The sequence below is a fragment of the Cupressus sempervirens genome, chromosome 6, assembly GCF_028749045.1.
Source record: "Cupressus sempervirens isolate cs-2001-9-10 chromosome 6, ASM2874904v1, whole genome shotgun sequence".
Taxonomy (NCBI): Eukaryota; Viridiplantae; Streptophyta; class Pinopsida; order Cupressales; family Cupressaceae; genus Cupressus; species Cupressus sempervirens.
This window is the reverse complement of record NC_143123.1, coordinates 548,668,686-548,740,774: the sequence shown is the minus strand read 5'-3', so window position 1 is coordinate 548,740,774 and position 72,089 is coordinate 548,668,686. Positions and strand designations below refer to the sequence as shown.

General features: G+C 35.8%; 1 protein-coding gene across 1 annotated transcript; it reads left to right on the top strand.

Moving 5' to 3' along the window:
- Positions 1–16,959: 16,959 nt before the first annotated feature.
- LOC149553435 (Leucine-rich repeat protein kinase family protein) lies at positions 16,960–62,365 on the top strand. Its single transcript, XM_089788880.1, has 7 exons — positions 16,960–19,219; positions 19,663–19,796; positions 40,721–40,961; positions 41,046–41,257; positions 41,444–41,496; positions 59,857–59,971; positions 61,511–62,365. The coding sequence occupies exons 1-7, from the start codon at positions 17,812–17,814 to the stop codon at positions 61,775–61,777; spliced, it is 2,430 nt and encodes an 809-aa protein (XP_089645006.1). The 5' UTR covers positions 16,960–17,811; the 3' UTR covers positions 61,778–62,365.
- Positions 62,366–72,089: the final 9,724 nt, after the last annotated feature.

The window sequence follows — 72,089 nt, the reverse complement described above, 5'->3', positions numbered from 1 at the left end:
ACCCAGAACTTACTCTCTCAGTGGCATTGGAGAAAAAAGATAAAGGGAATGTACAAGTTGATTCATTTTTGGGAGTGTGTCAGCAATGGCGTGACAATTTTGAGTAGAAAGGTGTACAAATAATATAGGGTAATTTGAACCTGTTACATTACATTTAGTGTAGTACAGAGAAACTGGTATCTATAGTGACTAAGGACCTTAAAGTTTTGACAGAATTAAAGGGTCAAAGATATCACACTCTCATGGATATATATATGGCGGAAGAGCTTGATAAATTAGAATATTGGATTTAGAAGATAGATGTGGGGAATAAGGTTGTGGAAGGACTTCATGAAGATATTCAAAAGTTAAAAGACCAGGCTCAAGAGCAAATTTTGGAAGCAGAGAGGTATTATGATGCTATTGCCCTTGAGATTTTTGAAGATGAGTCAAAAATAAAGCTCAAGTCAGTGCAATTAGTGATCGAACAATTCTGAAGAACTTTCGAGGATGCTTCGTCTGATGAAAATATTGGGCAAGCGTTTAAAACTGAAGAGGTGTTGTTGGAACTGGACACTAGACTTCACAATTTTGTAGAGACTCGAATGGATGTCAATAATTATCAGAAAATATTCAAGCATAAATACGAGCCTTTAGATTTTTTGAAAGCTCCCCAAGTAGTTGATATTATAGAGAAATTCAAAAGCAAGCATTCAAACATCGCTTTGGGGTAAAGAGAGAAGAAAACCCAGATGCTGGAAATTCATGTTTGACACTTGGGAAATTTTTGAATTTTTTGAACCTATCATCAAGGTGTGCCGACAATTTTGAAGAAGTGATAGTGCAATGACAAATAATTGCTAGTTGCTAATTTAGAGCTTTCCATGCATTGGAAACACATTAGGATGACAATTTAACCCTACAAACACCTAGAGAAGGTTGAGCTTCCATTTTTTGAGCTTCCGATGTTTCTCAGATCCTCTATAGGTTCCTTCTTCTTATCTACTTCTTTCATTTTTTTTAAGTAATGTAAAGGATCATCCACTTATTAATTAATGAAAACAAGGGTGGAGTCCTACTTAGCACCATTTAGAGAGTAAGTTTGTATATAATTAGATTTATTTTATTAGTTTAGAAGCATATGTTTGCATTAAGAGATCTCTCACTCTCAACACAAATTGAGGAGATTATTTCTTATAAATTCAAGAATGCAACATGTATTTTAAGCCATTATTTTGATGCAATAATATATGCTATTGGTGCTTTCATTCTAAGTGTATTTATTCTTGTTGGAGTGTGTTATTTTTGTGAATTCTTGTTCATGAATAACAAGGGAGCCAATGGTTTTGTTGTGTTGATTTGATTGTGTGATCTTTTAGTTCTGGTGTTTGCCGCATGTTGATGAATTTTGTTGACATACCAAGTTGGAGAAGAGATCACCCTATTTTTCCTACATAGCTTCTTGTCTCACATGAGCGCACTTTCCATGGCCTTGCAATTTGATGAGAGGTAAACCATCTTTCAATTTTTACTAAGTTTTCATCGACGATTGCATCAGTGGATTTGAGGAAGTGTTGCTCCTATTTTCATTGGTTTCCTACCCAATCTTTTCAATGATTTAACTCGCAAATGTGTTGTTACCATGGTTTATGTCCATTATGAATTTCCCTTTCATGTTATTTTCTTTCATCTCTCATTACCTTATCTTTGCTATTTGCTTTGCTAACACTTGGTTAAATTAGGAATTCATATAGTTGCATTGATTAGATTGCATTAATCATAAAACAGAAGTTACCAAAAGCATATATCTTTTGTGGTTACTTTTTGAAACAACAAGTAGATTGAACACCTTATTTGAAATTGGTCAGAACCAATAAAGGCCTCCCTATGAACAAACACGTTTATCTTCAACTAAGCGAATTTCAATAGGTCGCAAGATTGTCTGAAACCTTGGAGTTGATTGTATATTAGCTTTTCAAGAGAAGAATTCAAAAGGATTCCTCCCATTAAAGCATCGTGCAAAATGACAACTCAATAATAACCAATCAAGAATATAAATAAAATCGTGATCAGAAATGGTGACCTTGCAGGAATCATTTTGGAACAGTTACCACCAGATCAACCTATTTACGACTTCTCGACCGAAAAATTAGTTTCTATATTTTTCATCATGTTCAAGGATCTATAGTTAGATTTTTTATTACAGATCTAGGTCCACACTTTTTAAATCCAAAATACAACTTCCTCTATGCATCTCAAGATAAGTCTTGTATCTTTCATTTTAATTCATAATTTTAGCATAAATTTGTCTCTTAATTGGGTTGACTACATACACTTGACATCTATATCTACATTACTTAATCAATTCATTCAATTTTGTATACACATTATCACACATGGGCCTAAGAGAGTTTTTCCTTATATTGCATTCATTTTCATAGTTCAAATTTAGTATTGGAATCCCTTCATTTTTGGGGCTTGCTAATCTAGTTTGGGTTATAACAGAATCATATTTAGATATTCTCCCTTTCCCTACACACATACATATATTTGAATGCTTTAGTGCATGAAGTAGAGGTCTACATCATTTTAAAGTGCTTCCATTTCCTTACGAAATAATAACAAACTTTGAGTGATAACAAAGTCCTTTATCTATGACCCACACATTAATCTTGATAGACATCCCTTTAACTGATTGATGTATAATTCCAAATGATAGGGAAATGATAACCAATATCAATCGAATTTCATGAAGTATGTCTTTATGATTATTATTGCATCTAAACATGTTAATAAATATTTCAACTCATTTTTGTAAGGGACATATAGATATATAAATTTTCTTCTAAGACCCTAAACAAAACTTACTTTCTTAGTTTGATGATGAATCCTCTTGTCTAGAGGATGGAGGGTTACCTGTTAGTGTAATGATTTCCTCCTTAATCCAAGATTTCTCCATGGCATTCCTCACTTGTTCTTGACTTACTATTGTTTTACCTTTGTTATCTTCATGGATGGGTTATCAACATTTGTAACTCTATTTTGAATTTCCATATTTATGATTAAAAAATATACCATGCTTGTCATCCTCAAGGGTCCAAAAGTACCTCTTGGATTTCTTAATCTGTAATTCATTGTCATATATCCAAATTTTCCATATACATTATACATAGCATGGATATTTCCTTCTTTTCTTAGTATTCTTATCAGTTTTTTTGGTAACCTTGTCAGTGAAACTCTTGATCTACAATGTCCGATATTGCATCCATTTTGATTGCATGTATAACAGTAACTTGCAAAAATTCCTCCATATATATTGCTAGATCTTGATCTGCATTCTTTATTTTTATGTCCAAACTTATTAATTATAACAATGTCCATTGAATGGTGTACCTACTAGAATGTTAATTGATCTAATCCTATAAATAATTTATGTATAACCAAAATTTCCACAGTTGGAGTACATAGACTTAATAGGTTTATTACCTTTTGTGATAATGAATTCCTTAGGCTTTTACAATATGTTCTCTGTTCTAGATTTAGACGATACTCCAACTTTGAATTTTTTTCACTAATATATTCCATTGTATCTCTTGGTCTTATTTGATTCTTTAGTTGTTCATCAACCTCTTGCATGCTATACTTAAATCTTGTAAGTTTCTCATTGACTTTTTTTTACACTTTCATATTGTTCCTTAATCTTTTAACTTCTTGTCTCAAACTTTCATTCTCGATAAGTATGTTCATGTTCATATTATCATCACTTATTTCACTTACTTGTTCGTTAAATATATTACTCTCTCATTGTAACCTCTAAATGATAGCATCCTAATCTTTGATTGTTCTCTCAATGTTTTTATTTTATGTTCCAAGGCTTTCTTTAGCACCTTTAGTTATCCTTGTTCTCTTAAGTATTTTAGTCATTATTAGGGCTTGAATTTCAAGTTCCTTTTTAGCTTTAGGTGGCTCTTCTTCTAGGGAAATATTCCTTTCCACCAGATCTACAACTATTACGCCAGCTTCTTCAGAATTTACACTACTCTCAAATAGTTCTTCAATGTTGTTGCAGTTTATCTACAATTGTTTTGATAGTTCTTTCCTCTTTGAAAATGAGGAATTTAACATCTTTTTTAGATCTTGTATTGAATAGTTAATTGCATCCATAGCTTCTTCCAATGGCCTTTGTCTTTTATACCTCTCTGCATTCCCCAATCTACTCTCAAGTTGTTAAACTTTTGCTCAAGAGAACTTAGCTCTAATACCAATTGTTGAAAAGGTATATATTGTTGGGGGAGGGGGGATCAATACTCACAAATGATTTACCAATTAAAACTTTTAATCATAAACTTATAATTGTAATTCACATTAACATCTAATATTCTTTGACTTAAAATTTTCTACAATATAAACTAGTTTATTAATATGTTACAACAATAAAATAAAAAATAAAAATGACCCACACATTACGCCATGGCTTTTTGGTCTCACATAAACTCTTGGTTGGAGGGAAAACCTACAGTGGGTACCGTACTTGTTGACAAAAAATTCTACACACCTGCTTGAGGTGTGACCCTCAAGTGGCCTTGTGTAACATGGAAACAACCTCTAAGTTTGGGACTTGTGCTTTGAGGTTGAATCTTCAGAGAATGTTGTCTTCCTTACAATTAGGATACACCTATACTAACCCTTTTGAGGGAAAGGGAGAAGGAGTGCATAAATTTAAAATATTGAAAGGGAAAGGTGATGCATAGGATTGAAATTCGGTTACTACGTATGCCCAAAAATGTACTACACATCAATGGAACACCAAACTACATAGTTCTATACTCTAATATATCTCCAAAGGACTTGTATGCAAGTTAGAAACTAAGAAAATGATGAAAGGAATAATAACTTCATAACACAACATTTACTAGCATAATAAATACGACATGCAAACTAAGAACATAGAAAAGAACATCTAACACAAGGCATACATTTGCACAAGATAGATAAATAAAGAATAGGTAAAAATAAGTATTTCATTAATGGTAAGAAAAAGGAATACAATTACAGAGCATAAGACTACTACAAAAGTACAATAAAGAACCTATAAAATATGTACAAAGTTGCCTTTTAACGAGATCAGGCATTTAACTTAGTTACAACAATGAGGATCAAACTCCACCAATGAGAATTATGATTATAGAGTGCAAATCAAGAAACAACAAGAAAAAATATATTTCTTTGTGTATATTTGATGATGAAATGATAGAAAACAACTACAAATGAAGAACTTTGCAAAAAGAATAGATAGCCCAAGTAAAATAAATTAGAACAAATATGATTTTTATGTGTATCTGATCCATGAAATGATGGAATATGGGCCAATAAATGTTCATGCAAGTGGCAATATAGCAAGAAATAACCTTTACATCGCATAAAACAGTCAAAAAATGCAGTTTGACAATAAATATTCAGCTCTTGGGTCGAACCACGGTTAGTAGGAAAAAAATAACATAGACACAAAAATGCACAACAATTTCAACCTGTACACCATCCCAACATCAAATTCCTTCTACACAAAATACTCACAATGTCACAAAGCACAAAAATTGCATTGTTGCACAACATTGCAACATCAAATATTTCCTCTCATAAGAGACATGTGATGTCGTGCAACACGAAAATTCACTGATTGTAACTTTGCAACATGAAAACACGCATTGACATATAGACATGCGATGTCATGTAGCTCAAAATCGCAACCTGTGAGAGATCATGACATTGATTGAGCAAAAAGGGGGCTCCTATGACGAGAAACTCATTTGAACAACTCCTTCAATGCTTGAAAATTGCACTATAGTGCAAGATCACAGTATGAAATGTTATGTCAATATTTCTGGTGACTCAAGGGGAATGCTTGCCTGCTAAGTATATGATTAGTGGTCTTGAAGCATTCTATTGGGCACATAGTCATAAGCATCAAAGGCATGATGCACATCTCTGTCTCATATAAAATCAACAGCTCTACAACTGACAAAACAAATGAAAATTTATTATCTCCGAGGGACATAGCTATGCCCGTGCACTTGTTAGAAAGTTGGAAACACCTAGTCTACTATGTACAAGTATTTATAAAATATAAATTAAATAAATCCATTAACTGGCTTGTTAAAGTAGTTGCCCTTCCTCGCAAGTTAATTTTTCCTTTCATGCATGTGGGTAGTTAGATGTAGCAAAAAAATGGAAGACACATTATTGTAATGTGAAACACCTTCCCAATGCTGGAAATAAAGAAGCTCTCTACTACTAGCACATTGTCTTCTCGAGCATGACATACTTGCTTAGCCTCATGCTTTGCAACAAGCATGACCAAGGGCAACTTACTGATCTTTTGTAGATCTAGATTCTTTATTGGGTATCCTCTTGATGGTATTAAGCCCACTGAATCATCCTTGACCATGTTGTTGTGCTCTACAACCTATAAATCCTCTTGACTAGTAGGGGTTGGCTCTGATGGTATGATTGCTAATGTGTGTGTCTCTTCATGTTTTTGCTACAACACATGTTCCTCCCCTAACCCATGTGAATCCTTTCAAATAAGGGGTTGCACCTCCTACATGTGTGCATGCTCTTGTGATGTAGAAGAAAGAGAATATTGTGTCTCTTTTGATGACTCTATTGTAGCAAACAACATTCTCATCAACTTTACTTGTAATTCTTTCTCACATCTCTCTTTTTTGCAACCAACTCTCTTGCAAGAATTGCCTCATATTCTTGTTGTTGGGCCTTTAATCGCTTTGCAACCTCTACCTCAAACTTCCTTTGTTGTGCCTATAGCTACTACAATAATATTTCTCCTTCTAGAGTATGTCTCGGCTCATGAGCATCAACTTGTAACTCATGTACTTGTGACAGCCTAGGTAGTGTTTCTTTCTCCACCATATCATGGGAGACCTCCTACTGCAACACTTCGTCTTGCTTTTCTTCCTTTTGCAACAGACCCGCATGTACTACTATAGGCTCAAAAGCCAAAATTTGTTCCTCAAGGACAAGAACCTCGTTATGCTTTTCCTCCTTGAACACTTGATGTAACACACACTCTTTAATTAGTAGCTTCTCTCACATTGTCTCTAATGTGGGAAAAGATATATCCACTTCTTCAATAGTAATGAAGAAGGGTCAATAGTCATTTGGGGGTTCATCATCATCAACATAGGGAGGTTTTTGAAGTGTGGGATGAGGTTTAGGGCAACTTGATATAGAAATATGAGGAGGATTTTTTTTTTGAAGTTGCCAAACTTACTTCTTAGAGGAACTTATAATTCAGCTACTTGCATTAGGGAAAACTTTAGCCTTACCTCCTCCTCACATTGCCTCTATCTGATTTCTTCCTCTTACTACAACTTGAGGAGGGCTAGGTGAGCCTCATTGAAAATATCAAATGCCTCAGATGCCATGCTACAAAAATATGGGTCATTCTTCCACATCTCCTTCTCATCATGCAACTCCTTAAACCAAGAAGTCACAAGGAGCATAGCAAAAGAAAATTTCCCATAGTCTGTATCCTCATAAGGATTATGAACATATTCAAAATTCTTTTCTAAGCTAGAAAATCCAATGCCCAAATTTTCTCCATGGTCATAGAGCTCTTCTAGCTTTGACATGAGATCATTATAGGGCTCTTTGGGAGATTGAGTAGGCTAATAATTTGATGTTGTAGGGGAAACCAAACTCAAGGAAGAGTTTATATATGGGCTTGATTTGTTCTTCCTCTCTTGCTGCTCTTGGAACTCTTGGATTGTGATGAACTTGGAGGGGGAAATTTTAACATATTCATGGCCATAAATAACACGAGGATTTGGAGTAAAAACAACCTCTTCATGATATGGGGGAAAGTAGGAGGCATTGCTATGAAGGGAATCCATGATAAAGCATTTAAGAAAACAACTTCAATGTATACATTTTGGAGAAATATAAAAAACTAAATATCATCTATTCGTACTAGCACTTGGTGTGTTGAAACCAATAGATGCATAGAGTCACCATGGTGTTAGAATAATGCCTCCAAAGGCTGATGGCAATGAGAAAAATACCCAATTTTGCAATGAATAAGTCTTAAATTGGAAAACTGACTGACTTACGAAGCTAAAATGTGTGTCTCACTAGGTGTGCCAAAAATCATTGACATAAAAGTTTGCACCCATGCTTGAGGTGTGACCCTCAAGAAACCTTGTGTAACATGGAAACAAACTCCATGTGTGGGGCTTGTGCTTTGAGGTTGAATCTTTGGAGAAGGCCAGCTTCCTTATAATTAGGATGCACCTATATTAACACTTTTGAGGGAAAGGGAGAAGGATTGCTTGAAATTAAACTATTGAAAGGGAAAGGTGATGCACCAGATTAAAATTTGGTTACTACCTCTGCCTAAAAATGCACTACACATCAATGGAACACCAAACTACATAGTTCTAAACTTTGATCTATCTCCAAAGGACTTGTATGCAGGTTATAAACTAAGAAAATGTTGAAAGGAAGAAGAACTTCATAACACAACATTTACTAGCATAATAAACATCACTTGCAAACTAAGAACATAGAAAAGAACATCTAACACATGATAGAAATATGCACAAGATAGTTAAATGAAAGAATAGGTAAAATAAGTATTTCATTAATCGTAGGAAAAAGGAATATAATTGCATAGTATAAGGCTACTACAAAAATACAACAGAGAAGAACTTGGAAACTATGTACAAAGTTGCCATTTAAAAAGATCATGCATAACTTGGTTACAACAATGAGGATCAAACTCCCACCAACTAAAGTTATGATTACAGAGTGCAAAACAAGATAAAATATGAGAAAATCTAATTCTTTGTGTACATTGGATCATCAAATGATAGAAAAAACCTAGAAATGAAGAACTTTGCAGAAAGAATAGAAAACACAAGTAAAATAAATAAGAAAAAATATGGTTTCCATGTGTATCTGATCCATGAAATGATAGAAAATGGGCCAATAAATGCTCCTATAGATAAGAAAATCATGTCCATACCCTCTATAAGTGGCAACACAACAAGAAAAAGCATTTACATCATGTAAAAAATCTAAAAAATGCAGTTTGACAATAAATATTTAGCTCTTGGGTCGCATCACCATTAGTAGGACAAAATAACCGAGGCATATAAATGCACAATAATTTTGACCTGTGCACCACTGCAACATCAAATTCACTCTGCACAGAAGACTCGTGATGTCATGTAGAGCATGGAAATGCATTGTAGTGCAACATCACAACATCAAATATTTCCTCTCATAGGAGACTTGTGATGTCGTGTAGCATGAATATGCACTAATCGCAACATCACAACACGAAAATGGCATACAAACATGTGATGTTGCATAGCACAAGATCACAACCTACATGAGATTACAGGATCATGATGTTGAATGAGAAAAAGGGGGCTCCTACAATGAGAAACTCATTTGACCAACTCCTTTGATGCCAAAAAAATGCATTGCAATGCAAGATTGCATGATGAAATATTATGTCAATAGTACCCACAACTCTTCACTGTAGTAAAAATGTATGCATGGTGAGGAGCTACATATGTCACCTTCTAAGTGACTCACCCTATTAGGAGTGATTGATACATTGTTAGATGTATCTAAAACTAATGTTAAGAAATACTATGTTAAGAGATTTAATCACACTTTTTTTATGTTCACACAATTAGTTGATTTAGAATAAGCTCAATCTAGAACTTCTAAGTCCTGTTAAGCACTACCTAGTTAAGGAATTTAATAATAACTTATAGAAACTATTAGGTATTCTATCAAGAAAGTAATCGGCCTATAAATTCTTTTCTCTGAAAGCTTTTTAGATCCTTTGCGCATTGATTGTGCTTCCTCTCTATAGGTGTACTATAGTCTAATCTTAAGCTTAACTCAAATTTGCATTATATCTCCAACCCCTCGACTCTTCCAACCTTAGTTATGTTACTTGATCTTCATTTTATACTTTCTAAGTCTTTATGACCTAATTAGGGTTCCCATTAGATTATCCTCAAATCCATCTAGAATCTCCCATAATACGTTTCCCTATCCTATTAGTTGTAACATAACCTTTTATCATTTCTGTAGTGAAATATTATTTGTTGGATTCTCCTCATAATCTTTGCAGAAATCCTTATCACTGATCTCCATAAATTATTTTACTTTGAACATCTTACCATGTAAACCATTTTGCCTTTAACTATATTCAGTGAATTTGACCGTAGCAAGATAGGTTTGATTATTTTTCATTATGTTCTACTGGCAGCTGGTAAGCTTTGTGTGTATAAATTGTGTACTTGCAAATAATAATACACTTCAATAGAACATTGTAATGTGGGGGTTAGTACATAAAAAACATTAATGAAATTATAAGAAACCCTAACATAATCATCCTATTGCTCTCTAACTAAAGAATGAGTATGCAAATAAATTTAAATTGCCCTTAGAATCAAGTCCATATTAGTGACAATGCACCCCTAGAATGAGAGATTCAAACTAAATAAGAGAATGCAAGAGCTTTTGATTCAATTCCATTAACCAAATTGAAATATGATCTAATTAGTATGAATTGAATGAATGCATAATTGAGATCTAGAATGAATCACTATGAACACAAAAGCAAGTGCAATCTAGAATGAGCTAGAAATTAACTATAATATCAACATAACTAAGAAAATGAGGGCCCTTTGAGTTTCAAATCCATATTATTTAAAGGAATATGTTTAGATTCAAACTTTAGGGAGGATTAGGACTCAAAGTGGAGTGGTCCATGTGATTTTCTTTTATTGGTCCTTGTAACCACTTCCTATCCATTTGTCCCATTTAATATGACATGTCTTCTAGTGGGATTTATTAATTCATTTTTAATAATTAACTTAGCCAAATGTATTTAATCTTTTGATTTAATTAAATAGACTAGGCCATTTAATACTTGAATTAGGAATTAATTGATTGAAGTTGATCATTTAATGAATTATGCCAGTAATTGAGCTGACGTAACTAAATTTGATTTTTGATTAATTATACTAGTAACAGGGTCGGTATAATTAGGAATGTATCCCTGATTAGGAGAAAATAGGGTCTCTAGTCTATAGGACCACTTTAAGGATATTACAAGCTTAACTTGTTTAGTGTTTTCTATTTACAACTAAGTATAGTTCACAAATAATGAACTCACTTCCTTTGTACCAATTAGGTTCTTACATGTCCTTTACATTGATAATGCTCTAGTTTGTCTATAACACTACTATTGCATGTTTGTCTATTTGTCTTTCTACTGATAAGTTCCTTCTTGTCGACAACGTGCTACTTGTACCTATTGTTTTTACCTCTACTTTATTTTGACTAACTTATTCTTCATGTATAACTGCTTTCCATTAATGAAAAACATAGTGTAAAAAACATCATCAAATACTATTGTATGATTTTCAATTAACAAAGAACATAGAAGACCAAGTTATGTTGGATGATCAGATTATTGGAAATGCAAGTAGTGGAGTAACAACAAAAAGAAGGAATGAGAAATGAAACATGTTTAATTTCACAATTTGAACCTAAAAATACATGTGAAGCATGCAAAGATGAATTGTGGATTAATGTTATGAGGAAGAACTTGAACAAATTGTGAAGAAAAACACTTAGGAATTGGTTCCTAGATATAAGATGAAAATGTTAGGAACTAAGTGGGCATTCAAAAATAAAATGAATGAGAAAGGAGAAGTTGTAAGGAAGAAGGAAAGACTCGTGTGTAAAGGTTACTCACAACAAGAGGGTGTTGATTTTGGAGAAACCTTTGCCGAAGTAGCTAGATTAGAAGCAATTAGACCATTTTTGGCATACACAATAAATGAGAAATTCAAAGTGTATCAAATGGATGTTAAATCAACTTTTTTGAATGGAGAATTAGAGGAAGAGTTATACATTAATAAACCATATGGATTTCAATTAACAGAGCAAGAAGACATGGTATGCAAACTTAAGAAATCCCTTTATGGATTGAAGCAGGCTACAAGATTTGGTATGAGAGGTTAGCTAAACACTTGTTATATTTAGGGTTAAAAAATGGAAGTTTAGAAAGTAATTTGTGGTCGATCATTGAAGTTTTTATAGATGACATTATTTTTGCGGGAAATAGTGAGGTAAGTAAAAAAAATTCTGATGAAATGAAAGGTAGATTTGAAAGGTCTATAATAGATGAGATAAAATACTTTCTTGGATTACAAATAATTCAAATTGAAGATGGTATCTTTATATCTCAAACTAAGTATCTCATTGAGTTACTAGTAAGAATTGGTATGGAAAATTACAAACTGGTGGGAACACCTATGGTTATAGATTTCAATTAATAGCTAAAAATAATTCCCCTAATACTATTCAGACAAGGTATAGCTTAATCATTGGTGGCTTACAATAGTTAAATCATACTAGACCTCACATATCAAATGTTATTGGTATTGTGGCAAGATATTAGAAAGAATCACGCTTGGCAGTGATAAAAATAGTTTTTAGATATTTGAAGGGAACTTTGGAATTCGGTTTATAGTATGATATATCTAACGATTTCACATTGTATGCCCATATAGATGCAAACTAGAGGAAAAGTACTAGTGGAAGTGCATTTTACCTTGGAGGAAGATTGGTTTCATGGTTAAATGAGAAGAAAGATTGCATATCACAATCCATTGTAGAAGCATAATATGTAGCAACAAGAAATAATTGCAATCAAATGGTGTGGATGAAATAGATGTTGAAAGATATTGATATAACTTTCTCTAAACCTATCATCATGCACTATAATAATACACATACAATAAAGATATTTAGAATCCAATATTACTTTCAAATATACTAAAATTATTGCTATCAAGTATCGTTTAATGAGAGAGAGTCATTGAGAAGGAAATTAGATTGGAATATGTAAGTACAAAAGAGCAGGTAGCGAATATCTCTACTAAATATTTGGCTAAAGACACCTTGAATATCTCTAAGGTATGCTTAGGGTGATGACTCCACCTTATAAAGAATAGTTGATGCATGAATGCATCAGTCTAGTGTATTTAGAGCACATTCAATAACTTGGATGCAATGCTTGGTACTACTCTTTAGGGGGAGTGGTCACATGGTACAAAGCTACTTCTAGAGCTCTTATGTGATGAATTTTGTATAGTAGTATTTGTTTGCACTTGATATTCTTTTTGGTTATAAATTAGATTGATCTAATATAGGTAGTTTGAAGAGTTTATTATCAGATGGGGAGATAACTTCCTTAAGAGGGGAATATTCCTAATGAAACTGGTATTTGACATTTTTCTCTTTTCTATTGATGTCAGAGGGGGTGAGAATTTGTGAGAAATCTTTTCACCTAGGAAGGTATATGCATGAGAAATTTGAAGATTGCATATGTTGAGGGTATTCAAAAAACTATATTTAGTTGTTCACTTTTGGATTGGTATTTTATCACCATATGTTTCCATTAATGCCAAAGGGGGAGGGGGGATGGGGGGGCGCGTTGTAAGGAATGGAGGACATTATTGTCACTTAGGAGTGTTGCAAAGATTTCATACTAATAACCATTTTTGTCATTAATTTCAACATATATTCTTTGGTTAAGGACAAACTCAAATTTAGTATATCGCAAGCTACTTAACAATTTAGCATGGTCAGTGGTTGACAGATTTGGTTATGCAAGCTTATATTTGTGTAGATAAATGTGTGTAATATCATGTCTATATTTGTTGTACTTTATGTGATGTTATCAATTAGTTATAACTCATTTTGTGAAGACTGATAACATACTGATGTGTAGGAAAATGTGCTAGAACTAGTTACAATGTTTTTTCTATATCTTAATGAAAGGTAGGAATTAATGCTGACAAGGATTGAAGATGGTAGAAGACTTGTTCATGCACTTATGTTTGGATTTATGAGTCATTTGACTTATTCTGGAAAGGTCGATGGTGTGTAAAGTGCAATGCATTTTACTAACAATCCAGTATGTTTTTGTAGTGTGTGGATTATCATTGATAAATGTTACACTCATATTGTAACACGTGGGACACTTTATGTCATGGTTGTATAAATTCTTATGAAGGCATGCATGCCTTAGCATGGTCCCATGAAATTAATTATACATTGGGGAAGCTCTAATAGGATGACCTAGTTAATTAATTGTAATTGGCATAAATGAAAGATATATTCCTTGTTTGGTGTGCGTGATCTCTATGTTTGGATAGAAATAATAAAAGCCTTGAAGCTGAATTGTTAGAGAAAAGAAGAGACGTTGTTTGGATGATTATTAGACTTCAAAGGAACTATTTTGATAAGTTGTAGGCCAATCCAATCAATTCATGCTTATTGAATATGTAATCCTGAGAGATCTATCTTTCACTTTTATCATAGCATTTGGATAGTGGGTCTACTCATTTAAATGAACCTCAATAGGATTAGAACCTTAGCAAGGGTTCAAGGTTTCCTAATAGGGATCTATCCTTTGATAGAGATCATTGTACTAAATGAGTTTTACTTGACTCCTAATAGGATCACATCCTTTCACAAGGAATTTATACCTTAGTACACTATCTTGCAATTATCATTCCCACTGAGGTTTTCCCTCTGATCAAGGGTTTTACTAGTCAATAAAATCATTGTGTTATGATGCATGGTTTCTTATTGTTTTGCATAATTGTTCTAATGGTTTGTGATCAATTATAAGTTTGGATTTAATTATATTTGCTCACAACCGATTCACACCCTTCTTAGTTGTGTGTGAACTTTACTTCTTTAACATAGGGATCATTGTCTGTGCTTGGAATTAGGGTTTGTCTCTACCATATTTCATCATGCTTCCTTTCATCCATCACCTTCAAATCTTGTTGCCCCTCGAAACTTTGCATTGCCTCATTATTGAGCACCATTCTTGCAACTCTTCAATGAACCCACCATCTATTCATTAAGATGCCTTAGCTTGGCTTTACATAGATAACACAAATGAGAATGTTGATCTTCGTATGGGTATTTCTGGTGTAGGTGATGACATTTTTGATGAAACTTTCTAAGAATTTTTAGAGAATGACACTAACGTGTTTGTGAATGAGGCTGCAAAAATTGCAAGAAGTACTTAAAAAAGCCTAAATTCAAACTCTAAAGGTTCAATATAAACTTTGAACCATTGATTTTCCAAAACCTTGCCCTTGCAAATTGGCTTTTATTTCTGTTTGGAAAATTATTTTTCTCCTTACCTTTTTTTGTGAGAGCCAATGGCAATTTTAATTTTTTTTTTTTCACTTTTAAAAATATGCAAAAAATAATAAACTATGTAATGGACTATAACAAAAAGATTATAAAATCTTATCACTCAAACGAACAACACATTAACATCTTAATGAGTGCATACATACCTTAGGACAAGAACTAATAGTAACATATTCTATTAATAAAAAACTCCATATAATAACAAGTGCTACGTAGTGGCATGTACTTGCCGTCATAGTTATAATGTAGTTATAATTAATAAAATAATATATAATTATAATTAATAGAATAGATATGTAGTTATAGTTAACATTTTATGTTTTATTGTATATGTTATAGATAGTTTAATTATTTTCTTGAATATAATAAATGTAATATTTGAAATAATAATAAATGATATCATTTAATTATTTTTACAATGAAATTAGTTTGAATAATAGATAATTAAATGGAAAAGGTGATGTAAGTGTTATAGTATATTAATGAAATACAATTAAGATACAAAGATTCATATAGAATAGAGATATATTGATTTACATTTTCATACTTCATATTTTTAAATATATATAAATTAATGTATAACGTTATAGTAATTTATTATTTATTAAAAAATTACATTTATAAAACTAGTAAAGGATATAGAGTTTTGTTAAAAGAAAAACATTATCATTTATGAGGTTAGGGATAGTTAATAATCTCTTTATACCAAAAATCCTTCTGCTAAAGGTGCAAAAGGGCTCCTATAAGACAAAAGATATTCTAAAAAATTATTACAAAAACTATTCTATTGAAATATTTAATTATATGTTTTTGACATCACATCCAATACTAAAGAATATATCTTAAAATTAACCCCTTCTTATGGTATGACAAATAACTTTACAACTGTTACAACATTTCTTTAATATTCAATTGTTAAATAATTTTTGTTAAACATTAAAAATTAACACCTTTCAAATATTTTAGTATTTCAAATATATTTTTTTTAAGCTCATTGCTTTCCTGTGATTTCTGGTACGATGAGCAGTGCTCTATAATAACTTCATTAGTATCCGGACCTAAAATGGTAAGACAAGTGATAAGTAGGAGATGATTTCCACAGCTAGTCAAATTGTGATGTGAATATCAGGATTTAACTGTGTGATTTTGGAGTCAAACTCGATGACCCATGTTTCATGAGTAGTGATTCAACATGAATCCATCTCTCATGAGAATAAATAGAACACTTAGCACTCATTGGATCTAGGTGATGCTCACAGGGGTGAAGCACCGGGACTTCCCGGGAGGTCACCCATCCCAGTACTACTCCAGCCTGAGCGCGCTTAACTACGGAGTTTCCTCTACAGTTAAACCCAAAGCTTGCAACCCCATTTGCAAAACCTTCACCAAGTGTTGTGCCTTATGAACCATTCATTAGGAAGCCCCTTAAGCTCATCAATTGATAAGACAAGGTTTAAATTGCCCAAAAAAAAAACGATTATTACTAAAAGGAGAGGAATAATAGACCAGACCAAAGGTAATTGAGCTAAACTGTAGGAAAAGCACTGTACATAAAATTCCTGTCAGGAATATCGTACTGGACAACATTCCAAACTCAGTGGAATGAATCTGCACCTTACACGTTTGGTTAACTGTGCTCGCTGAACGGCGTTCACTATACCTATCAAAGTCTTCTCATTCAAGTTCATTATTATTCGTTGATTGATGAGAAAAATAGGACTGATCATAATAATATTCACATGTTTTTTCTCCCCCAAAATGATTGTTGCGAAGAATCCATCAAACAAAGCTTTGCCGCTTCCACATTTCTATCTTGTGCACATTATTACTAACGTCTACATCACACTTTAATTTTGAAGTAACGTATTGTAAATGCATATTTGAACTTAGATTAGTTGGGCTGCAACTTTTTTCAAATTGAAAAAAGTATTAACTTGCGTCATAAGAATTTCATGGCTGACTGTCGGTAGTCCGAGATAGACATGCTTGGAAAAAAGCAATAGAGAGATTGGAAAACTAGACTTCTCACGGGGGACAAATTTGGAATTAGCGATGGCCAACATGTCAATTTTTTTAACAGTTCTAAAGAACTAATTTAATTCGGGGTTAGTTCTGAGGAAGCGTCCCTTTCCGTGTCACTAAGAAGTGACATGGATTCCCTAAACCAGGCCCATTACGCGGTATCAGCTTTTGGTTTACACCAAGAAGTCTACCTTTTGTTTTCCACAAGACACTCGATGTGTTTGAGGAGCAAAGGCTTCAGATTCTTATTCTGAGATCCATATGTATGGCATTCATTGTATAATCTCCATGTACTTGATTCATTCATGGGTTCAGTAGTACTTGTTGGGTTTTCGGCCTGGGTTAAGCACTGAACTGCTGAAGGTCTGGAGCTGCCTAGCACTATTTTCAAATCAGCCGTACAGCGGCTGAAGGTCTGGTTTGGCATTGAAGGATACATGAAGTTTTGGGTGTAGGTCTGACCGGTTTGGTAATATGAGATAAAAGAAACTCATCCTATGCATTTCTCAGGGTACATTAATGGCAAAGGACAAAAGAGATAAACCATTGGTTGTATATTCAAAATGGACAGCGACTATTCTGTTCGTCGTTTTGTTTCTCCTTCCCGCTTCCCATCAGTTCCAGTCCTCTCAAGTCCAGACTTTGCTGAGGATTCAAACGCTTCTGGAGTTCCCCAGTGCATTGAAAGCCTGGAATGGCAGTACAGATTTCTGTAACCTGACCCCTTCTCCATCTCTAACCATTGTCTGTTATGAGGATACCATAACCCAACTAAGAATTGTTGGCGACAAAGGCTCTCATTCAAAAGGCGACAATGGTAAGTTCTTTGTTTCAAACAAGACTTTATCTTCATCTTTTTCGATGGATTCATTTATGACTACCCTCTACAAGCTTTCAAGTCTCAAAGTTCTGTCCTTGGTGTCTCTGGGATTATGGGGTCCTCTGCCAGGCAAAATAGGCCGTCTTTCCTCCCTTGACATACTGAATGTAAGTTCAAACTATTTCTATGGAAACATCCCGCAGGAGCTTTCTCTTCTTAGGAATCTCCATACCTTGATTTTGGACGATAACATGTTCAATGGCACCGTGCCTGAATGGTTAAGCGCCTTTCCTAGTTTAACCTCCTTGAGCTTCAAGAACAACTTTTTCGGTGGCGCTCTGCCCTCTTCCCTGAGTACACTGCAGACTCTCAGAGTGTTGCATTTTGCGGGAAATCAGTTATCTGGAGACTTGCCGGACTTGAGCAGCTTGATAAATCTGCAAGAACTTGATTTGCAAGACAATAGTCTTGGACCGTTGTTCCCAACTCTCGGAAAGAAACTTGTGATCATTATATTGAGGAAAAATAGTTTTAGGTTTCATATTCCTACCGACCTTGAATCGTTTAACCAATTGCAGCAGCTTGACCTGTCTTTCAATGACCTGATAGGTATACCTCCATCTTATCTGTTTTCTTTGCCAAGCATTCAAGTATTGAATCTCGCTTCAAATACATTTACTGGAACACTTCCTCAGAATCTCACTTGCAACAGCGGGCTCAGTTTTGTGGATCTATCTTCCAATTTTTTAACCGGAAACTTGCCCTCTTGTCTTGCTTCACTGGTAAGCCAAAAGAGAAGTGTAAATTTCTCCCAGAATTGCTTGTCGACTAAGTTGCAGCATCAGCACCCAGAGTCATTTTGCAAAAATGCCGCAACTGCCACTGGTGTTCACCCACAAAAGTCAAAGAAGGAATCAAGGACTATAACTGTAGCTATTGTACTGGGCATTATTGGTGGCATTGTGGGATTTTTTGCAGTATTGGGACTTCTTTTATTAGTGTTACTTAGAAAGGCGGAGCGCAAAAAACTGACAATGAAGCCACCTAGAAGATTAGTGGCGAAAAATGTTTCTACAGGCTTCTCCTCGGATCTGCTAGCTAATGCAAGTAAGCTCTATCTCCTTCGCTTTTCTTTTACTGTTTACATCTTCTCGAGGAAATTTATGTAAGGAGTACACATCTCCAATAAAACTTGGTTCATTTACTGTGTGTGTGTGTGATACGTTGTTTGGTTGCTTGGGTATTGGTTATGGTTTAACGAAAAATGCTATAATCACAAAAGAGGGCAGGCATATATCCTGTCATTAGTTGTGTATGATATTGCCTTTGATTCCAGGAGTAGGATTACTTTCTTGAAATGCTTCAATTTCGCTTCCCACCATCACATATATCAGTCGGAATAAAATGAGAGTTGGCACATTAGTTTTCATTCAATGCTTGGAATTTTTAGTTTAACACCACCTCTCAATATGTATCTCTTTGACTGACAAGAAATAAAAATAGAGAAAATTATGGGGATTTTCTTTAACTAATTTTATCTTTTATGAAAGGATATATATCTCAAACAATGAGACTGGGTGCTCTGGGTCTCCCACAGTACCGACCCTTTGCTATGGAAGAGCTTGAAGAAGCAACCCATAACTTCAGTCCTTCTTATCTAATTGGTGAAGGTTCTCATGGAAAGGTACGATCTCTCTCACTGGGGTGCCTCTGTTTCCAGATATACACAATCTTAATGGCTATAAATTTATAATCCATATTATCTAGGGTTACGAGCTTCTGGCAATGTGATTCATTGTCATCTCTGTTTGGTTTTGTCCTTTTTGGGTTATTGTAACAAGTTATTGAGCAATGTTTATGATACCCTTTGTTAGTTCTAAATTTTCATCAAGAGTTCCTTTCAAGAATATGACTTGCTTAATTTCTATGCCCGCAATTTCCTGGCGAAATAGATTCTTACTGAAATTTGGGATGCCTGAAAGTAACACGGGTCTACCACTTAAAGTAAGATAAGACTGGATGGTTGAGCATGAGGCTAATCCCATGTTAATCTCACGGAAGAGTGGCTTAGTGGAGTCTGAGACTTATGTTTTTATCTTTATACGTTATCTAGTTTGTGGACATTGCAAATTAGTAAAGAACTCGGTTTATATCTTCCTACCTAAATTGTGATATGCTACTGAGAATGTGCCATGAGGGTAATATGCAAGCCCAAACTGTCTCTTTAGTAGAAAAAGCATGCATCAATTTCAGCCTTTGCTAGGTAGAACATTGAGGTTTCTTAATATAAGTAATGTTGAATGTCCAGCCAGTCATGGGTAGTACATTTGATATAATCTAGCTGGAATAATGCAAATAAGGCCATACAAACTTCTTTGGACATATGTTCCACTCTTATTACTTCATGAATTGCTAATGCAAATCAGCGTTTGGGTGCTTTGAGGATTACTTTGGTTTACAATTGTTTTTTGATTGGTTAGTTGATGGTTTTTTAGGGACCCTCGCCTACTAAAGTAGATTAAAGAGATACAGATTACAATAACCAAGTAAATCGGAGCATCAGGGTAATATGCAAGCCCAGACTGTCTCTTTAGTAGAAAAAGCATGCATCAATTTCAACCTTTGCTAGATAGAACATTGAGGTTTCTTAATGTAAGTAATGTTGAATGTCCAGCCAGTCATGGGTAGTACATTTGATATAATCTATCTAGAATAATGCAAATAAGGCCATACAAACTTCTTTGGACATATGTTCCACTTTTATTACTTCATGAATTGCTAATGCAAATCAGCTTTTGGGTGCTTTGAGGATTACTTTGGTTTACAATTGTTTTTTGATTGGTTAGTTGATGGTTTTGTAGGGACCCTCACCTATTAAAGTAGATTAAAGATATACAGATTACAATAACCAAGTAAATCGGAACATCAAAATAGCCACTAGCAGCTACTGACTGAACATAGGTAGTCTTTTCTATTGACAGGAGTAGAGCCAGATTAACCACTAACAGATCCCATGAAAAGGACAAAAAAACTGCTTTTCACCAAAATTTAAAACTCCTTAAGATAACCATGCTTACAAAATGTGTCCCTCCTTAGGAAAAGGCAAGAGAGTGAGCAAAATGTGTCCCTCATTTGCCCAGGTCCATTTGGGTCAGACCAACAATTGATGGGTGGAACCTTGTATGGACTGAAAGGGTACCAAACCCATACCCATACTAGGTTCCAACCAGACTGAGACCCAGGGCTTTTTTTGAGTGGACCAGTAACTTAGCTCTAACACAAGGATTCATGTGGGGAAACCTTTTCAGTAGAAAAATACACACTTTTACAATAATGCAGTGCCCCAACTTTTATATCAGGGAACTAATGGACAAAACATTGAACCAACAAATTTTTTACTTTACAATTGTGGATAACAAAGATATACCACCACAATATGCAAATCTGACATTTGCATGCTAATCTAAAATTAAGTAATTCTTATTCAGAGAATTAGCATCAATTAAGAGCATGTTAGTTGTAGAATGGCATTAAGAGATTTAAGGAATTAAAAACAGAAACATAAATAATCAGCAAAGCCCATGAGAATTGACATAAAATAATATTTATTTGTGAGAAACCTTTGCAGACGAAAATTGACCAGGAAGAGAGGCCATGCATATATTATCTGCAATACAAGATTACAATGATGTACACTTCCTTTGCTCTTCTGTCTTCAATCTGAGAATACCTATGTGCTTGTCAACTTTGAACCACAAGCATATCTCCTATCATTCCAAGGCTTCGATTTATTGAGATATTGGAAGAATAATAGTAATACCATTAGAGTTTTTCCAAACAAGAGTTGTTCATTCTATGGTAAAACATAGAACCCAAAAGTCTCTTGCAAAATATTTAAATGCCCCACACCTTGGAATTCCCTTAGAATGTCTAGAGTCACTATTTTTGGCACCCCAAAAAACATATGTTCCTTACTCTCCAAGCACCCGACTTGGGAAAGCTAAGGGTCACCTTCATGGATTACTAAGAGAGACTTATAAGTCCTTTTTGAGTTCTCCACTTAAGGAATTAACTGAACTACTCTACAAGTATCTATTTATTGCTGCCAATGGGCCCATTCATCCCTTATGAATGCATTTACAAACTATATCTGAAATTGTATAACAAATTATTTTCTAATAAAATAGTATAGGCACCTTGAGACAACTTGACAAGGATGTTGGAATAAATTAAACATAGTATAAAATTTACAAGGTTGATGGTACCTTATTCCAAACACACACACACACACACACACGTGATGTTGATAAAACTGAACAACATCATGACCAAAGCACTCAACATTACCAAATGCAAGACAACACAAAGTCTAAACATCAAACAAAATCACATTGGCAGAAGCTTAAATGATAATCATGGAATGGCATCACATGATGGATAGATAAGATGAAGTCTCCTCATGATTGGTGATGTTGTGCTCAACTCGTCATCATCATGACTAAAGGGCAAGGCCAGAAAAAGACTAAAGTACAAGCTATAGTACACCCTTTTCACATCCAACTTTAAAAAGAAACACCCAAAGAATGGATTCAAAATTTCTAGAAATCCTCTCAAGTAAATCATGAGTAGTTGGTTGCAAGGGAGATGCGATATCTCACTTAGTTTGTGCTAGAAACTCACTAAGCACACTTAGTAGCACAAGAGCACCTTGATCTCAACAGGAGGATGTCAAGTACACACAAGCACTACAAACCAGAAAGTTAGAAAGGAAACACAAACTCCATAGATCAACCTTGCTTTACGAAGCTTTTCTAAAAAAGCCTATCCACCACTCATTGTTGTAGTATATCCTCTTTTCCAGTGATGTGTTCGTCCTTCCATGAAAAAAAAGCAAATTAAGTGGGGTAGACCCTAATTGAACCCAAAAAGATCCCATTTGACTTCAGAGTTGAGATAAAGTTGGATACCACTCATTGTTGTAGTTCATCTCTTTTTCTAGTGGTATGTCTGCCCTTTTATGAAAAATAGGCAAATTAAGTAGAAGAACTTAAATGACCCCAAGAGAATCCCATTTGACTCCAAATTTGACATTGATGAAGTTAAATTTTGCCTTGATGTGTCTAACATCATGTTAATCCCCAATATCTAATATAAGACCTTCAAAAGTAAAAACAAACTTAAAAAGAGAAGCTAATGCAGGGCCAAGTGTGTGAGATTATTGTTAGAACTTAGCATTATAGGATATATTTAGCATTGTGGGACAAACACACATGTGTGTGTTTGTCTTATGTATTTGTTACTTTTATGCTATTAAGTAAATTGTTGTAAGTTGTTTCACTTTGATTGTAGGTTATTGAGAGTGTGTTCCTAAATAATAGGGTTAGTTGTCTCAATCTTTGGCTTATATAATAAGTCATACTTTAATGTAATATTCATCACCTCAAGAATATAAGGAAAATGCACTTAAGCCATAGAATATAATGAAAATACGCTAATAGAGTTCTATAAAAGAGCTTGTGACGTAAAGAGTCTTGCTGTGGTTTTAAGTGTGGAATCCCACTACATGAGGATGAAAAGGTTTCATGAGCAAGGCATATTTGTGCGAGGATCTTTCAGAAAAGAGGGAACTGTTTAGAATTGTTTGATTTTTTTAATCTTGATAAAATTGCGATTTCGCAATTAGTGATGCACGCACATTACTTGCAATTTGGGTCATCCTCTACTCCTATTCGCAATTGTGAGCTCGAATTGCTGTCAAATTGAAGGTTATAGGTATAAGAAGTAGAGTACAAAACTAGTGCTAATGTATAACTCTGCCGCATAGAAGCACTACAATTGCTCAAACGTTCTTTCTATAAAAATGTAGGCAAAAGGTTACACTTGTTAATTAAAGTGTGTTTTTTGTAAAATTTATAATTTTATTTGCCTTAAATCTATTTGGATAGGAGTTAATTTCATATATTTCGAATGGGAAGTTATTTACTATTTATACCTATAAAGTGGCCACATTGTGAGTATTAATATGTGACACGGTCTTGTAAATTAATTTTGTTCTGGCATTTCCAAAAGTCATGTATTTATTGTTTCATTAATTTGCTCAAAAAGATATTTTTTTAATTTAATTGGAAGGATTTTTCTCCAAAAAAAATTGCCACATTGTGTTTGGGGGAGTCTAAATATTTCTTCAAAGTGATTTTGTTCCAGCTCTAATAAATCTCCAGTTTTAATTGCTATGGTAATCTATTTGAAAAATATGATTGATTTAATATCTTTCAATTGTGAGAGATTTTCTCTGGAAAACTTGTGATGAACAAAGAGACACAACTTGAATATAATCCAGAGGACTATGACAAAAGGAGTAAGGAAGCTTTAATGCTTTAATAGTACATGTTGTCGATGCATTAGTGCCAAAGTTTACGAATGCTACTAGGGGGAAGGACCCAGTACTTGAACACGTTCCAATGGTTGTGATAGGAAGTTGTTCATTTGATACCCACACTTACTGATTTAATATTTATACTTATTATCTTAATTTCCAATTTTTCTTACAATATTGCATCAATAATTGTGACTTTAAAGTTGTCAGTACAATGATGGCCACCCATAGTTTAATGAAATGTACTCTTAGTTTTAAAAAGCAATGTCACATCAACTCTGCAAGTATTGGTACCCTTTTTGAATGACCATTGGTCTCACTTTTTATTTGAGTTGTTTTGGACAACTTGGCAAAAAACACGCTGACATGGCATCATAATTAATGATGTGGACTTGACACCTTAGTTATAAGTAGATGACTTTGTTACAAAGTAAAGTCCACCAAGATAACTGAGAGGGGGGGCGGGGGTGAATTAGTTATGCACTCAAAACAACTCTCAATATCTTTATTAATTCTTAAACATGTAAACAGTAATGCAACAACTATAGAAAGATAACCATGCACGATAACACCGGAAATGTTAACTAGGAAAACCCTTCATTAGAGGGAAAACCCCAGTGGGGATGGTACCCACAAAATGATAAACTAAAATAAAAGCTCCTTGTTAGAGGGTAGACCCTGTTAGGAGTCAATGAGATACAATCAGTACATATGAGTCTCTGTTAGGAGACTTTGAATCCCTGTTAGGAGATTCCAACCTTGTTAGGAGTTGTGCCAACCCTATTAGGAGTTGAAAGGAAGGCCACTGAACCCAATGTCCAAATAGCCTTTGTACTAGTGCTTCCGAATTATACAATGTGAAACAAAAACTGTCCAACCAACAACTTGTCTTGCTAGGTACAGTTCCTTGTAAGCTCACCGTGTTCAACTGCACCAAACTCTGCTTTAATCTTCACAAATTTGCATACCAAGTTCACACAATAGATATTACAAAGATTTGACCGCATATCATCACTCTACTACAAGGAAATAACCTTTCCTTTATACCAAGTCCTAAATCAAATTATTGAGTCGGTCTCGAGGCTTTCCCAATTTACAATAATAATATAAGACCATCTTAAGATATTACAATACATGTTACATTACAATTTTACTTATCCAAGATTATAACCAAACTGTCGGCTCACAGTCTTTATAACTTTTCACTCAATGATCTTTAGTGTAACAACCACATTTTCCAAGTCTTAACTAACAACTAACATATCAAAGAAATACAGTTATTACTTCATTTTCATAGGAAGACAGTTATATTAGTTACGTTCATGTGAATGAGATTAACAGTTACAATTAGTAAAACGGAAATTTCATAACTAACAATTGAAAACACCATCAATGAATTTACCAAGGAATTTAAAATCTACATACCATAGAATTCAAAACCGAAAACCGTTTAGGCATGCTTTTGCAAAACCCATGTTAGTCCATAAAATACCTCTTAAGGAACAAATAGCTACACTACTTTATCGTAATGACAAATACCAATGTTTCATTTAGGGCATCAAATACCACTGTATCAATTAGGGCATCAATTACCATTGGATCATTTAGGGCATCGGATACCACTATATCATTTGGGGCGTCAGATACTACTATATCATTTAGTACATCTGATACCACTGTGTCACTCCTTTTCTTCCTATTGCCAACTGTGGCAATAACATAAGATTAGAAGATATGCTCATAATCATTATTCTTATAAATGAAAGACTGAAAATAACAATCCTATAGATATATTCCATATTCAGTTGGAAGGTCAACTGATCTAATTGGTTACCAATTACATTGACGAGAAAGGTTGCTTTCATCAAAGGAAATAACTGAAATTGGGATGTAAATTAATTCATCATATCTTCTACTTGTATAAATATCATATAAGTAAAAATACCTGTTACCAATAAATGTTTGAATGCTCAACTTATCTTTATCTGATACATGTCCTGACATCTTGTGGAGAGGGGAAACATTGTTAGGGGCTTAACCTCCCAACCGCGGACCTTAAACTTATCTCTACACTTTCTCTAACTAGAAAGGCCCTCCCTACCCAGAATAGACATGGAACACCCTGTCAGCCATGGAGCATTCTAGTACTTAATCGCACCACTCGACTTGACAATAGAGAATGAATTGGACATGCGTGAGCTATTAAATATAATAAATTTATGATTTGCTTCAGATTTAGATTTCATGTTCTTGCAGAGTCTCGCTCACCTCTTCACCCTTTTTCTTGGCTATTCGGTTGGGTGAGTCCTAGGTGTTAAATCTTAGAGTAATTCAACTCCTTTACTGAGCAGTTGGTGAAAGAATAATATGGTTCCATACTGTCATAATACAATTCCTATGACACGAGAACTTCTCAAGAATTTACAAATCAACAAATTGATAATGGAATTCGACTGGAAACAAGATACATCTTGGCATAACATTACATTTAACTCAAACTTAACTCAGGGAGAAAATGATTCATCGAATATACAAGTCGATATATGGTCAATAGTGAGACATCGATTAATTTCTTACATTTGCAATTTCAAATGCATAAATAAAACAATACGAAAGAAAAACACAAACCACATAACCTGATCACAAAAGTATGAGTTCGGTTTGATTTCTAAACAGTCGACTCCTCTGAGTTATGTATCCAACACAGAGCTTATATCAGATAAGACTATGACTTGGTTTATCCTCCAGCCAAACGCAACAAATAAGAATAATGAGATAATAGGAGGAAAGCGGATGTAACAATGCAGAAGTCCCGTTTTATCTGCTCTTCCGGCTGGTATATAAAAGAAGACATGAGCCTCGGCTTAATTCTAAGTAGCCAGTTCCTTCGATGTGAGCAATCCCAATGCAAAACTCAGAGTAGATATAGATTACGAATGGTATGGATCACTTGCAACATAAGGGTAAAAGTAGGAAATAATCGTAAGAGAGCAGAGCTAAAATCGTGGGAAAGAATATCTCTTTGGCCTCACCTAACTTCCATAAATAAGGAGGCATTCGGAAATACCAAAGGCTTCCAAGAAGTCGTAACTCTTGAGCAGTTAAAAGATTTGTCTTCTTGAATCACCGATATCATATGCCAAGTGTACATTTCGGCCTCTTATAAGGAAATAAATAAATATGGAAAATAACTTTGAAGGTTATAAACCAAAAGGATAATTTATAAGCATATTTATTTACTTGCACGTAAATATATTTTATTAAGGTGGCACCATATTAAATGTTTACCCAAGGTCGTACCTTTTAAATATGTATATCTAAATACATATTTCATCTAGAAGATTATTTTATCTTCTTGTACACGCATTTAAATGTACATATTAAATAGATAAAATCTTGTATAAAAAAATACTATGGTGTCACCTTTATTTTTATATCTATGTGCATGTACATAAATTTGTATTATAATGAAGTGATGGAAATGTCAACCATAATCTAACAAAGGTATGTACTTTAATTAAATTAAGATCATTAATGTTTTTAATGTTTATCTAATAGCCCATGCGTGTCTAATGTGTGTATCTTGTTATGCAGTTGCTAGGTCCTCAACCATGGTGATTCACGATTCATACCCATTTGCCTAGTGATGGTGATGCTCCTATGCTCAATTCTTTTTTGACAATGCTTCCACCCTTTTGATGTGCTCTCTACAAGGAAATTCTCCGCAGTTAAATCATATTACCATAACAAGTTATTAATTAGAAATGATCATAATGGCTAACGGCCTTTTCAATTTCATGATAAATAATCAACTACATGTTATCTTCATATGAAATTATAATGACTAACCATCTTACCATTTGCAGGATTAATAGAAAATTTAACTGTCAATTGACTTCATGTGAACCTCAACGACTATATGAACATTTTAAATTGGGTCAAAAATTGGGATGTAACATATCATTCCCCTTGTGTTTCATCGTCCTCGATGAACTTGAAATTGTAACGAACATTATAAAGGAACTTTCAAAATTGGGCAAAAATTTGGAATGTAATATTTAGATTATGCTCTCTTAGCCAAAGCATCTCTAAAATGTCTTCAACCTTTGTCTCAGTGCACTTAAGCCAATTCCATCTCTATGAGAAGATTGAATCAAAACAACTGTACTTGCTTTCCAGAAATTTTGTCTGGATGCTACCTTCACTAAAATCTTCATAACTTTGTCCAGTGTTCATATTTCTATATGCATTCTTGATTGTAGCATCTAAACATACTGTAGAACATAAAGTCAAGTGCTAATAAGCTGATCTTCAATCCATGAATTGAGTCAAATGCTTCTTCCTTTGTAACTCTGCTAGTCTTTACAGAATATATGTTGACGTTAATGACAAACACAGTCATGATTGCAACACATAAGCTTTGAATCATGTCTCCAACAATGCTAATACACTCCCCAATAGGAATATCATCAGCATTCATGCTAACAACCCCCCCCCCCCCCCCCCCCGCCCCCCCCCCCCTTTGGCATTGATGACAACATAGACGAAAAAGCTCTAAGTTCCAAGAATACCAACTATACATCTTCCTCATTTGCCTTTACTCCCCCATTCATGTTTCTCATGAATGTAATCATACATCTTAGTCTCAGACAGGTTGTAATTAGTTTTTCATGTTCAAATTACAACCATATAGTAACCAACATGCATAAGGAAGGTGTTAATCTCACCCACACATCAACATCTTTCTCAAATCCTCTTCATTAATCAATAAATACTCTTCATCATTCAAATACATACCCAAAGGATGTATTGAGTATGTTGGTGTTTTGAAACATCATGGCTTCAGATTATCCCAATGAGAACATAATACATCTAGGGGTAGCTACTTCCCATCTACAACATATCTTTATAGAGACCAGGCCAACTATAAGGCTAAACCCTTCTTCTACTTTAGGCTCTGCAAAACCTAGGCGGGTATACCTATACATTCTTCATATGATACCGGTTGTTCAAAAGCATACACTGAATCTAAACAAAGCAGATAAAACCCTTATTTCTCCTATACTTATGCAATAACATAGATGCGCAGTAGCAAATTGCAAATCCTATGAAATCTACAAGCTGAGTGAGGGCATCCTTTCAACACTTAAAACAGAAAGGGAAATGGATGATTATAATTTTGATTTCAGCTGATCCCCAAATATGCAACAGTAAGAACAAGTTGATCGTGAAGTTAATCAGTGCCTTATCTATCGGGCAGTTCCATAAATCACACACACACATCTATGATACCAGTGTATTCCATATATCAAGATATCAGATTGATCCTATCACTTTGTGAATCAGACATCAGTGCTCATAAAAACTTCATTCTCATGAAATATCCTTCTCAAATATCCAACAACCCTGTCAAATATATCAAGCATTTACTTGACTCTTTGTTCCAACAACAAAACATATGAGACATGCAACCTTAAGGGGATGCAAACGAGTCTAAGTTCTTTGTCCCTAAACCACAAAACATTGTAGATTACAGAAATAGGAGACGAGAATCATAATGAAATTAAGAAGATTGTTGCTCATTGTATTCATTTCTTTAAAACTATACATTCAAGATGCATGTAAATGACTCCTGAAACCACTAAATAGATCAGAACTATCTATATTAGCTTTATTTATGCTGTTCATAATAGAGAAATACGCTGAAGAGAATGGTGGAAATACAGTCCTGGATCCAACCTTGTGGCATCACAGACTAACTACAACCAACATGGTATCACAGTAACGAGAAACTTTCTCCAAAAACTGGAACTCTTACAATGAGAGAGAAAGAGAAAGATATAGGAAATGAATGAAATCCCAGATCTGATCTAAAAGTGACATGTGTCCACTAGAATCTTCATTTCCTGCTATTGCAAAACATCTCTCCTCTTTACAACTAAAAACAGAAAGGAATCTGATCATTGTGTCTCAACAAACTCGAAATATCTCCTCTAACTGATGAAAAACCCTAGTCTGATAAAAACATCAGGCATGCGTCTAAAATGCTGATAAAACCCTCACTAAACTGACTCAGAGCTGATAAAATCCGTTCATAACTGCATCCCTACTGCCTCTGGCACACATCCAATTCACCATCTTGCAAAAAATGAAACTTGAACTGCTATACCTGAATGAGATTGAAAAATGGGTACCTGGGACAAAGCCCTGAATAACTCCAATATACTACTTCCTATGCAGAAACAAACCTCAAATATGGAAAATTCACTTTCTCCTAGTTCCAACGGTATATGATAGTCCTATGTTAGTGCATTGGAGATGCCTAGAATTTTCATTTGAAAATTAGGTCCTTGGTAGACTCACAGTTCTGCATTTTATTGCAAGTATTTAGTATTTCCTAAAGTCCAAGCTTTAGATTATAATCCAAAATTTATTTAAAAGACTTGCTATACATGCCATTTGAAGAAAATAATTAAAAACTTGATTTAATGCATTTTGAAAATTTTCCCTCAGTTATCAATCTGGGTCAAACTAGGTTTGACCAAGCTCGACACATGTCACGCCATGATTCGTTCATATCTTGCCCTATCAATTCCTTCGCCATCTAGGCTCCAAGTGGCGCCACCCCATTGGTTCTTGGAGTGCCATGTCTGCTTGGGCTCGTTGCCATGTGGCGACCTTTGATTGGGTTGCTATGTCGCCATGGGTGCATCTTTCCTTGGCGACATAGCGACAGCTTTTAGATTTGCCACGTGGCACGATTTGGTGCAATTGATTTGCTCACTGCCACATCACCACCTGGATGCCACGTGTCACTATGTTGCTATCCTTGTCAACACTTTGCCACGTCATCGTGACATAGTGATGTTGTGACATGTGGCACCTCCGTCCACGTCATTGCTCTGTCATCTGCCTCATAATCCACAACATGTCATCTTCACACATCACCGGCCCCCGCCACGTGGTGGCTTGTCGCTATGTTGCCATGAAATCTTGGGTCCGCTATGTCGCTAGCGACATAGCGACGTTGCGACATCTGTTGCTTCTCGCTACGCGGCGACCTCAAAATCCATGCCACATCTGGAGTGCCTTGCCATGTGTCATTATGGGGTTGGTTGCCATGCTACATCATCATCCGGTCATTGTGCCGCATCAGCGCATTCGTTCAAAATTAACTTGTCACCTCATCCGGCTGGCCGCAGGGCTCATGCACAACTTGCCTCCCAAAAGGGTCGTATCTTTTCAAACACTTAGTAATAGTGTGCAAAAGTATTTAAATAACAAAAGAGCCCACTGCCCACTCAATGTGGGATAATGGATATCCCCTCTTCCCTTAAACATTGCAGGCCTCCTCATTTTGTTTCTTGGCACTATCATTCACCGCGAATCCCCTTGCCGAGTTGGCATTGGCTCCAACGCCTTTCTCTCCTATGAAAGTCATTGTATCGTCCAAGAGAAAGGAGGCACTAAAACTGTTACAAAACAATTGTGGAAGTGAAGGCGGAGAAAAGAAACTCCCATTATGGCTCCTTTGGCCAGCGCTTGCTCAATCACTGCTTTCACACTAGGCAGTGCCTGTGGACACATCTTGCTGAAAAAGTTTGAAATAAGCTGAGCATGGACCGCGCTCCAGCACATGAGGATTGACGTGGAATACACAGTTCCCCCTCGCTGTCAACCTCAAATAGGCCATGGTTGCTTGTTGATGCGGGATTTCCTTTCCTTTGCACAGGAAAACCACGGTTCCCTTTTTTTATCGGTTTTAGGCATCTATACTCTCTTTGAAATGTCACCCACGACGCCTTTGAAGAAATCGGGGGGAGGGCATAAATGTTTTGACAAGGCTGTCCATGGCACAAAATCCTACCTTGTGTTGCCGCTTCATTCTGCATAACCCTTGCTGGCAGCTACTCTACTCCTTCTGACAACTTATGACAAGTTTGAACCTTTTGTTGAAGATGTCCTGCTCTGTAATGACGAATAACATGCAGAATGCGTGAAGAAGAAATCATAATTTCATGATGCTTGCATTAGTTATAGACTCCTTCCTCTTGCATGATATATGCCGTGGTTTTTACTTTGGCAGAATATAGCTTTTCCAATTCAAAATTCCTTGTCATCCTCCAATTCTTATTCTTTAGCCTTGCTAATTAACTAGTCTGCAACAAAAACCTTTTAAAACTTGCGGCTCACTTGGCAAGCTTGGGAATAGATGTCATTCCCCTGTTTTCAAAAAAGAAACTATGCCCGCCTATCAAAACCTCCCCTCTCTCATCATGGAGCTTAATCCTCCACTTTGCGTGGATTGCTCCTTGGAAGACTTAGAGAAATAACAAAGTGGCAGGTGGACTACATCCTGGGTTTGAATCCACTGGAGATGTCATACATGGTTGGACTCACTTTGAATTACCCTCAATACATTCACCACAGAGGCTCATCACTGCTTTCAGTGGCTCGTCATCTTACAAAGTCAAGGCATCTCTTATACATGATAATTAAGTTAGGTTCCCATTTAGCATATATTGAGCATATAACCTTTCACATCTATTTGATCCTCAAATGATGTCAAACCTCATCTCTAAGAGTATTGGATTTTACTTACCATTTACAAGTCTCAGTCAAAAACAACCCCAATATCCTGAAGGAACAATATCTTGATTGATCAAAATTATCCAAATCTCCTCTTAACCATCTCGACTCCCAACTACGTCTTATCAATCTATTGACGCAATTAGTTGGGCCCCAAAGCGGGCCCGGCTAAATTTTTTTTCGAATTAAAACATTTGACATTTCAAACTGATCCACTGATCACCTGGAATTGATAAGAATCAAAATCAACTCTTATTTCACCTTTAAAACTCATTTTACCACCTTTTTTGCAACTTGTCAATTTCGTGCCAAGGGGTCCTCTGACTGGCTTTAAAAACTGACCAAAACAGATAACTAGGCCCTGAGATTTGAGATGTTGATACTGTACTCCACATTCTCTTACCATGTCGAATCTCGTCTCATGACGATCACTTAGTCAAAAGATATTGACTGTCAAAGTTGCCTTCGTGAAACTGCTTGCAAACAAACATGTCAGAAAACTATAAATCGCATTTAGTTTCAGCTTCGAAAATAGGTCAAACTGACACTTGAGGGCGTGGAAACTGGGGCATTAGTTCATTGTCACGAGGGGAATATAAATCTGGGATTTGGGCTCATGACGAATAATTGGGCGCATTTGGCGAGCGGTTAAAGTGGGCTACTTGGATTTGCAGAATTGGGATCAGTGGCAGAAAAACGATTTTTGTAAATGGAATGGACCTGGGAAAGTGTGCAGATGGATTCGTCAAGACTTGCAAACTGATACACTTAAATAATTTTTAGAGTAGAACACAATGGTACAATCCATTTGGTTTAGGCAATCATGAATTCAGAGATATGACATCTTGAATAGGGGTCCTGATCAATCTGCACCTTACGACACCAGTAAAACTTCAGAAATTGCATTTGGAATCGCTTTCGAAAATTGATCAAATGGATTCATCATAAGCTCAAATCTGAAACATAACAAGTGTTTGACCTTTAGAATGCAATGCAAAAGGAGTTTTATTGTTTCGGTCAACTGGGTCAAAGTTATAATTGGTCAAATAGGGCCTCCCAGAATTTTGAACAATTTACATCAGCATGACAACAGTAAACAACCAACTTTAAGGGGTTCAAAACCTAATCAAAACATGTCAAACGAGTTGAAAATTGAAACATAGGTTCTTTGATATGCATACTAAACACTCCCAAAGCAGCGAGTCATGAAACATTATTGGGTGCGAGATATTCAAATGCAAACTATGCTCTTTGTCTCTATTTGACACAAGCAAAAATGCAGATTTGAACATTGCTCAAAACAAAACTTCACGGGATGAGTCAGAATGACAATTTATCTTCATGGAATGCATGGACAAGCTGAATGCAAGGTGTTAGAAACATTAAACACCTCTTAGGCCTCAAAAGGACAGCCGGGTACACTTGCATTTAATGTGTTTGTAGGGCTTAATTTTTAGGACGATACTCAAAATCAGGACTTCAATTTTGAGTCTCAACAAAGTATAATGTTTTTCATGTGCTTATCTCTCCCCCATTGACTTCAATGATAAAGGTATCATAATGTCAATTCTCAAAGTTCAATCGTTTCCAAAATAACTTGTTCAAGCTCTAGTGTCCAAGGACACTATAGAATACCAATACCAAGAGTCCTGAATGACTCAGCTCAAACACAAATACTCCCCCATAGGAGAAACATCAAACATCAAGTCCAGATAAAAGAAATAGTGCTATGCTCTTTTTGCTCTTTTGTGCGTTTAACATATTCCAATCTGATCTCTTTCTCTGCAACTTGCTCTCTAAAAAAGTGATAATAGATATATGCTTTGTCTTTGAATGTAATATTGGATTCTTTGGCATACTTATAGTACTTGTGTTATCACAATGTATGATAACCGGTTCAGTGAATTCTACCCCAATGTCTTTCAACATTTGCTTCATCCAAATAATCTGATTATTATTGTTTGTTGCTGCTACATACTCTGTATATGTTGTGCTCTGTGAAATGCAATCTTGTTTCTTGCTCAAGCTAGAAACCAATCTTCCTCCCAAAAAGAATGCTCGACCACTGATGCTCTTTTTGTCATCTGCACTTCCTGCCCAATCAACATTAGTGTATGCACATAAAGTGAAATTATGTGATCTGTCATACCATAATCCATAATTAGGTGTGCCTTTCAAATATCTGAAGATTCTTTTTAATGTTGCATAATGTGTCTCTTTAGGATATGCCCGAAATCTTGCCACAATTCCAACTGCATTAGCATATCAAGTCTAGTGTGTGTCAACTATTGCAATCCACCAATCATAGATTTGTACTTTTTCTGCTCGACAGTAGGGGATTCATCTTTTCTAGATAATTTACATCTAGTTACCATAGGTGTTCCAACAGGTTTACAACTTTCCTCTCCAAATCTTTTGAGCAAATCTTTAAGATAGTTCGTTTGTGATATAAAAATGCCATTTTTGTTCTGTACAATCTGCAATCCGAAGAAGTATTCCATCTCTCCAATTATACTCATCTCAAATTCTTTCTTCATTTCTTTTGAAAATGCCTCGCTTGCTTCATCATTACCTCCAAAAATAATGTCATCCACAAATAATACAACAATTAGTAATCCTTTATCATTCTTTCTCAGATACAAGTTACTATCAACATTACCTTTCACCAATCACAAATTTGTCAAGTATTTATCCAATCTTGCATACCAGGCCCTAGGTGCTTGTTTCAGTCCATACAATGCCTTTCCAATTTGCAAACCATATCATCTTAATTTGTCAAAGGAAAACCATCAAGTTGTTCAATGTATACTTCTTCTAGTTCTCCATTTACAAAAGCTGATTTGACATCCATTTGATAAACTCTAAAGTTCTTGTTAGTTGTATATGCCAAAAACATTCTTACTGCCTTTAGTCTAGCAACAGTTGCAAAAGTTTCTTCAAAATCAATTTCTTCTTGGTGTGAATAACCTTTATATACCAATCTTGCTTTGTTTTTCACAACTTCACTTTGTTTATTCATCTTGTTTCTAAATACCCATTTAGTTCCAATAACATTCTTATCTTTAGGTCTAGGAACCAATTCCCAAGTCTTGTTCTTTTCAATTTGATCCAATTCTTCTTTCACAACTTTTATTCAATAATCATCTTTACAAGCTTCATCAACATTCTTAGGTTCAACTTGACAAATTAAACACAATTCTTATGTACCTTATTCCTTGTCATAACTCCTTTGTCCTTACTCCAAATGATCTGTTCAACAAGATGATTCTTTGCCACATTCCTGTTAGGTGTTACTTGTTCAATTCAGACTTCTGGTCTTGGTTGTGATCTAGGTTCATCTCTTAATTCTGTCTGTTAGTTCTTGGATTAGTTTTCTCATTAGAATTATTCTCAAATTATCCTTTCTTGATTTCTAAGCTTTTCATCAACTCTCACATTAGCATTCTCAACAATAGTCTTTGGTCTCTGATTAAAATGTCTATATGCTTGGCTTTTCAATGAATATCCAAGAAACATTCCTTCATCACTCGTAGAATCAAAATATCATCATCTCTCTTAATATAACATTTACTTCCAAAAATTTTGAAGTACTTCATAGCAGGTCCGTGTCCAAACCAAAGTTCATAGGGGGTCTTACCAGTGTCTTGTTTGATATGCACTCTATTCATAATATATGCTGCTATATTCATTACTTCTCTCCAAAAGATATGTGATACATTGTTTTCCAACATCATTGCTCTTGCTGCTTCAGTCACCAATATGTTTCTCCTTTTTGCTATCCTATTTTGCTCAGGTGTCTTAGGGGTTGAAAGTTGTCTCTTTATACCATTGTCTTTACAAAAGTTGTTAAACTCATTTGAAATAAATTCTCTTCCATCAAATCTGAAACATTTAATCTTCAAACTAGATTCATTCTCAACTCTACTCTTAAATATCTTGAATTTCTCAAAAGCTTCAGATTTTTCTCTAAGAAATGCAAGCCACATCATTCTAGTGAAATCATCAACAAGAATCATAAAATACCTTACACCATAAATGCTCTAGTCTCTGGAGAACCACTCAAATTTGTGTGCACAATCTTCAGCTTCACTGAAGTAGTAAACTTTTTGCTCGGAAAAGAAATTTTCTTCTATTTTGCCATCACACATTCTTTACACACCATGTTAGTAGGTTTCACAATCTTAAGCGAATCTCTAACTACAAATGTAGTACCAACCTTCACAATGTTATCAAAGTTGATATGACAAAATCTCTTATGTCATAGTCAACTATCATCCACCTTAGCAACTAAACATATCATTTTAGTAGGGCTCAATTGAAACACATTACCTCTTGTTTTTGTACCAGTACCAATCAATGTGACATTTTTTTTAATCTTTGTTGATACAAATATTCTCTGTGAGCTGCAATTGATATTCCTTATCAACAAGCTGTCCACCACTCAAAATATTATGTTTCAAACCATCCACAAAGTAAACATCTTTAGTGTTAGTCTTTCCATCAAGTGTAATAGATCCTTTTCCTTATATGTGACATGTTGCATTATTTCCAGCTCTAACAATTCCACCATCATAATTATCGAATTCAACAAATTTGTTCATATTTTCTGTCATATGATGGGAACAATCACTATCTATAATCCAATTAGACTTTTTCTTTTCAACTTGTGATACTAATGCTCTTTCCTATTTTATTCCTTCTTTTTCAGGGTTCTCTCTTTCTTTAATAGCAACAAATCCAATTTCATCATCATCCTCATTATCCTATTATTCAGGAAGTCTACCATTTTGAAATCAAATTCACCATCCTCATTAACATAAAAGCAATCCTTAGGTACTCTTGACTTGTAAGGCTTTCTAGACTTAAACTTCTTTTCTCTTTTAAAACATTTAGATGAATAATGACCAAATTCTTTACATGTCCAACAAACAAGAGTTTTGTTACCTTTAGGTTCTCTCTTCATAAGCAGGCCAAGTCCTTCAATCTTCTTGTCTTCTTCATCTCTTGTTCGGCTACTACTAACATAGTCTTCACTTGTACTTGCACTCCTTGCCAACATAGGTTTGTCTCTCTGTATGTTGTAAGCGGTCTCCACTCTAGGCGATTCTCCACTTTGTTTCACCCACATCTTAGATGTTTGCAATCTTGCAAAAGAGTCTCTCAAGTAAAGTTAGGTGTGCAAGGAACAACATATTCAATCATCTGCTTTGTCTGTTTATAAGCAGGTGTTAAGGTCTTCAATATTTTCTATACAACTTCATCTTTTGACTTTTCTCCTCCACAATTCTTTATTCCTGTAACAATCTCTGATATTCTAGAAAAATATCTTGATATAGTTTCATCTTGCAACATCTTAGCATCTTGAAATAAACAAATTTTAACTTTGTAATCTAGCCTTCTTAGCATGCTTATCACCCTCAAATGTAATTTGTAAAGCATTCCAAATCTCATTAGCAAGTCTTAAAGATTTTACCTCTCCATATTCAGTTTGAGGAAGAGCTGATAATAATACTTCTCTAGCAAGCATATTCTACATAAATAGATCTTTCTTTGCTTCTTGACAACCCTCAATCTTGTCTTCTTCAATCACAGTCTTAGGTTTAATAGTAACCAACTAAAATTCCGGACCCATGCATAGAAGGTGTGTCTTGATCTTTCTTTTCAGCTGTTATAGTTAACTCCATCAAACTTCAAACCGTCTTTCGTGAAATGTGCCATAGATCTTCTTAAGCTGTTAAGTTTTTCCTTCAAGGACCCGATGCACTTTGTTAGAAAGTAAAGTCCACTAAGATAACTGGGGGGGCGGGGGGGGGCTAATTTTGGAACATGTAAACAATAGATGCAATAGCCATAAAAAGATAACCATGCACGTTAACATCACATATGTTTACTAGGGAAACCCTTGATCAGAGGGAAAGCTCTGGTGGGGATGGTACCCACAAAATGGTGTACTAATATAAAAGTTCCTTGTTAGAGGATAGACCTTGTTAGGAGTCAATGAGATACAATCAATACATATGAGTCTCTGTTAGGAGACTTTGAATCCCTGTTAGGAGTTGAGAGGAAGACCACTGTACTCATTGTCCAAATAGCCTCAGTACTATTCCTTCTGAATAATACAATGTGAAACAACTATCCATCCAGCAACTTGTCTTGCCAAATACAGTTCCTTGTAAGCTCACTATGCCTCAATTGCACTAAACTTTGCTCCAATCTTCACAAATTCACATACCAAGTTCGCACAATAGATATTACAAAGATATGATTGCATATCATCACACTACTAGAAGGAAATAACCTTTCCTTTATACCAAGTCCTAAAATGAATTATTGAGTCGGCCTGGAGGCTTTCTCGATTTACAATAATAATACAGGACCATCTTAAGATATTACAATACACGTTACATTACAATTTTACACTTTATCCAAGATTATAACCAAACTGTGAGCTCACAGTCTTCATAACTTTTCACTCGATGATCTTCAGATTATGCCCTCTTAGCCAAAGCATCTCTAACATGTCTTCAACCTTTGTCTCAGTCTTCTTAAGCCAATTCCATCTCCGTGAGAAGATAGAATCAAAACAACCATACCCACTTTTCAGAAATGTTGTTGGAAGCTGCTTTCACTGAAATCTTCATAACTTTGTCCAGTTTTCATATTTCCGTACACGCTCTTACCTGTAGCATCTAAACATACTGTAGAACATAACCTCAAGTGTGCATAAGCGGATCTTCAATCCACCAACTCTGCCAAATGCTTCTTTCTCTGTAACTCTGTCAGTCTTTACGAAACAACCACTATGTTGACATCAATGACAAACACACTTACGAATGCAACACATAAGCTCTGAATCATGTCTCCAACAATGCTAATATACTCTCCCATAGGAATATCATCAACATTCATGCTTAACAGACTTGCCAAGTAAGCTGCTGTAAAAAATTGCCATTTAAAAAAAATTTCCACATTAGATTTTGATAAGCATGAAGTTAGAGTGCTCAGCTATTGGGTCCTCTCCCCTATAGGTTCACATAATGGGAATCTCAAATTAAAATATTAAGCATCAGAAGCTGGGAGGGCATTGCATTTACAAAATCTCTTGTTTTCCACCAAGTTGCGAGAAGAAGGTTCTGTTGTTTACTTTCGCTTGTGGTTGAAGGTCTTGGTGATCAAGTAGTTTCCATTAAAAAGTTAGTAAATGATTGACATTTAGTTGTTTTAGAAATGCTTAGTTTTCTATTGCCATTTGATTCCTTTATTGAGTCTCTACACCTAATTGAGGAGAATCAAAAACTTGATTTTAAAGTGTTGTCATCTCTTCTTTTACAAAAGGATTGTAGGAGAGCAACAACTTCAAAGTTCAAACATCATAAAGAGTACATTCAGCACAGAAAGCAATAATAGAGAAAAGCATAATTGGATTTTGAGTATGAAAGAGTCAAGTGTCAACAAGAGGGGCATCACACACACGCTAAAACTATCATATTTTGTGTTGAAAGTTACAATTAATGCTGACAATGTCTACATTCTTCTAGTAGCATAAAACACAACTATCATTTTTCATTATTCATTTCTATGCTGATGCTTTGCAGCTGCATCTTTTTTCTGACTGTATAAAATATTGTTCATGGTAATTCCAGTTATTCAGGGGTAGGTTGGAAGATGGAACCTTTGCTGTCATACGATGTTTGAAATTTGAGTGGAGATACACGATCCAAAATTTGAAGATTCACTTGGAGCTACTTTCAAAGTTACGACACCGTCATTTGGTCAGTCTTCTTGGACATTGTATTGACTATGAACATGATGGATTGACCGTGAAAAGAATATTTCTCATCTTTGAATATGTACCTAATGGGACATTGCGAAGCAATCTTTCAGGTAAGTACGACTAAACATTTAGTGCAAGCTTTCTGAAATGCTATCAGCATATCTTATCTGTGAGCCTATGATTTAATTTTGCAGGTCAGTTGACTGAAGAAGTGCTAACCTGGCCACAAAGGCTGGCTGCTGCAATTGGAGTGGCAAGGGGTGTCCATTTCTTGCATACAGGTGTGGTGCCTGGAATCTTCCATAACAACTTGAAAATCACAAATGTTCTGCTAGACCAAAATAGGGTTTCAAAGTTGAAGGGCTATAACTTGCCAATATTTGCAGAAGGTACAGATGATCTTGAGGTGAGTTTAACACAGTAGAGTTGTTATTTTATAGATTTAAAACAATGGGTGAATGCTATCTCATGGCTAACTTTCAAAGTTTTTTTTTCCCTTCTTTAAATTTTCTAGTAGAAATCTACCTTCAGAGCGCTTTGAGACAATTGGATAACTGCAGCTCATTAGAAATATCTGGTTGACCATTTTCAGGTCAAAACAGAAACCATTAATTTGGTGCACAAAGAAGCAGAAATCAAAAGCAGGTACAATTTATTAGTCAAATGTTTTAAAATGCTAAGTTTCAGTTTTACATTGATTGTCATTGTTAGTATAGTTCTTCATCTTGGTTAGTTGCTGAGTACTACCCATTTTTTATGCATTTAAGTTTTGGTGAATTTTTCTTGTTAAGTTTCCTGGTGGGTTTTTTGCAAGTTTTGTGCTGAGGCCAAACACAGAAAAAATAGTTTTTGGCCTATCTAAAAATTATGATAATGGCGTATTCCATTACATTTTGTGTAGTTTTGAAGGCCTTCATCTAGGCTTAATAGTTATCATTGTGTTGTGTGTCCTGAAGCTTTGTGTGGTCTTGAAGGCATTCGTTTAGGCTTGGTGACGGGGGCTCTGCCCCTCAACCTGGACTTTTATTAGCAACAGGCAACAAACGGATGCCTCTCCTTGTTTCCCACCATTCTCATTTGATACATTTTGTAGTTGTATTTTAGATGAAAATTATCTTTTTCAATTATATCTTGAATTTTCTATATATTAAACTGCTATTTAAGTTTGGCAGGTTTCGCCATGTTTTTGCGCAGTCGAAATATTTTTGTCTACCAAATCCAAGTCGGGTCTAAGTTTGTGAAATATGACTATAAGTATGTATCTACTGCAAATCCTTGCGCTGCAAACATCCTAAAAATCACACTGCATATTCATGCAGTCAATTGTATTTGTATCACATAAAAATATGTCCAAGATTATCCATAGGACTCTTCTTAGCATTGCTCCTTATGTTTCACATAATTTGTAAAACAGGAGAAGCTTATCTGGAGCAATGATTCTGACAAGGATTGATCATTGTACTACGAGTGTCACCCCGAGTTCCAGTAAATTTTAGGCATGGAAGTTATGAAGGTCTGTTTTTTGCAGATTTTGCTTATTTTCCTGCAAAAGAGAAAACTCAGGACCTGAGCACAAACAAAATGAACCAGAACTACAGCATTTCTGAGCCTTTTGTGAAAGCCCACAAGATGATTTTTTTCCCATTTACCTTACACATTGTTCAAGCTTTGTACACATCAGTTTTGACTGAATGATGAAGCTTAGAGGTAAACCAAACCTGTCAATCCACCTAACCTCTGACATGCAATTATAACAGTTCATTTCATAAAGGAATATTGTCAATATTAAAATGCTTTTTGAGAACTCCCCTACATATTAGGAGGAATGAAGAAAATCCAAAGAATCGGCCCAGCCATGAATATAAATGTGCTTTCTTCTTTACGCAAGCAAGTCCCAGCAGTGTAGTCGTTTCCTTTTAAAGATTATAAATTATAAACTTCTGTTTATTATGTGTGACATAGGTACTAAGGAGAAGGATTGGAATTTCAATGATGAAAAACAGAGTCCAACTCCCTGAACAATATTAGTATATATTGTTGTACATTGGTGTTTGGATAATACAAGTGCAGCATAAGAAAATCCAGAAAACTTTTGTCCTGTTGAACTTTAAATTTATGGGCTGCTACGGTATCATTTGAAAATTCGCCTTCAACCTGTATATATTGATTGCTACTCTCTTTCTCTCTGTATTTATTGATCGCTACTCTCTTTCTCAATTGGAAAAAGGCTTAGTTATCAGATGTGTCCTAGGGCCCTCTGAGTCAGATGCAAATGCACGCAGTGGTGCGCTTGGATGTGTACTAGTGGTTGTTGGGGATTTTCCTGTACAAGATGGTGTATTTTTCAACTATCAATTGGCATCTGGCATTGGTCAATGATATACTATCAAATGATTTAGTTTTACAATTCTGCACATTTCTTTAATTTTTCTGTACGTAGTATGTACACACAGTCACACACACCCACGTGTACTTAGATGCATCCAAACTCTCCAAAACCTCTTTTCATGCATCCACGCATCAGGTTCTTGTAACTGCATCCAAACTGGTAACCAATGAAAAAGTCTAATTTTCTTTGCTTTTTCTTTCAATTAAAATATTGACTTCTAAATGTTATCATCCAAGCTTGCAGTCGGCAATAGCTAATGTTCATTGGTTTTTGTTGTCTGTGTATTTGTTTAAGCTCCCGTGACAATGAAGTCAAAGTAGATGGTCCAGACTCCCACTTGATATAGACATGCAGCTATCATTAAGTCATGTTAAAGTGAACACCCAATCTCCTTTATAATGAAAGAACAATAAAGGAAATTATCCTCTGCCAATGAATCTTTGCTTTCAACATTTTTGAACTTTTGTAAAGCAGTCTAACAGTAGAGAGATATTAATAGAGAAAGAAACTGGAAGCTGCAGGATACCTTGACATAGTTGCATGTTATTGAATGTAAGAAATCCTAAGGATCAAATTTCAATTTATCACCTAGAAATTTAGAATGCTTGATTTGTTAATTTCCATAGGTTAGGAGGCTTCATCTCTACTAACAAAATTGAAATAGAATGGAGCAGAGTGAAAATAGCATTTCAGTGTGAAAGACAATATTCCTGCTGGACTACAATTTTGTCAAGAAAATCATGTGATTATGTGATCTCTATTCTCCAATACATTTTGATATAGAACAAAGCAAACTTTGCTTTCCTCTTATATCAAAGCTAAACTGTTAGTGATTATAAAGATCATAGCAAGCGTGAAGCCCCCAATATTGGAGATGGCAAGTTGGTAATGTTCTACAGACTGGCATTCTTAAAAGCCACTTGTATATGGAGTTAGCTCCATGGAACTTGATTAAGGTAAGATACAATGTGTGACACAACATCACTTCAAGTGCAATCTATATTCCTGTCACATCTCAAAATTTAACTTGCATATATGCCATGGCAACTTGGTAATAATTCTATGGATTGGCATTCTTACAACTCATGTGCATATGGAGTTAGCTGTGTGTGAGAAGCATGCAACTGCAATCTATAACTGTAGTTGGAACTTATTACATTGCTTTTGCCTTTTGAAGTGGTTTTGGCATTGTTGTCGGAGTGGAACAGGGTTTCCACAACCCCTTTGGTACCCAACAATGCCTTTAGAATTCATTTCAAAGGTAAAAATGCATAGATGCAACTGTGAGATAAGGTCTCTAATTTCCAACAATATGCCATACTTGTGTTTGAACTAAACATGTAGACCTAGAATATTGATAAGTCCCGCGACCTCATCCTGAAATGAATATTGTATGATGAATTGTAATGGAGTTTGCCAGACAAGCCACGTTGGTAAATGAATTAGAAAAATATATAGACAAAGATGCTTATAAAGAACCTTTGTTCACACCTCATCATCAGCAAATAACTTGGCTCATCGAAACAATTAATTGTAAAACATATCAAGAATAATACTGTCATTATATCCTATAGCATGCTAGTTTGGAACAATGTAACTTGGGTGCGTGCACCCGAGTCAAAACCCCGGCGCACCCGGTGTGCGTAAGCACCCGGTGTGGGTGCGTCACACACCCGAGTACCCCCGCCAGCAGCTTTTCCACCGCTGCACCCCCGCCGCACTAGTCGAGCACTCGGGTGGGACGTGGTGCTTGGGTGCTTCTCGGGTGCGCGGGTGCTAGTTAGGTGCTTGTGGGGTGCTTCCTGGGTGCTCCGAGAAGAGGCCCAAAAAAGTTAAAAAAAAACAAGTGTTTTTGCATTTTTTTTTTGTTTTTGTTTTTAAAGTATGCTAACCCTAATTGGGTGTGGGTCCCATGTGGTCTATTTGAAGGCTTAATAAGACCAATAGATCTCATTTTCATTTCACCATTTTTGAGCAGCAAGGAGCTAAGTGAGAAAGAGGGTTTGGAGGAGCTTGTGAGAGATTAGTGGGTGGTTTTGCAAGGGATTGCAAGATCAAGAGGAGCAAGAGGAGCAAGAAAGTTTGATTTGGCAAGTGTCTTCTCAAGTTCAAGCCTTCAAGGTAGGGTTTTTTTATTTTACTTAGTTTTTTTGGTTTTAAAAATCAATTTATAATTTTAAAATTTAGTATTTAGTTTTACTAAGTTACTTTCAAGTTTCATTCTTGAATCTTGTTGATAGTTGATAGTTCTTAGTTCTATGATTTTTTATTTTACTATCTATATTAATTTTTTATTTTTTTCATTGCTCTTAAAATAAAAATATGGCAATATGGCATATGCTGAAACGTATAAATACGCTTCAGCATATGCCATATTGCCATATTTTTATTTTAAGAGCAATGAAAAAAATAAAAAATTAATATAGATAGTAAAATAAAAAATCATAGAACTAAGAACTATCAACTATCAACAAGATTCAAGAATGAAACTTGAAACTTGAAAGTAACTTAGTAAAACGTTTCAGCATATGCCATATTGCCATATTTTTATTTAGTATTTATTTTTAGTATTTAGCTTCATTTTTTAATACTTTAAATTTTTAAATAGTAAATGCTAAAATTAAATAGTAAAATTTTAAGTTTTAAATTATTTTTACTTGGGCTGAATGTATCAAAATCATTTTTATAATTTAATTTTCATTTTGTGAAATTTAGTTTTATAAATGGCTTCTAGATCCGGCCAAAGTGCAGAAGACATGGAAATTAATGAGCCAAGTGCATCTGATTATGAGCCTGAACCTGAGCTTGAAGGAAGTGATCCTGGGGCTGATGTAGGTGGTCAATCTGAGCCTGAGGAAGAGCCTCCTTATGTTGCACCAGGGGTGCCTTCTCCTGATTGCCCTTCAGAGATTTTGAGGAAGTATGCTAGGGGTCCTTATGACCCAAAGTCCCCTCTTAAACAGTTTGCTACAAAAATTACACAACCTACACCTTCAGGGGGTGGCACATGCAAATGGAAGTGCAATATATGTGGAGCAAAATGGTTTGGCAGCATTGCAAGAATTAATTCACACCTCCTTTTTTGGAGTAGCTATGGTGTGAACCCATGCGTATTCTTGTCAAATCCTGAGAATGTCAAATATAGAATTGAAGCCAATAAACTATGGGGCATTCCTAATGATAGTGATGTTCCAATGCCTAGATCTTTGTCTGCTAGGCAACAAGTACAAAATATACAGCAGTTACATGGGCAGCGAGATACATCTACTCGTATCTTGCATCAGAGAGCAGGGACTATGTCACCTACACCATCATTCTCCTCACCTACACACAGTTCAGTAGGGGACAACAGTAGGGGGAAACGGAAAGCAACTACAAGTCGTAGTGATAGTAACCCCATTGCTCATTTATTTAACATGCATGCAAGGGACTGGTTAGATGATGCTGTTGGTGATTTCTTCTTTGCCAATGGCATCTCTACACATGTGGCTCGATCTCCCTATTTTGTGAGGATGATGACCATGGCAGTGAATGAGGGAGCGCCATCATAGGTGCCACCAGGTGACCACAAGTTGAGGACTATAGTGCTGGATAGAGCCTATGACAAGGTTAGGATCTTGATGGAGCAAATGAAAGCATGTTGGATGGAGTCAGGTTGCAACATTATCATGGGTGGGTGGACGGACATTAGTCATCGTCCACTCATCAACATTATGTTTACATGCATGGAGGGCCCATACTTTTTGAAGGTAGTTGATTGTTCAGGTCATTGTAAAGATGCTGATTTTTAGTTTCATGTGCTTAGGGAAGCCATTGAGGAGGTTGGACCACAAAATGTGGTCCAAGTTGTGACAGATGCAACACGTGTGCAAAGCTGCAGGGAGGCTTGTTGAGGCAGCTTATAGGCATATTTGGTGGACTCCATGTTGTGTGCATGCCATGAACAATGCACTCAAAGACATGAGAGTGGATTAGAAAGGTGGTTAATGATGGGAGAGAGGTGCAGATGTTTATCTGCCATCACCATACATCACATGCACTTTCTAGGAGCTTCGCAAAGAAGCAATTCCTGAAACTAGTCGAGACTAGGTATGCATCATATTATATTCTCTTGGAGAGAATGATTGAGTTACAAGAGCCATTGCAACTCATGGTTATGACACAAGAATGGAATCGATGGCTTGAATCTAGAACAGAGCAGGGGAAGAGGGTAAAGGAGACAGTGAAGAGTGATGAGTTTTGGAGTGATGCAAAATACATAGTCTCCATCATTACTCCAGTGTTTCAGGTGATCAGATATGGAGATGCAGATTCACCTAGCCTTGGAGAAGTTTATGAGTGCATTGATTCCATGCTTGAGCAGATGAGGGCTGTTGTGCGTGAGAGAGGCCCCACTCTAGTATTCTATACAGAGCACATTGAGCCTATCATTCATTGCAGGTGGGAGAAATTGAACACTCCTTTGCACATGGCTGTCTATGCATTGAACCTGAAGTGGTACATACCTAGGCCTGGTAGAGTCACACCACTTTGGGATGATGAGGTGAAGAATGGGTTCTTTCGATGCATTGACAAAATGTATGATACTGAGACTGCTAGTGAGATTTGCACCGAGTGGTCCGAATTCGCTAGTCTTTCAAGTAATCCTTAAATCTTGATTCAGTGCTCTAAACTCTTTATAATTATAAGTTCTTTTAATAATTAATTGTTACTTTACTTATAAGTTATAACTTTATTTAAGTTATTTATAATTTTAATATTATGTTATAAACTTTAAAACTTGTAACTTGTCAGATACTCGGATATTGCAAAGGTGGATCTCAAAACCATGGCACAAAAGAATCCCATTTTGTGGTGGAAATGTCATGGGTCACAGAAGCTAAAGATCACCTCACAAGCCATCCGACTGCTTTCTCAGGTTTGTAATACTAATAACTAATTCCAGTCCTTCATAATCTTAACTTGAAGAGTTTTACCTTGCTGATTTTAATTTATGATTCATTGATTCAATAATTATTAATCATCGATTTACCATTTATCATTTGTTACAAATTGTATGAACATTTGTTTGTAACTTGTAAGTTGTAACTTTCAACTTTGTTATCTCAGGGGTCTAGCTCCTCCGCTGCAGAGAGGAATTGGTCCACCTATAGCTTCATTCACTCTATTAAGAGGAGCAAACTTACCTCTAAGAGAGTGGAGAAGCAGGTTAGACATGCGAGTACAAGGAGAGCCCTGCAGCACGATGAGATGTGGAGCCAGAGGATTCAGCTTAGATTGATGAGGATGCCGATGCAAAAGCCAATGTAGGGCTAGGTTGTGTTCCTTTAGAGGATCAGGATCTTACCCACGAGGAGTCTAGTAGTTCCAATGATGAGGACTTCGGCATAGGGGATGATTAGAGAGCACTTGAGATGATTCCATTCTCATGATTGGCATTTTGTCATTTTGTTGATTATACTCACTTTGATATGGCTATGATACATTATTATTATTTCATTGTTTCATGCTATTCGGCTCATTGTCATCATGAGCATCTTTATGATATATGATATTCATAAAATCATATTTGAACAATGAATTTTGAATTTTGCATCTTGAGCTAAGCTAATTTGTCAAATGGTCATTAGTAATAGTAATGGTTATGAAATTTCAAGTTTCAAGTTTGAACTTATGGTTTGTGAATCGCATTTTAATTTTCTCTATTCATTGTAGTCAACTATATTTGGTATGTTAATATTACATATTTATATAATATATTGAAGTATCATTTCATAATTAGCATTTTCAATCATATATATTAATAATATTATATATATACTATACAACCCCCTACCCCCACTCCCTCTCCTCCCCCCCAACCCCCCCTCCGCTCCCCCGCCGCCGCACCCCCGCCGTCCCCAAATTGAGGCTATTTTTTACCCGCACCCAAAACTCGTCTCGACATCCCCCCGCACTGCCGCACCCCCGCGCCGCGGTAACACTACTTTTATATCTTCAAGTCAGCATCCTAATTTTGGCTCCTCTACGCCAACACTTACAAATTTATCTGTTCTTCATACCCAACCATCTAATTTCGACATAACATCGACAAATGTGTAGTATAGCTCAATGAAATACACCAAGATTTTACCATCACCTCCTACCTTCATTGAGTTTAGTGTTGTCTTTAATGGGGTTTCCCATGATTTTGTTCAGTAGGGCCTACATTGTTTTTTAGAGTTAGTTAATTAGTATAAGTACTTAAGATCTTGAGTATCTATTTTGTGAATATTACCTTGTAGATCTAGACGATACCTTTGAGAAGAGTTTTCCCTTTGATGACACTTACATTGCAGTTGTTATCTCATCTTCTTTCGCTATAGAGCTACTACGATTTCCGCAATGCTTGGATTTGCCATCATCTTCAGTTGTGTCAGAACCCTAATTGTGATCTGGCCCTGAATTTTGTAATGACATGCTTGTCTATATGCTTATTTGAATATGAAACCTAACTGTCATAACATTTGGCCCTCAAATTTTGTAATTGTGTCTTTGTATATTTGCTTATTGGGATCTTTATCTAGTTGTTAGAAGTAACCTTTATAACTATTTTGTCTGGCATTGTGTTGCTACGGGGAAGCCAGCTGCTTGTAGCAGACCACTTTCAACCATCCATTTAACTTTGTGTAATGGGCATCCTATTTCCTCTATTTACTCTTTCCCAAATTCAGCTAGGTTAACATGCAATAACCTAGTGTCACAAATTTCTTGCAGAGAAATAGTTTGCCCTAAAAGTTGTTCATTAACCAAGGTCTTTATACTTCATTTAGTCTGAATTCTAGCTCAAAGCCATGTTTTTAAATTCTAAGAAAAAATTGATATATTAATGAGGAAAACACAATTTTCACCATTGAATTTGTTTGAAAAATACTCTTCTGGAGTAGAGACTGCAGCTATGCTGCTTTAGAGCTGTGGGAACTGCGGAATTTTTTGCTATTGTTTTAGTATCTTTATGAGTACAATTCTGCTGTGGTGTGGTCAATTTCTCTCAATTCACAATTATGCTCTTACTCTCAAACCGTCTGTGATAATTCAATATGAACTGCTTGCAAAATGACTCCTTTGGATTGATTTTCTGTTTTCAATGCCTTAGCATCCCTTTGACCCTTACAGATCATAAATGCTGGTAAGTGAGCCCTTTTCTGGTGTCACCGCTCAAAACAGCCTTTGAAACCAAGGGGCAGCCTTTTAGTAGGTTGTGGAAACCTTGTCAGGGTCCAACAGAGATTTTAAAATCACCTTTTGTACTCCAGCTCCCTCGTCTCTCCTTTTGATAGCCTCATAATCCATTACTTGAAAGAAAGTTGCGAGTTTAATCTCAGGTGCTGACAAGGAAATGAAACCTTGTCTAGACCTGGACATAATCTTGAGATGCACTCCTCATTATTTTAGCCAGGTCTTCAACAAACTATGAAATCTGAAAGCTTATGAAAGTTTTAAGTGTCAGGCTCTGAAGAAGTTGTAAAAACCTCATTGGGGTCCAACAATGTTTTGACATCAAGTCTTTCAAGTATTTTGGCAACTTTCTTCTTCTTTGGAGGCTGGAGTTTTTAAATTTCTTAGTTGTGAGTCGGGGTTCAGAAATGGTTTTGAGAACCAAGCTTGGCTTGACACAAAGGAGAGACTTAGGACTCCTTTTGAATTAAAGGTTTCGGGGTAAACTTAAAATGAGTTCTAAAGGCCCTGTTGGGTGACACGAGGGTTATGGAAACCCTGTTAGACTCTGACAACAGTTACAGAACTACTTCAAAAGGCAAAAACAATGTGATAAGTTCTAAGTGTTAAACATTTCATCAAGACTTTAGTAATTTTTAGATGCATATAGAAATTCAACAAGACTCCTGTAGACTTAGATTTTGCTATCTTTAGGGGAAAAAAATTGAAGGGGATGACCAAACCCAAAGCAACATTTTACATGTGCCAGTTGCTCAAATGCAAATCATTATAAGTTATCTTTAACAATTGCTGCTATGAAAAACAGCCATAAATCAGCTGCTACAAATTCAAGATCAGATCAAACAATTCCAAAACAGCAGCAATATTGACTTATGTAACATGTCTCCGTTCACCTCTAATTCTGTTGTATGATCTCTGTTTTCATGTAAAGTGATTCAGTTCATGTTCAGTTGAGAGTTGTATTTTAATTCCAAACCAGTATTACCTCGGCGTGGGGGTGTGGCGGTGCGGGGGGGCATTGGGACAAGTTTCGGGTGCGGGAAAAAAATAGCCTCAATTTGGGGACGGCCGGGGTGAGGCGGCGGGGGAGCGGAGGGGGGGAGGGGAGAGGGAGTGGGGGGAGCGGTTTGCATAGTATATATATAATATTATTAATATATATGATTGAAAATGCTAATTATGAAATGATACTTCAATATATTATATAACAATGTAACATTAACATACCAAATATAGTTGACTACAATGAATAGAGAAAATTAAAATGTGATTCACAAACCATAAGCTCAAACTTGAAACTTGAAATTTCATAACCATTACTATTACTAATGACCATTTGACAAATTAACTTAGTTCAAGATGCAAGATTCAAAATTCTTTGTTCAAATATGATTTTATGAATATCATATATCATAAAGATGCTCATGATGACAATGAGCCGAATAGCATGAAATAGTGAAATAATAATAATGTATCATAGCCATGTCAAAGTGAGTATAATCAACAAAATGACAAAATGCCAATAATGAGAATGGAATCATCTCAAGTGCTCTCTAATCATCCCCTATGTCGAAGTACTCATCATTGGAACTACTAGACTCCTCGTGGGTAAGATCTTGATCCTCTAAAGGAACACCAACTAGCCCTACATTGGCTTCTGCATCGGCATCCTCATCAATCTGAGCTGGATCCTCTAGCTCCACATCCCATCGTGCTGCAGGGCTCTCCTTGTACTCGCGTGTCTTGTGATCTTTGAGCCGCAAGTAACCATGTACAGCAACCAGCTTCTCCGCTCTCTTAGAGGTAAGTCTGTTCCTCTTAACAAAGTGAATGAAGCTATAGGTGGACCAATTCCTCTTTGCAACTGAGGAGCTAGACACCTGAGATAACAAAGTTGAAAGTTAAAACTTACAAGTTACAAACAAATGTTCATACAATTTGTAACAAATGATAAATGGTAAATCGATGATTAATAATTATTGAATCAATGAATCATAAATTAAAATCAGCGAGGTAAAACTCTTCAAGTTAAGATTATAAAGGGCTGGAATTAGTTATTAGTATTACAAACCTGACAAAGCAGTCAGATGGCTAGTGAGGTGATCTTTAGCTTCTGTGACCCATGACATTTCCACCACAAAATGAGATTCTTTTGTGCCATGGTTTTGAGATCCACCTTTGCAATATCCGAGTATCCTACAAGTTACAAGTTTTAAAGTTTACAAAATAATATTAAAATTATAAATAACTTAAATAAAGTTATAAGTAAAGTAACAATTAATTATTAAAAGAACTTATAATTATAAAGAGTTTAGAGCACTGAATCAACATTTAAGGATTACTTGAAAGACTAGCAAATTCGGACCACTCGGTGCGAATCTCACTAGCAGTCTCAGTATCATACATTTTGGCAATGCTCAAAAGAACTCATTCTTCACCTCATCATCTCAAAGTGGTGTGACTCTACCAGGCCTAGGTATGTACCACTTCGGGTTCAATGCATAGGTAGCCATGTGCAAAGGAGTGTTCAACTTCTCCCACCTGCGGTGAATGATAGGCTTAGTGTGCTCCGTATAGAATGCTAGAGTGGGGTCTCTCTCATGCACAACAACCCTCATCTGCCCAAGCATGGAATCAATGCACTCATAAACCTCTCCAAGGCTAGGTGAATTTGCATCTCCATATCTGATCACCTGAAACACTGGAGTACTGATGGAGACTATGTATTTTGCATCACTCCAAAATTGATCACTCTTCATTGTTTGCTTTACCCTCTTCCCCTGCTCAGTTCTGGACTCAGGCCATCGATTCCATTCTTGTGTCATAACCATGAGTTGCAATGGCTCTTGCAATTCAATCATTCTCTCCAAGAGAATATAATATGATGCATACTTGGTCTCAACTAGTTTCAGGAATTGCTTCTTTGTGAAGCGCCTGAAAAGTGCATGTGATGTATGGTGATTGCAGATAAACATCTGCACCTCTCTCCCATCATTAACCACCTTTCTAATCCACTCTATTTTCCCCATGTCTTTGAGTGCATTGTTCATGGCATGCACACAACATGGAGTCCACCAAGCATGTTTATAAGCTGTCTCAACAAGCCTCCCTGCAGCTTTGCACACATGTGTTGCATTTGTCACAACTGTGGTCCAACCTCCTCAATGGCTTCCCTAAGCACATGTTACTGAAAATCAGCATCTTTATGATGCCCTGAACAATCAACTGCCTTCAAAAAGTATGGGCCCTTAGTGCATGTAACCATAATGTTGATGAGTGGACAATGACTAATGTCCGTCCACCTATCCATGTAATGCTGCAACCTGACTCCATCCAACATGCTTTCATTTGCTTCATCAAGATCCCAACCTTGTCATAGGCTCTATCCAACACTGTAGTCCTCAGCTTGTGGTCACCTGGTGGCACATATGATGGCTCTCCCTCATTCACTACCATGGTCATCATCCTCACAAAATAGGGAGATTGAGCCACATGTGTAGAGATGCCATTGGCAAAGAAGAAATCACCAACAGCATCATCTAACCAGTCCCTTGCATGCATGTTAAATAAATGAGCAATGGGGTTACTATCACTACGACTTGTAGTTGCTTTCCCTTTCCCCCTACCGTTGTCCCCTGTTGAACTGTGTGTAGGTGAGGAGAATGATGGTGTAGGTGACATAGTCCCTGCTCTCTGATGCAAGATACGAGTAGATGTATCGCGCTGCCCCTGTAACTGTTGTATATTCTGTACTTGTTGCCTAGCAGACAAAGATCTAGGCACTGGAACATCACTATCATCAGGAATGCCCCATAGTTTATTCACTTCAATTTTGTATTTGACATTCTCAGGATTTGACAAGAATATGCATGGGTTCACACCATAGCTACTCCAAAAAAGAAGATGTGAATTAAGTCTTGTAATGCTGCCAAACCATTTTGCTCCACATATATTGCACTTCCATTTGCGTGTGCCACCCCTTGAAGGTGTAGGGCGTGCAATTTTTGTAGCAAACTGTTTAAGAGGGGAGTTTGGGTCATAAGGACCCCTATCATACTTATTCAAAATCTCTAAAGGGCAATCAGGAGAAGGCACCCCTGGTGCAACATAAGGAGGCTCTTCCTCGGGCTCAGATTGACCACCTACATCAGCCCCATGATCACTTCCTTTAGGCTCAAGTTCAAGCTCATAATCAGATGCACTTGGCTCATTAATTTCCATGTCTTTTGCAGTTTGGCCGGATTTAGAAGCCATTTATTAAACTGCATTTCACAAAATGAAAATAAAATTATAAAAATGATCATGATACATTTCAGCCCAAGTAAAAATAATTTAAAACTTAAAACTTTACTATTTAATTTTAGCATTTACTATTTAAAAATTTAAAGTGTTAAAAAATGAAGCTAAATACTAAATAAAAATATGGCAATATGGCATATGTTGAAACGTTTTACTAAGTTACTTTCAAGTTTCAAGTTTCATTCTTGAATCTTGTTGATAGTTGATAGTTCTTAGTTCTATGATTTTTTATTTTACTATCTATATTAATTTTTTATTTTTTTCATTGCTCTTAAACTAAAAATATGGCAATATGCATATGCTGAAACATATTTTAATATGGCAATATGGCATATGCTGAAACCTATTTTACTAAATACGTTTCAGCATATGCCATATTGCCATATTTTTATTTTAAGAGCAATGAAAAAAATAAAAAATAAATATAGATAGTAAAATAAAAAATCATAGAATTAAGAACTATCAACTATCAACAAGATTCAAGAATGAAACCTGAAAGTAACTGAGTAAAACTAAATAGTAAATACTAAATACTAAATTTAAAAATTATAAATTGATTTTTAATACAAAAAATTCTAAGTAAAATAAAAAAACCCTACCTTGAAGGCTTGAACTTGAGGAGACACTTGCCAAATCAAACCTTCTTGCTCCTCTTGATCTTGCAATCCCTTGCAAAACCACCCACTAATCTCTCACAAGCTCCTCCAAACACTCTTTCTCACTTAGCTCCTTGCTGCTCCAAAATGGTGAAATGAAAATGAGATCTATTGGTCTTATTAAGCTTTCAAATAGACCACATGAGACCCACACCCAATTAGGGTTAGCATACTTAAAAAAACAAAAACAAAAAAAATGCAAAAACACTTGTTTTTTTTTATAACTTTTTTGGGTCTCTTCTCGGAGCACCCCATGAGCACCCCGTGAGCACCCGTGCACCCAAGAAGCACCCAAGCACCATGTCCCACCGAGGTGCTCGACCGGTGTGGCGGCGGAAAAGCTACTGGCGGGGGTACTCGGGTGTGTGACGCCGCATTGGGTGCGCACACCCGGGTTACACTAATAAAAGACAATTCTACGAACTCTAGAATAGGATTCATAGAAATCAACTAATCTAATAAGTGTTTATAGGAGTAGTATTAGAGGTCTCTATGTTGTTATGATGTTCAAGATCTTCCTAGACAACAATCTCTATAACTGTATGACAGTCATATGGTCAAAAAACATTAAGAGGTACAAGGAAATCTGTACAAGGATTTTCTATGAGTGGAGGTTCATCTAGATCCCCATAAAGATCTCATAGACACCCAATGTGAGTGGTGTCCATATCATTTTTATGAATAATTAATCTTAAGACGTTCAAACTAATCTCTCCACACAATTTTCTACAAGAAAGAAGTGGGTTTAAGAACCAGTCTATATGGATGGGAAGGCACTTAAAATGCTCCAGGATATAATCTCACTTTATAATTCCGTCTATACAATTTGATAAGCAGTCAGATTTTTACAACCCTAATTAATTCAAATCAATCAAGCAGAGACCTAACAGGCAATGCAAAACAAAAGTAATCCCCAAAATTTGGAAATTTAAATTAGTTCATGGAGTACATAATATGCAGTGCATAAAATCTTCTTAAATATTGCAATTTTTTGGCATTTTATCTTGTACGATTATAATGAGAGTTCAAACTGAAATTAAATTTAACTTGATTATAATTAGGCAAAACAAATAAAATCCTACTGGAGAGCTCAGAAAGAGCCTTTCAATGCTCATAAGAAATCGAATATTGGACATTTCAGCAAAAGTGACAGTCATTTCTCACTCAATGTTTCAGGAACTACCTAGAACCTCAATAAACTTAGAAACACAGCCAAAAGGTCTGCCAAAATAACACTACAACCAAAATTAGAAATATCTGCTAACTGGAAAAAATTGCCAAAAGAAATGATCTGCCAAATTTGGTAGATTTGCTAAATTTAGGTTTACTGCCAATTTCAAAACTACTAAACTGTTGGTGCCATATAAGCCAAAAAAGCTAGACAAGGTTGTTGAGCAATGAGATACAAGAAGATTGCAAATGGAGGGTGGCAATTAGTATACATAGGCCTTCCAAAAGTACCATGAGGGCAGGATGGCAGTGATGGGTGCAAAGGCCACACCCCACATAAAAAAGGTCATGACCTTTTTAAGAACTACAAACCTTTTAAATAGGCTGTGGCATGTACTCAAACCACTGGCTTACAAATATTGTTTTTATTTTCTTTTTCTTTTTTCTTTTTGAATCCAAAAACAATTGCAGAAAAAATAAACCACATATTACATAATTTTTTAAAATTTATTTATAGCAAATTATAAAAAGCATAGAAATGACAAACCAGGAAATGGGGCTTGTTCAGGGGCTGAGTGCGGATAATCCTCTAGTGGAGGTCACTTCTGTTCAGTGGTTGCTTCCAGAGCAAGGATGGGTCAAACTATATTCCGATGGGGATTTGAAGGGCATCCAGGGCCAAGGGGAGTGGGCCAAAGCAGAAGCACCCTCCCCCTCGTCCTCTGGTAATACCTTGGCAACTGGGCCGATAGATCAGTAGAAGGTACAAATAATGAGGCTGAAGTTTAGGCAACACTTGTAACAGTTTAGAAGGCTAGTCAACTAGAAGTAAGAAAGCTACACCTAGAGGGTGATTAGGTAGTCACAGTTTTGGCAATAACTAGTGGAGCATCTTAGGGCTGGTATTTGAATAAGTATGTGAAGATCATTAGAGCCTTGCTAGGTGAATTCGGAAGCAGATGCAATGTCTAAATTGGGTATCAGATTGGCAATTTTGGGGAAGGAAGAGGCTATGGAAGAGTGGGACTAGAAAGGGGTATGGCTGGACTGAGATGATGGGGTCATTCCCAACATTGTCTCTTAGGAGTATTCATAAATAAGAGCATAGGTAAAGGAGCATAGACAGATAGTGGCACAATTTAAATATAATTTAAAAAGTTAATGCCTCGCTTCAACTGCTGAGCTCATACTTGTCTTTTCCAACTCTTATTGAGCAATGATGAAGGTAATTATGAGTTGGCAGCAAGGATGGAGGTGTCTTGATGACTTCTAGTATGAGAGAATCGAGAACATGAGAAGGTGGATATGGGTTGGACGAGAATCCGGAAGCCTATGGCGAAAGCAAGATATGATAAATATAGAAATTGAAGGTGCATAAAACATTTTCTTGCTCATCAGTAGAGAATTGGGTGTTACGGGAAGGAGTGGTGACAATAATGGAGGAGGATTTTTCTTTGAAGACCTTGCACCTTTAGCGATTTTTTTGTGGCAAGATATCCTGCAAAAGTTTGAGGGGATTTTTAGGTTTAAGGACCCAAGGTTTTTGCAGATTCTAAATCTGTTGTTGGGCAAAGAGTTTATGGAGACTGACCATAGGTACAGGGTCAATGTGGACATATCTTCTGTGGTAATGCGCGGGCTCTCCAGCTGGGTACCAGGGAAGAAATACATTGGATAATGTAGGCCATTGCCAAACCAAAGTGGGATGGGGGGCATGGGACAAATGTTGTCTAATGGCAAAGGTGGCGCCATGTCCATGGCATGGGGTACTCCTACCAGCCTTTCTTGGTATGGAATATGACAACCTGGAAAGAAATTCACATAGATGAGGCACGGGATGGTTTGTTTCTGCTTAAAGACTTTCTTTGTGAGGAGGGAGGAGGAAGCTGCTTGGGCTCGAAAGAGGGCAGTGGGGAAGAGGAAGCTGATTGGATGATTGCCCACTACCCAAGCATAGAGGCAAGCAGTAGTCTTTTTTTGAGTCATAGTCATCCAAGAGGGATTGTTGATGGCTGCGGAAGTGAGGAAGGCCAAGAAGATGTGGCATCAAGGGGACGAGGAAGGAGGCCGTGTACAACAGCTGCAAAGGCCTGATTTGAATTGGCATGACCTAGTATATAGATTGTTGATAAGTAGGAGATAATTTCCACAGCTAGTCAAGTTGTGATATTGCTATCAGGATTTAACTGTATGATTTTTGAGTCAAACTCATTGACCCATGTTTCATGAGTAGTGATTCAACATGAATCCATCTCTCATGAGAATAAATGGAACACTTAGCACTCATTGGATCTAGGTGATGCTCACAGGGGTGAAGCACCAGGACTTCCCGGGATATAGATTGTTTTCAATTTAGAAGAATGTATTTTGAATTCAGAACCAAGGATAGCTTTCACTGCAGCTGTCCAAGTTTGGATCCTTGGATGCTTTTGAAAATTTGTATATGCTGTTAATTGCACAGGCCTGTAACCCGATAAATGTAATAGTTTCTCAGTATGACTATATAGATGGTAAATGAAGCATGGTGAATGTAAAAGATCTTTTGAATATCGATAAAATATTAAAATATGACTTATTGCCAATAAAAAAAACAGGAAATGGAAAAAACCAATGGCTTGAGGACAGGATTTTCATTGTATCTCAAAGGGTTGCAATTTGTCATTGACTTACTCCTTAGCAAATTAATGACAATGGTAGAATATCCTTCAATTTCGTGCTTCTCTATCTTTTGTTCAAACACAGCTTCAGTCTATGATTTAGAGCAAGGAACTCTGTGTTGTTGTTCATCTCCTTTAGCAAAAGTTTTGAAGCTCAGGAAGCCCCACTCTGGAATATCCTAGGTTTCCCCTTGAAGCGCTGTCAAAACTTGATTTGTACCAATCATATTCTGGAGGCTTCCATTCAGCGAGGGTCCTTTTTAACCCAGATTCAACTCCCGCATCTGCACTAATGGTGGAGGTCTATATCAGTTAAATTTTAATTACAACATTGATGCATCATTTGTTTAAATACATTCACAAATCTAGCTGGTGCACAAATATGACCAGAGACTTTATATTTAAAGAAAAATATTGTTGATAGTTTCATGTAATTGGAAAAAAGATGATGAACCTTATTGTCATGTATAGAAAGTTGTCTGTTAAAAAATGCAAAATCCTCATTTATTTGAAATATGCTACAATGGATGGCCTAATGATTGATGAACAAATTAAACTCATTTTTTATAAATTAAGCATTTTTGTGATGATTTACCTTTTTTTTCGTTTCTCACAGGAAAAAGCTTCTTGACAAGGGTGATATATATAACTTTGGTCTCATTCTACTAGAGACCATCATTGGGAGGCCACCTATTCCACCAAATCAAGAAACAAATACAATTCAAGAGCTGGTAGGCTTTTCGTTCTTATAAGTCCTGACATTCTAAATTTACATTTAAGAGTGTGGAATGACTTTTAATATCCATTCAAAACTGTTCTACTAGACTTAATGGAACATATATTTATTAGAAAAATAGAACAGCAGTTAAAAAACAGAGAAACTAAACTTGCAGCTTGTTATTCATCATTGGTAATACTATTTCTAAATATATTGAGTCATATGACTTCATCAAGATCCTATAATTATGCTAATATATATGACAACAAGTTAATACAATTGAGAGCAAACAAGATATGACTGACAACTAACTGAGAATTGTGGACAGCTAACTCAAACACTTATAGAAATCTTATTTGATTCCTATTCTAGCTCTTTAAATGTTGGAGCATTATATTTCAAAGCCCCCTCTTAGTGCTACAACATTAAACTATAGGAAATACATTATGCATTTTCTTTGAAAATAGTTCATAGACCAGTAAGATTTTTTTCAAATTGTTCTCACTTGTTGCCAAGCTTTCAGATTTTCAAATCTCCCTGAACTATTGGACACCAATCACCACGTTTCTCATAACCCCAATGAGGTGTAGTTTCTCTGATCCGTTAGCACCTCAGACTATTATGCATCAATCTAACATCTACTACATCCTTTCCTATCTTCAAGCATTGAACTCTTCAAAACAGAATAATTGTGTCATCTTAAATGAAATCAACATCACCATCAAGATCTGGTGGTTCTTCACCAGCTCTCATCTCCTTGATAGCTTGTTCTCGAACTTATAACATTTTTTTTTAACAATAAGATGACTCTGATACCATATTAGAAAAATAGAACAGCATGTTAAAAATGGAGAGACTACTTGCAGCTTGTTATTCATCATTGGTAATTACAAATATATAGTCATATGACTTCACCAAAATCCTATAACTATGCTATTACACATGACAACAACCTGTTACAATTGACAACAAACTAGATATGACTGACAGCTAACTAGAATTATTTGGCAGCTAACTGAGAATTGTAGAGCGCTAACTCAAACACATCCACAAATCTTATTTCTTTCGTATTCTAACTCTCTACATGTTGAAGCAGCAAATTCTAAATGGAGAGACTAAACTTGCAGCTTGTTATTCATCATTGGTAATTGCAAATATATAGAGTCATATGACTTCACCAAGATCCTATAACTATGCTATTACACATGACAACAAACTAACACAATTGACAGCAACTAGATATGACCAACAGCTAATTAGAATTATTTCACAGCTGACTAAGAATTGTACACAGCTAACTCAAGCACATCTACAAATCTTTATTTGTTTCATATTTGAATTCTCTACATGTTGAATAAAATATACTCAACATTTTATTTCTCTTAGCTGTAAATATTGATGTTTAAGGTATTTTCTTTATTTGTACATTTTCATAGTTCTTCCCATGGTTCAAATGATTGTTTTACCATTTTGGATGATTGCAAGCAACATTGCAAAATCTTTGTACAAAGTCCAGGATTCTTCTTTCACATTGCACTATATTTATTTGCAGGTGAATGTAATGAGTGACTGGCAGACTAGAAGCCAGATTGTTGATCCTATTATTTTAAGAACAAGCATTGATGAATCACTTGCAACAGTCATAGAAATCACTGGTAAATGTCTTTCAAAGGATCCAGTATCTCGTCCTTCAATGGAGGATGTGCTCTGGAACTTGCAGTATGCAGCCCAAGTGCAAGATACATCAGTTGGCGACTTAGAAAGTGGTGATGATTCGCCCGTCAATTTTCCTATTGGTTTGAAATCTGGTTATACTTAGAGATTGGCACATCTGGGAATAACGTTTTGAAAGAGCAGAGACCAACAAGCTGCTCAAAAGCTTAGTACTTGTTTGTTTCGTAAGGTTTGACATGGCAAAATGCTTTCATAATCTAAGAAGATTTTGACACCCTCAAGAATGAGAGGCAAATGTATTTGATGTAAAACTAATCAGACTGGAGATGCTGTGGTAGAAATACTGTGTACTAGAGGAGAAAATATGGTGCATACTCTAAATATGAAAGGGAAACAGATGCAACAGAACGGAATTCACTGTAGATGATCTATTTTTTGTAAGAGCAGTGTAGCCAAAGTGACGGCGAAGGCGGAAATGATTTATTACTCAGTGATATATTTCTTCATTCATTGTTTTTGTAAAAAGTAAAGCATTCTTCCCTATAAAATAAAGAAACGAAGTGATATTTTGTTTAGAGCAGTTCTGAAGAGCATTCGCATTAATTTGCTGCAAAGATACTGACAAAATGCTTCAGTTTGGAGTGCACTATTTTCATGCTTGACCAAATTGTCAAGATAAGATTATTTTGAAAAAAATAGCCCCTAATGTTATATTTTTTAATTTTTCCCCCAAGATGAACACTAAGCTCTGTGAATACTGTTCATATACATAAGCAGATTGGCTGGAATTTACTTCTAATTGCATTTTTTATAAAGAAAATACATTGCGTGATCAGTTTTACATGATTAGTTTTTGCAACTTGGTTTGTTCTAGATTTACTCGTGACTAACAGTTTTAGTATAGATGAAATCTTTCCACTATCACTTTTAAGTTTATATGCAAACTTTAACTTATTGTAGAAAATTAAGAATTAAATTAAGAGAAGTCTGGTTACAGTGTAAAACTTAATCTGGGTCATTCCATCTTGTTTGGATATTTTATCTGATATGGATGAAAAATCAGATAGCTAGTGTTGATATCAAGGAAAAACAAAATGTAAATGAAGCATTCTTATAACATCTTTTCATCATGATTGGACATTCTTGCAGTCTGACAAACAATTTCCATTGGCAGACAGTTATCTTTGAAGTTTCTTCGTTGGTTGGAAAGTTCTCTGATTTTCCTATTTGTAGTGCTTGAACTCAACCACAATAAAATGCTCAAGTCTACCAACTTCCCTGTGGCAAAAGTAAATGTCTCATCTTTGATGTGGGACTTAGTTTACATCTCCTGATTTTGTTACTGAAATTGTAAGCCTTGCTTGAACAGATTTTAATTCTTGCTTCAAAGGCCTTAAACTCTTGTTATTGTCAATGAATGTGAATGGAACAATTAAATTACTTTAATATGGTTGAGTTGTGGTTTGTAAGAGTAATATGGGTTCAAGAAATTATTTGCATCATAGATATACTATGGTGTGCTGAAGCGAACATCCAATTCTAATTAAAATGGGCCAAGTGCAGTCTTAAGCTTTGAAGGAATTGAGGGCACAAATCTAATACCAAATTAGGAGATAACTAAGTAGACTGCACTATGACTACATAAACTCAAGAAATATGAACTCTGACATGGGAAAATTAATATGACAAGAGTGTGGGAAGATAAATGAGCATGAAGTAATGCTATAAAATTCATATGGTACAACATTGTAGATTGGGCAGTAAAAACAGTCATGCCCACCAAGGTATATAGAATCCACCAGTATGGCGGCAAGCTATACTTTTGAATGCTCGCTTCTGCAATTACAAAATTGATAATTCTCCTTTTGATTGAGGTAAGTGGGTATTTTAAAAGGGCTCATGTATTGTATGAAAGTAAGAAATAATAGGCATTACGCACATGTTAAAAATGAGCTGAAGACCAAAGAAAAAAGATTAAGACATAAAAAATCCTTACTATCTTCCAACCCAAAGTTAGGGTGGCTAATCCCAGCACAAGGATCGAACTGTCCTAAACTTTTTTCTGTGAAACAAGATAAATGATCACTAGCAGAACTTTTAACCAGTCTTAAGGAACCTTAAAAGAGATATACCTAGTTGTACTATTAGTAAGAGCTTTCCCGTTTTTTGTCATCCTTGTACATAACTTCAAAGAGATATAACCTTAAAAGAGATATACATAGTTGTACTATTAGTAAGAGCTTTCCCCTTTTTTTTCATCCTTGTACATAACTTCAAAGAGTGTAGAAGATTGTCACTTCTGCTATTGGGGTAAGATTTACATAATATGTTTCTAGAATCCTAAGACCTCTATATAATGGGGCAGCTGTAATTCATTTCATTATTAGTTAATTGATACTTGATCACTTGATCAAGTAAATCTTGTAATCTTTTGTATCAATAGAACAATCTGTGTTTGTTTCAAATTTGTATTTCTTTAATTTGGCACTAGAGTATGTTCAAGTAACTTTTCTAAGTTCAAAATTTTTTAAAGTACGAGATTGTGGGAGGTTGAAAGAACCAACCATAGCTGAAACAAAAGAATGTACCAATAAAAGGTGAAGCTGATCCTTATACAAAAAAAGGGTTTCATAGTATAGTAAGACAACTGGCTTAAACATCAAACTAATTACTCATTTTTAGATTAAAAATGTTAAATAGTCAAATTTGACTCCAAGCTTAATTTGTTCCATAGTGTCTGATGTTTAAGGCCTCTGATAGTAAAGTGGAAATAGAGATTTTGAATAACCTCATGTTGAATGAAAAAATCATTCAAACAAAGATGAAGATTTCACATAAATTGCCAAGTTTGAAACCAAATTGAAAAAGGGCCTTCAATTGCTAATTTATATGACAACAAATTAATACAATTGAAAGCAAACTAGATATGACTGACAACTAACTGAGAATTGTGGACAGCTAACTCAAACATATCTACAAATCTTATTTGATTCTTATTCTAACTCTCTAAATGTTGGAGCATTAAATTCCAACACCCCTTGTTAATGCTACAACATTAAACTACATACAATAGGAAATACATTATGCATTTTCTTTAAAAATAGTTCATAGACCAGTAAGACTTCTTCAAATTGTTCCCACTTGTTGGCATAGTCATGCAACTATCATCTTAGCTTCCAACAACATTGGACACCATTTGCACATGAAATGTCTCATAACCCTTGTAAAGACATGATGCCAAGCGTCCAAATTTTCAAATTTTGCTGAACTATTGGACACCAATCCCCACATGTGTCTCATAACCCCAATGAGGTATAGTTCCTCTAATACATCAGCACCTCAGACTATTAAGCATCAATCTAACATCTACTACATCCTTTCCTATCTTCAAGCATTAAACTCTTCAAAACGGAATAATTGTGTCATCTTCAATAAAATCAACATCACCATCAAGATTTGGTGGTTTTTCACTGTAATGTCCTCATCTTTTTAACAACTTAGTGGAGTTCTTAGCCTTTACATTTTCCGAAGGCTAAGTGAAGAAATAAGGAGAAATTGATTAAATTAATTTCTTATAAAGTCAAAAAAAAAAAATTAAAATTAAAAGGTGAATTTATATTTAATTAATTTAATTTTCTACAAGCACAATTAATTATTGTATTGCAAGGGAGAAGCTTCTAGAGAGTGCATTTTCTAGAAATACAATTAATTATGGTATTGGAAAGGGGGAAGCTTTAGATAATGCAATTAAATAATATTTTATTTCCTTCTAGAAGGGTGAAAGAAAAGAATAAATAGAGGTTGGAGCTTCATTATCCGATTGTTATGAATTGCATTTGATATAAGATTGGGAGAAGAAACTAAGGTTTTCGATTTTAGTCAGCCATTGGAGAATGCCAACTCTTCAGTGTTGCAACCATTTGAGGTGGTGAAATATCCATTGTATTTGGTATTCAGGAGAGCTTCAATTAAAGAGTTCTATTTGTGCTTAAATTGGAGCATACATTTATTGTTGGCTGTTACAGTATGCAAGAACGACGCCACGCTATAGTACTTATACTTGATTCATCTCCATCCTTGGGCATCACTATTATCAGGTGCCTCTTGCAGCTATTAGTAGTTAACATTGTAATTTTTTTGGGCATATGATTTTGCTGTGATAACTCAGAATCAGATTTTGGCATTACTGTAGTCATTATTGTAAGCTCATTTGTTTTGGCAAACTCACAGCATAATAGTTGTATATCAATTGTTTGTCAAAATGTTAGTTGGCTGTAGGTATGCATTCCATATCTAGTTTCCATGTATATGCATTGAAAATATCAAAAGAACTGCACTTGCATATCAATTCATTGGAAGTGGCATTGTAATATCATTTCCAAACATTCTAAATTTCTTAGCATTGAAAGACAGCAATACAAGTGTTTGGGCAAGGGATATTACATTGATATCAAAGCTTGCTTGAAAAGTGTTTCACGAAGTTAAAACTGGTTGGGGTTATTACATAAGTTTCAATAAAATCAACATCACCATCAAGATTTGGTGGTTCTTCACCATGCCTCATCTCCTTGATAGCTTCTTCTCTAACTTGCAACATTTTTTTTAACAAGATGACTTTGATACCATATTAGAAAAATAGAACAACAGATTAAAAACGGAGAGACTAAAATTGCAGCTTGTTATTCATCATTAGTAATTACAAATATATAGTCATATGACTTCACCAAGATCTTATAACAATACTACTACACATGCCAACAAACTAATACAATTGACAACAAACTAGATATGACTGACAGCTAACTAGAATTCTTTGACAGCTAACTGAGAATTGTAGACAGCTAACTCAAACAAATCTACAAATCTTATTTGTTTCGTATTCGAACTCTCTACATGTTGATGCAGGAAATTCCAAGCAGAGAGACTAAACTTGCAGCTTGTTATTCATCATTGGTAATTACAAATATATAGTCATATGACTTCACCAAGATCCTATAACTATGCCATTACACGACAACAAACTAATACAATTGACAACAACTAGATATAACTGACAGCTAATTAGAATTATTTGGCAGCTACCTCAGAATTGTAGACAGCTAACTCAAACACACCTACAAATCGTATTTGTTTCATATTCTAACTCTCTACATGTTGAAGCAGTAAATTCCAAAAATATTCAGGTTTTGACTATCGTATAAAAACATTTTATTTCTCTTAGCTGTAAATATTGATGATTAAGGTATTTTCTTTATTTGTACATTTTTCTTAGTTCTCCCCATGGTTGAAATGATTGTTTTACCATTTTGGATGATTGCAAGCAACATTGCAAAATCTTTGTATAATGTCCAGGTTTCTTCTTTCATATTGGACTATATTTATTTGCAGGTGAATGTAATGAGTGACTGGCAGACTAGAAGCCAGATTGTTGATCCTATTATTTTAAGAACAAGCATTGATGAATCACTTGCAACAGTCATAGAAATCACTGGTAAATGTCTTTCAAAGGATCCAGTATCTCGTCCTTCAATGGAGGATGTGCTTTGGAACTTGCAGTATTGATGCAGGAGCATCTTGCATGGAAAAATTATTGGCAAAAAAAAATTGAAAAAAAAAAAATTGGAAAAAAAAAAAAATTTGGAGGAGAGAGAAAGTGACGAAAATTAGAGGAGAGAATAAATAAATAAAAAGGGAAAAAGGAGAAAAAGAAAAAAGGAGGAATTTCTATTTTCGAGGTGCATAGGTGGCATAAAATAAAAAAATGAGAAATTAGTTGTCATTCCATTAATCAAGGTGTGTAGGTGGCATCTTAGAAGCTTGTGGAAAGTTTTTTAAATCTTGCATTTAATATTTGTTGTGATCCATAAAGGAAATGTAATTTTCTAATTGGGCCACATGGTGGTGCTTAGTTGTAATTCTAGAAGGTTATGGAAGTTGTAGAAGGTTGTGGAGGAATTCTAGAAGGTTGTGGATAAGTCATGCATGGGGTGGTAAGTGCCTATTTAAGCAAGGCATATGAGCATTTCTAATCAAGCTCGAGAAGAAGGTGGAAGCTCAAGGAGAAGCTCGAGGAGTAGAAGCTCAAGTAGAAGCTTGAGGAGTAGAAGCTCGAGAATAAGGTGAAAGCTCAAGGAGAAGCTTGAGGAGTAGAAGCTCAAGGAGTAGCTTGAGAAGGATAAGCTTGAGAAGTGGAAGCTTGGGAAGGTGAAGGCTTCAAGGTGTGAAAGGGAAAGAGGAAGTGAAGAGTGAGTTTTCTTGAGTCTGTGGACAGAGCGCCGAATGTGAGGCAGTTTACAGTAGGATTATGATGGAGTTGTGAGTGTAGATAGAGCGCCGAATGTGAGACAGTTTACACTAGGATCTTGGATAGAGTTTGTGAGAAGAGCTAGTGACTGCGGTTTAGAAACAAGGAGGTTGCTTGGTGGCTTGCGAGCACAAGTTGAGATCTCAGAGGTTTCTACCAGAGTGTGGATCTAGACTAGAGTGTTGCATTCTTGGTTGTGAGTTGGTAAGGGTGGTGTGGCCCTTCATCAAGTGGTATCAAAGTCGTACTTCGTCAGTGGTATCAGAGCATACCTCCATCAAGTGGTATCAGAGCAGGAGTTCCTAAGTGTACAAGCAGATCGCCGAAGTGTGAGGCAGTTTGTACCAGGACCTTGGTTGGGTGAAGTTTATTAGAGTGGGAGTTCCTGAGCGTGTAAACAGATCATCGAAGCTGAGGCAGTTTGCACTAGGACCTTGGGAGGACATGCAGATTGATTGATGGATGCAGAGATGGAAGATTGGACTTGTTGAGGCATGATTGTGGAGAGTTGGTGGATTGCAAATTCGTTATCCTAGACTTGTGATGTGGTTCCTGATTGTTCGTGCAAGGTGGCAGGTTGCGATCTAACTTGCAAACAATTCAAGGTTGTCACAAGGAGCGTGGGAAGGATTTGTTGCAGAGGGTTTACGAAGATCTTGGGAGATGGCTCCAAGAGGATTGGACCCTAAGATGATTGCAAAAATCCATGATATAGTGAAGAGGAATTTTTCTAAGATGATTTCTCGATTGGATGCTAGATTGGCTGATCAAGCTAAGAAGGTCAAGGTGGAAGAGGATGGTTTTGCTAATCAGTTTGTGGAGCCTGATGCAGAACTTGTAGAGCAACTAGAGGTTGTTGCTGAAGATATTCCTAATGTTGTTGATGTTGAGACAGATGTTGGTTTTCATGATCAATTGGTTGAGTCTGACATGGAGATTGTGGAGCACTCGGTTGTGGATGATCTAGTTGTTGTTGGTGGTGACTTGTATCTTGCAGAGCATCTTGTTGTGAGCAATGAGGTTGCTGGTGTTGAGAGTTTGGCATGTGTTGATGGAGATCTACATGTGGCTGCTGATGTGGAGTTTGTTATTGCTGGTATGGACACACTAGTTGTTCATGTGAATGGGAGTTTGCTAATGCAACATTATGTTCAGTTTGTTCTTGGGAGTGAGCATACTGATTGGATGGTTGAGATTCTGGTGTTTGATAGAGTAATGCAGATGTGGAAGATTTGCATGGTGGTTTTCTTGTCCCCATTGAGGTGGAAACCTTTGGTGAAGATGAAGATGGTGGTAGATCTTACTTTTGTGGAGTCAAAGTGTGGGACACACTTTTCTATCTACCGGGGGAGTTTGATGCAGGAGCATCTTGCATGGAAAAATTATTGGCAAAAAAAAATTGAAAAAAAAAAAAAAAATTGAAAAAAAAAAAAAAAATCTGGAGGAGAGAGAAAGTGACGAAAATTAGAGGAGAGATAATAAATAAATAAAAAGGGAAAAAGGAGAAAAAGAAAAAAGGAGGAATTTCTATTTTCGAGGTGCATAGGTGTTATAAAATAAAAAAATGAGAAATTAGTTGTCATTCCATTAATCAAGGTGTGTAGGTGGCATCTTAGAAGCTTGTGGAAAGTTTCTTAAATCTTGCATTTAATATTTGTTGTGATCCATAAAGGAAATTTAATTTTCTAATTGGGCCACATGGTGGTACTTAGTTGTAATTCTAGAAGGTTATGGAAGTTGTAGAAGGTTGTGGAGGAATTCTAGAAGGTTGTGGATAAGTCATGCATGGGGTGGTAAGTGCCTATTTAAGCAAGGCATATGAGCATTTCTAATCAAGCTCGAGAAGAAGGTGGAAGCTCAAGGAGAAGCTCGAGGAGTAGAAGCTCAAGTAGAAGCTTGAGGAGTAGAAGCTCGAGAAGAAGGTGAAAGCTCAAGGAGAAGCTTGAGGAGTAGAAGCTCAACGAGTAGCTTGAGAAGGATAAGCTTGAGAAGTGGAAGCTTGGGAAGGTGAAGGCTTCAAGGTGTGAAAGGGAAAGAGGAAGTGAAGAGTGAGTTTTCCTGAGTCTATGGACAGAGCGCCGAATGTGAGGCAGTTTACAGTAGGATTATGGTGGAGTTGTGAGTGTAGACAGAGCACCGAATGTGAGGCAGTTTACACTTGGAACTTGGATAGAGTTTGTGAGAAGAGCTAGTGACTGCGGTTTAGAAACAAGGAGGTTGCTTGGTGGCTTGCGAGCACAAGTTGAGATCTCAGAGGTTTCTACCAGAGTGTGGATCTAGACTAGAGTGTTGCATTCTTGGTTGTGAGTTGGTAAGGGTGGTGTGGCCCTTCATCAAGTGGTATCAAAGTCGTACTTCGTCAAGTGGTATGAGAGTGGTCCTTCATTAAGTATGCAACCCAAGTGCAATATACGTCAGTTGGCGACTTAGAAAGTGGTGATGGTTCACCCGTCAATTTTCCTATTGGTTTGAAATTTGGTTATACCTAGAGATTGGCACATCTGGGAATTTGGGGGAAAAACTTTTTGAGAGAGCAGAGACCAACAAGCTGTTCAAAAGCTTAGTACATGTTTGTTTCATAAGGTTTGGCATGGCAAAATGTTTTCATAATTTAAGAAGATTTTGACACCCTCAAGAATGAGAGGCAAATGTATTTCATGTCAAACTAATTAGACTGGAGATGCTGTGGTGGAAATACTGTACTAGAGGAGAAAATGTGGTGCGTACTCTAAATATGTAAGGGAAAGAAATGCAACAGAAAGGAATTCACTGTAGGTGATCTATTTTTTGTAGGGGAAAATGATTTATTACTCAGCTATATATTTCTTCATTCATTGCTTTTGTAAAAATTAAAGCATTCTTCTCTAATAAATAATAAAAATGAAGTGGTATTTTGTTTACAGCAGTTCTGAAGAGCATTCGCATGTATTTGCTGCAAAGAGACTGAAAAAATGTTTCAGTTTGGAGTGCACCATTTTCAGGCTTGACCAAATTGTCGACATAAGATAATTTAGAAAAAATTTACCCCCTAATGCCCCTAATGTTATATATATATATTTTATTTTCCCCCAAAGATGAGCACTAAGTTTTGTAAATACTATTCATATACATAAGTTGATTGGCTAGAATTTACTTCTAATTGCATTTTTATAAAGAAACTACAATGCGTGTTCAGTTTTACATGATTAGTTTTTGTAACTTGGTCTGTTCTAGATTTACTCGGGACTAACAGTTTCAGTATAGAAGAAATCTTTTCACTATCACTTTAAGTTTATATGCCAAATTTAACTTATTGTAGGAAATAATGGAATGGGTATGTTGAATTGAATCAACAAAAGTCTGGTTAGTTGTGAAATTTAATCTGGTTCATTCCATCTTGTTTGGATATATTATCTGATATGGGTGCAAAATCAGATAGTTAGTGTTGATACAAAGGAAAAAGAAAATGTAAATGAAGCATTCTTATAGCATCTTTTCATCATGATTGGACATTCTTGCAGTCCGACCAACAATTTCCATTGGCAGACAGTTCTCTTTGAAGTTTCTTCATTGGTTGGAAAGTTCTCCGACTTCTTTACTTGTAGTGCTTGAACCAAACCACAATAAAACACAATTCCCCGTGGCAAAAGTAAATTTGGTGTGGGACTTAGTTTACATCTCCAGATTTTTGTTGGAATATTAAATGAAATGGCCATTTGCCCCTGGAGCCAAACGCCCACCTACCTCTATGACAGCTTGTAGAATGATCAAAAGAATTTATTATAGGTAGATGAGTTTTCAAATTTGCAAATGAGGGGGAAAACATTTTTGGCAGAAGACAAAAGGAATGTTCTATTCCATTCGACCAGTAGAAGAAGTTGAAGTTGAAGAGCTCAGAAGTTGTAGAGAAGAAAGAAGAGAAAAGCGATCAACAGATTAGTGGTTGTAGAGATAGAAGGAATCGTTGTTGTGCCTGCAGTTGCACATGTTTCTACCTGTCATTCTGTAAGTTCATAGTTTATTTGTTTGTTTTGACCCGTTGAAGCAGTGATTGCTTCAGACATTATTGTAAGTAGCCATTAGAGCTGCAAGTTAAGTTTTGAAGTATTAAAGTTGTTCAAGTTTTACCAGTTTAGGGTTATTTTAGGGTTTTCTGGTTGACGCCGAATGCTCC

Bases quoted from the DNA above. Each gene is read 5' to 3' on its own strand.
- LOC149553435 (XM_089788880.1), top strand. From the start codon at position 17,812: ATGGCAAAGGACAAAAGAGATAAACCATTGGTTGTATATTCAAAATGG. The intron at 19,797-40,720 runs GTACGATCTCTC...TGGTAATTCCAG, and splicing joins GTGAAGGTTCTCATGGAAAG to TTATTCAGGGGTAGGTTGGA. The intron at 41,497-59,856 runs GTACAATTTATT...CGTTTCTCACAG, and splicing joins GAAGCAGAAATCAAAAGCAG to GAAAAAGCTTCTTGACAAGG.